General features: G+C 33.0%; 3 protein-coding genes and 1 pseudogene across 3 annotated transcripts; 1 reads left to right on the forward strand and 3 right to left on the reverse strand.

Annotated features, from left to right (window-relative positions):
* Window positions 1-7,264: 7,264 nt before the first annotated feature.
* On the reverse strand, window positions 7,265-9,494 carry LOC114732324 (L-type lectin-domain containing receptor kinase V.9-like; annotated as a pseudogene).
* A 1,269-nt stretch (window positions 9,495-10,763) lies between these two features.
* Window positions 10,764-12,961, reverse strand: LOC114732320 (L-type lectin-domain containing receptor kinase V.9-like). The gene has a single exon (XM_028919614.1). The coding sequence runs from the start codon at window positions 12,959-12,961 to the stop codon at window positions 10,928-10,930; it is 2,034 nt and encodes a 677-aa protein (XP_028775447.1). The 3' UTR covers window positions 10,764-10,927.
* Window positions 12,962-42,955: 29,994 nt separating this feature from the next.
* On the reverse strand, window positions 42,956-46,090 carry LOC114732321 (L-type lectin-domain containing receptor kinase V.9-like). The gene is made up of 2 exons (XM_028919615.1): window positions 43,982-46,090; window positions 42,956-43,237 (listed from the first exon to the last, which is right to left on the reverse strand). The coding sequence occupies exon 1, from the start codon at window positions 46,047-46,049 to the stop codon at window positions 44,016-44,018; it is 2,034 nt and encodes a 677-aa protein (XP_028775448.1). The 5' UTR covers window positions 46,050-46,090; the 3' UTR covers window positions 42,956-43,237; window positions 43,982-44,015.
* Window positions 46,091-57,960: 11,870 nt separating this feature from the next.
* On the forward strand, window positions 57,961-59,476 carry LOC114732319 (S-adenosylmethionine decarboxylase proenzyme-like). Its single transcript, XM_028919612.1, has one exon. It carries the CDS (start codon window positions 58,132-58,134, stop codon window positions 59,299-59,301), a length of 1,170 nt encoding a protein of 389 aa, XP_028775445.1. The 5' UTR covers window positions 57,961-58,131; the 3' UTR covers window positions 59,302-59,476.
* Window positions 59,477-72,089: the final 12,613 nt, after the last annotated feature.

Here is a 72,089-nt window from a genome sequence, read left to right on the forward strand (position 1 = left end):
AATATATATAAGCTTAATTAATTAACTAATTAGCTTATATTAATATGTGGTTATATTAATTGTGTAGATTAATTATTGGTTGAGTAAAGGATTGATCTCGTGGTAATCTTTTTTATTGCTTTGACAAGAGGTAATTACTTTCTACTTGTTATATGTGCTAATATGTTGTTTGTGAGTATTTTGCTATTTTAGAATAATATTTGTTATTTAGAACTCGAGTAGATATGATATATCTTTTGAGCTATGAAAATTATCTTGTGAGATTTTTGAAATTGTGATTGAGAAGTTTGGAAAAGATATATGATTTATATCTTATGAATTATACCGAGAAAAGATTGAGACATTTTTGTTATATCGTGAATGATTGGTTGTTATTTGAATTTTGGATTGAGCCCTATCCTACCACGTGGTAAGGCCGCCATTGTTGCACATTGTTTGCCTTCCTTCGTCCCCTATAGTGAGGGATAGGCTTTTGTAGCTTCTAATTCGTCTCCCAGAGTGAGGGATAGGCCTATATGTTTGATTAATCCCCCATAGTGAGGGATAGACTTATGTAGCTTGTGTGTTAGCCCCCCATAGTGAGGGTTTAGATGATTGAAATTATATTTCTATGGATATATCTGTATTTCTCGAGAATTAATAATTGTCCCGCTTGACACCTTACGAGCATGTGTTAGTATGTATGATGAGTTGAGAAGTTGGTTACCGAGACATTTGTTTCACCCTGTGGTTTTTACTATCTTCAGGTGTTAGCTCAGGTGGTGGCCTGTCAGGGAAGGCTCCAGGCTGCTATAGCTTGTATAGCCTCTCAATTTTTGTTATATGTGCTGATTTGTTATATAATACCACATAGGGCTCATCTATGTTAATGTTGTAATCTAATGTTTTTTTTTAATTACTACTATGTGATATGGGAGGCCATTAGAAGGCCATAGGTCTTTAAGACTTTGCATGTTACGCTCTTTTAAAAGTGTTGACTTTTGACTAATAGGTTCTATAGCTTGCATTAACATGATTTGTTAGTTTGGATGTGTAAAAATATGAGTTTGGTGTGGGTTAATGATTTGACAGTATTCTTGGACTTTAAAAGCCCAAGGCCCAAGTTAACAATCAATGTTGCATATAATATAAGTTATTTCTTTTAACCATGATAGCGATTTTAAAATTTTAAGGTTTCTTCTTTTCTATCATAGTTAATCTTCCGAATAAATTGTTTGATTTAATCTAAAGAGGTTTTGAAAGAACGGTCGTCACAAAGTTTACAAGGAGAAAAAATCTAAGGGGTTAGGTATGAAACATATCAAACAACAGAATAGAGCTTTCATGATGAAGCTAGGTTGGGGCCTAGTAAATGATCGTAGTTCTCTGTGGGCTCATGTGATAAGAAGCAAATATCGCAGCAGGTATGATTTAATGCCCCGATTTAATCCTCTCAAAGCAGGTTCCAATACCTGGAATGGTATTAAGAGTAATTGGCAGAAGGTTAAGGAAAATATCCAGCAAGTAACGGACCATAATGGTGTCAACCGTGCTCAATGGAAGCTTGAAAAAAGCAGGAAGTTTACAGTAAGATCTGCTTATCGCTCTCTGAATGCCACTGAGATGCCTACTCTGGGTCCTTGGACGAACCTTCGGAGGCTAAAAGTGCCCTAACGTTGCAAAACCTTTGCGTGGACACTGCTGCACAACAAATTAATTACAAGGACTGCACAACAGATTAATTACAAATAAGTTAAAATATAAAAGACAGCTTCACAGCACAGGAACATGTGACAGATGCAAATTAACCATGGAAGACAGCCTTCATGCACTGCGGGATTGCGGAGTCATCAGACAATTCTAGAAATTGATTGTGAAGTCGTCCTTTCACAATAAATTTTTCTCTTCTACTATCTCGGAATGTTTCAGCTTAAACATGGGGAGGAATATGAATCACCAGTACTGCTATTGGAAGGGCCTCTTTGTAATCATTTGCTGGCTCATCTAGCGATATCGCAATGAACTTATCCGCTCCAACACTGTGTCTAGTATTGAGAGTATCCACGTTAAAGCTAGTGCCATTCTTAGTAGCCTAACCAGAGAGCAAAGTAAACTGACAGGAAGTAACTTAGTTCCCGATAGGAGCCTTACCGAGACCACCATAACAACGACTGAACACGACGTCTTGGTACAGACTGATGAAGCTTTCTCTTGAGTTAACCACACTACTTCCTGTGCGGGCATTTTGACGAACCAAAATGGTGAAATCTTAGAAGGCTTTCAGCTTCGTCTTCCCTCGGGTGATACGCTTAGTGCTGAATTATGGGGCTGTCTCATGGGACACAAACGGTTCTGGGATGGTGGATTCAGGAACATTCTTCTGCTCTCTGACTCTCAGGAAGCTCTGAAGCTACTACTTGAAGAGGTAACTGATTTGCATGAGGAAAGGTCCTTAATTATGGAACTTAAGAGCTTGCTGCAGCGGAACTGGAAGGTTTCACTTGAATATCTCCCCAGAGACCAGAACCGATGGGCCGATTCCCTTGCTCGTGCAGCATTATCGTCTAACCTTGGTCTGCAAGTCCTGAGCTGTGACACCGTGGAGCGTCTCGTCCAGTGCGACACCGGGGACTAGGCCTCTTTTCCATTCTGTTTTTTCTTTTCCTTAGTATCAAAAAAAAAAGAAAAGAAATATAACGAATTGATCATTGTAGAGAATGCTATGATGTAAAGGGCGAAAGAGAATTAGAAATAAGAAAGGCAAATCCTTGGATTGGACATGAATTGAATCAGGCTGGAAAAAGAAAAAGTATTATTATAATGGAGGAATAGGTTTCAACTCAATTAAAGTGGAGGATAAATTAAATTAAAAATTGAGTAACCACCTTTTTTCCCGCATTAACGGTAGGTAATTGGTAACGAAGCCATAATAAGGTAGAACAATTAATTAATAATTAATGCAAAATAATCCCCATCCCTAGCTCCCATTCATAAGGACCACACATTAAAACATACATTCTTGCCAATCATTTTACCCTTCAATATAATATGGGAAGATGATTCTCTGTCTAAATTTAATTCATATATCACCCCAATAAGCTTTAATATTTCTTTATCATTCGATTCTAAACCTATCAAGTTATTTATCATATCCTCCCCTTGGGGACGCACACATATAAAAAGGACAATAGTTAGATTAAGTTTTTATGTTCATCACGTTAAGTTTTTTAATCGCACATGATCATGATTATATATTATATTTTTGAAATATTATATGCATTCAATGACATTTAATTATAAATTTACACAAAACAAAAAACATATGATCATTCATGATTGGAGAACTTAATATAATACTCCTCCTGTCCTTAATATAAGACCCATTTAATTAATTTGATTACATTAAGGAAGTTAGGTAAGTTAGTTAATTATAAGAAATGTGACACGTTTTTCCTAAAATACCATAATCATCTTTTTTAATACCTCATTTTCCTCTTCTACTTGATTATGGTTGAAGGAGTATCCATAGGGGTAATTTAGAGAAAATTGATAAATATGAGAAATGGATCTTATATTTAGGACCAAAACCAACTCACTAATTGGGTCCTATATTAAGGACCGGAGGAGTATATATATATAAAAGTAACTTGACTTTAGTTTTTTTCATATGAAAAATACTCATATTGTCAAACTCTTCCATCTTCCTATTTTTTTTTATAATCTACCCGCAATTAATCTGCAGCATAATGACTTTACAGGATTTAAGAAATGAAACGAAGATGCTTGGCTTCCCGAGCAAGCATGGAATCTCGGAGGCTCACACATACACGCTTACTCCTGCCTAATGTGGATATGCCTTCCTTATCCCTCTTTTGGTATCAATCACCCTTTGCCACACGCCGCCCCAAAAGTTGCCTCCCCCCCCCCCCCCCCCCAAAAAAAAAATCTCATCTCAGCTCTTGCCCCCCCGTAGCCACATGTCATCTCCCTATATTTGGTGACGTGTCATTCAATCTGCATCTTCTCCTTTGAATTTCCCCCATTCAAGTTCATCATCATTCTCTCATACAAGCCTCATTTCTCACATTTAATTACAACTTTGCATACCCTCTGTTCCTTTTTGTTCCTTAATCAGTTAATACTATTTTATCCCCTAATACTTAATATTATCTTTAATTCTTAATACTCCTTTGGTCCTCAGACCTATTTAACTAATTTGATTAAATTAAAAAGTTAGGTAAGTTAGTTAATTATAAAATTATAACATATTTTTCTTAAAACACCATAATCATCTTCTTTAATATCCTCTCTCCCTCTTCTACTTGATTATGGTTGAAAGAGTATCCATAGGAGTAATTTAGGAAAAATTGATAAATATGAGAAATAGGTCTTATATTTTGGACAAAAATCAACTCAATAATTAGGCTCTATATTAAGGATCGGAAGATTATAACATATAATTTGCAACTTAAATTAAAATACAAACAAATCTTATATTAAAAACGAAAGGTAGTATTATATGTGTATAATATTGATACAAACTTGCTCTTAATGAGTTGAAATATTTGATAAGAGGTTTTATGAACTAAATATAATTTAAATATAAATAATTTAGATATTAGAAATATATGATTTAATTTAAAAATTTTGAATCTAAATCATATTTAAATCAGGATTTAATTAATTATCAGATATTATAAAAATACATAGTTCAATTTATTTTGCTTAAATTCAAATAATTTATTATCTCATTAATTGAGATATTGAGATAATAGATGGTACATCATGATAAATCTATTTATTGGTGAATATCTTAGGACGCTTTGGCTTCACAAAATATTCTCTACCACCTTTTCATACATAGATCTAGAGTCTCTCTACATCAATTATATTAGCAATATTTTTGGTTTTTCAATCATCTCTCCTCCTCTTCCTCTCTTAGCTCTACTAGTCTACCTGGTAAACCCTTTCAAACCCTGTAAGTTGCTCTTTCTTGCTCCTTTATTTTGGAACACAAAATTTCATTTAGTGTGACTCTTTCATTATGTTTTGTGCAATACATAAAACCACACTGTCATTTGTATTTTCATAATACAAATTGTATTACAAACTAAATATGATATTTAAGATCGAATGTAGTATTTAGTTTATATACACTACAAAAAAATATCAAATTAGTGATGGAAATTCCGTCACTAATTAAAAAAACAACTTTATTCATTTACAATAATAAAGCTGTACTTTTTTCATAAATCTTTGTTGTTATTCAATTACAAGAAAGGTTTATGAATTAATACACCATTGCGTTGCTATTCAATTACAAGAAAGGTTCTAACCTTCGACTTCGAGAAAATAGCAGAGGTTGTGAGGTTCTCACCCCGAAATGCCCTCATGATGTTCCTAGTGAGCCATAGTTGATGGCACGACAGAGCAAAACATAATTTTATATTACCTTCGGTGTTTAATATAAGAGCTGGTTTAATTTTTATGTTAATCCTAAATATAAGACTCTAATTAATTTTGTCTCTCATATTTATCTATTTTTTTCAAAGTAGTCTTTGTAATAATTATAGTTGTAGCCAATATATTTAATAAATAAGGATATTTTAGAAAAAAAATAATATCTATTTATTACACATAACTAACATAACTAATTTTCTAAATCTACTTAAATTAGTCAACTAGCTCTTATATTAAGGATCGGACGTAGTATAAAGTTTCATCTTAATCCCTTAATTTTATGTAAAGTATTATTTTAATCATAATATCATTAAAAAAATGTTAACATTAAAATTTATGTGTTGGCAAAATGACATTGAATATTCACATATCAAGTTTAATTTTTAAAATAATAATAATTGTTACCAAAAAAAAAATCATTTGAGGTCAATGATGTTGTAATTAAAGGAATAAAAAGATATTGAGACTTTTTTAAAATTAAGGTTCAAATTGGTATGAGAGGATGACATGTAATCTCTTGCCCTTACTTTAATTCTCGTCCGTTGTCCATCTATATTTTCCAGCTGCAAATTTCTTCCTCCTCACGAAATCCATTTAAGCGGGAAACACCTGAGTTATACTACCAACCAGAGGCTTCGTCAACGTAGAAAAGTCGTCCAAAATAATTACCCTATTAAGATTTTTTTTTTAGCACTACGTTTCGATTTGATTTCATCAGCATGTAATAAAATATCCAACATTCACAATCCCCAAATTAGATTCATGGACCAATTAGAAATTTGTTGAAGTTACCAACTTGATTTGGAATATTCCTCTTTCAGGTGGCTTTATGTGAGATTTTTCCTTATTAATTAATTGGTTAAAGCCACCTCTATCCGCGGTTGCAACTTTAACGACAAAAGGTGGCCATAGCACCGACAACACGTTCATTTCAAAACTTTGTTATAAGTAACTAATGAGGACTTGTGAATTCTTTAATTAAACTTGTCAATCTATATGCGATTGACATACAACAACAAATTAAAACTTCTGTAATAAAATTGTAATTTTTGATAAATGTTCAATGTTAATTCAATCACCAAAAATACTTATATATAAATTAACGAGTTCTATTTAGCAATTCACAATTTTTCATTAACTATTTATAACAAAGCATTCACAATAATAAAGTTGTAGTTTTTAATAAATCTTTGTTGTTATTCAATTATAAGAAAGGTTTATGAATTAATACACCTTTGTGGTTATTCACTCACAATACTATTGCAATAAAGTTACACTTTTCAATAAATTAATATACGTTATTCAATCATAAGATAGGTTTGAAAATTAACGCATTCAATTTAGCAATTCACAATTCCCCATTTACTATTCACAACAAAACATTCACGATAGAATTGCATTATTCAATAAATCTTTGTTAATATTCAGTCACAAAATAATCTTTAAAATATACAAGTCAAATTTAGTGATTCACAAGTACTCATTAACTATTCATTAAAAAAAAATTGATATAAACTTGTCACCAGATTGCTGACCATTGTATGACTATCGCTATCGGATCTCTTCCAGTGCTTGGTAGCAATGGCTTTAAAGAAAACAAAGTGGTGACTTGGAAAAGGGAAAAAATATGACAAAATACCCTGCGCACGCAAATCCTGAATTAGATCTATAAATTAATTAATACTTTGTTGAATTTGCTAACTGGTTTTACTTTTTTTGTATTTTGGGTGCCTTTAAAGGGGATTTTCCCTTTCTTTCCAAATCAAAATATAATTAGAAAACTAGATGCAATAAAGGGGCCCTCAAAGTTGAATAAACTCTAGACTTTTCAACATATAATAGTGGCACGAGCAAAGTAGATACATTAATTTTCTTGATTTACACATATAGTCAATGTATTAGAGTCCAGAGGAGGCAAATGGTTCTGTCAAAGTTAAAAAAGCAATAGAAGTGTGGCCAGTAGGAAAATCAGAGAATGATGAAGAACATACTTGACTGGACTAGCCACTTAAATTTCTAGACTTGATTAAATCCGATAAGTTATCAGGCAACTGAGAATCTCCACCTAAGTATTGCACCACACTAGAAATAGTAGGCCTAGCTGAAGCAATAAAATGTGAACACAAGAAGCCAAGTTTGAGAACCAATTTAGCTTCATCCACTTCATATGCATCCCCCAATCTGCTATCAACCGCTTCACAAATGTCTCCTTTATCCCAACAATCCATAACCCATTCTATCAGCAAATTTTCTCCGGCAACATCTGAGTTTCAACCGGCCTTCTTCCACAACCAATCTCCAGTAATAAAACCCAAATGAATATATATCGGTATATGTGTTTGATTTTCCACTCTACACAATTTCTGGGTCTATATAGCCTGGAGTTCCTACTACAAGAGATGTTTGAGGATCATTTCCATGGTCACATAGCTTGGCGAAACCAAAATCTCCTAGTCTAGCATTCATGTCATTGTCCATTAGTATATTGGCTGGTTTGATAACCCTATGGATAACAACTTGAACCCACCGCTGGTGAAGATATAAGAGTGCAGATGCCACATCTTTGATGATCTTGAATCTTTGTTTCCAACTGAGTTTGTCGTCGTTGTTGGGAAGGCAGTAAAGGAACTTGTCTAGACTTCCATTAGACATATAGTCATAAACTAACAAAAGTTCTTTTTTCCTTTTGCAGTAGCCAAGAAGTCTTACCAAGTTTGGATGCCTGAGACGGCCGATGGTTGTGATTTCTGTGATGAATTCTCTCATCCCTTGTCTTGAATTGTGAGAAATTATTTTCACTGCAATTTGAACACTGGAAAATGGCAGAATCCCTCTGTATACTCCGCCAAAACCACCCTTGCCAAGAAGTTGTGCCTCTCTAAACCCTTTTGTTGCAATGAATAAGTCCTTGTAAGTGAACCTATGAGGCCCATACAAGATTTGCCAATCTTCAAGAACTTGAATGAATCTTCTCCTCCTTACAATCATAATGGTACCACAGATAATCAAGAGTAGAAGGATAACAGCACCCACTGTTGATGATATAGCTATCAACATTTTCTTGTCTACTTTCCCTCTTCCAACCGTTTCATTTGGATCTAGAAGTCCAGGAATGTCCGGAAGGCGAGAAAGACGAATCTCCTGAGCTTGACCGTTCATCCTGAAACTCCAACCCAATATGTAGTGAGATGAATTTGACCCACTGGAGGATGAGAATCCAACATACGTTAACTCAAACAAATAAGAAGAAAGATCTTCTTTCAGCGTGAGGAGAGGCATTATAGGTTTAGGCATGTTTATTGGATGAATTGTGACGCTGAGTTTCTGATCTGTACTATCATATTCAACCCAAACCTGCATCGGTTTGCCACTTGAGAGATCTAGCTTTCTGAAAAGACCACGATCAGTATAGTAACCTGCAGAAAAATGATTGACAGAGTGCAACCCATTGACATTAATGCCAAGATGGTTATCATCAATATCATCAAACTAAAAATCTTGGTCAGTGTCAAGCTCTATTGCCATAATATGATTGGAACTTCCACCATTGGAGTTGGCATTGAAGAGGCCAAGATATTGGTTTGGCTGAGCTCCGGTAATTCCTCTTGTGGGCGAGATAGCGAAGGCGAGTCGATGGCCGTGAAATTTAAGATCGGTGGCTACTACTGCAAAAATGAAATTGGTGGAGAAAAAGAAGACAGAAGGAGTAGTATTGGAATTCTTGAATCGAAGAGGAAGATTGTAAAAGACTTGCCAAGCTTCACTTAGGCCACTGTCAGCATGCATTCCTTGTGCTGACATGTTGGAATTTTTGAGCTGCATATCATTGCCTGCTCCCAACTTGAAGTATTCATCAAACATGAATCCGACAGTGCTCATGTTCTTGTCTGAATAAGCCATGTTCAGAAACAAACACAGCATGAGCATGGTGATAGAATTGGTCAGTTTTCTTAAGATTGGAAGTTTCTGTTTTCTAGGTTGAGGAGAATGGATCCTATGTTGGTTTTCAACTAAAACTTTCATACGTGGGGCTTACGGTCAGTTTCTTTATTTGTTTTCCTTAATGCATAATGTGAGTGTTTTTCCAAATCAACTCGTTTCGTCTGACTAATTCAAATGATTCCTTTGGGAAAGGATCATAGCCACGGGAAGTTTCATGTGTGAATGTCTTTTTAAGGTCAAAAAATTTCCACAAAATAGGAGTGGACTAAACAAACAGCGCCTGGCTTTTCCCCTTTACCATTTCCCTCTGCTGCTTCTCCTTCACCGGCGACACGACACCGTTTTCCGTGTAGATAGGATGAGTTTTCGTTAACAAACAACATCATATATTTTGCTCACTGACCTGTAATGAAATATTTATCATTGGTATTATATCCTACGGTTTTTAATATTTAGTTTTTTTTCAAACAGTTCTGTCCTCTCGTTACCATTCTCATTATTAATATTAATATGCGGCGTATAAGTTATTTGTCCTCTCTCTGTTTTTTTTTTTAAAAATCTTTACAAGTGTTAAGGCAAAATGTCAAAATATGTAAAACTAAATAATTGCTTTATCTTAAATTTGAAAATAATGATGAAACGACAGAATATACTTGTTTGAAAGAGATAATGGGAAAACTGATTCGCAGATCCTAATAATTTACTTCAATTTTAAATCAAATTATTGTGCTCATTTCTTTTGAATCAAGTCCTTGTACTTTGTTCTGTTAAGCCCATCTTTCCCTGAGGGTTAACACCGTTAACTTTTTGATGATGTGGCTAACATTATACTTACATGGCTTATCGACATATTAAAAGTAAAGTATTAAAATTATTTCGCCTTTAAAATTAACAGTGTTAACCTTAGGATTGGATAGGTTTAACATATCAAAATATAAGGACTCAATTGGAAAAAAAAAAACTACAAGGATTTGATTTAAAATTGAAATAAACCACAAGGACTTACAAATTGGTTTTCTCAAAAGATAATTATTAATTAAGACCATAGGGTATAATATTAATAATAAATATTTTATTAAGGTGAGCACAATATGCTATGTTTCTTGGCTAAAAAAATAGCAACCAAGCGGCCCAGATTCTTTTTACGCAGAAAACGTTGTCCTGTGTTGCAGGTAATTAGTGGGTGCGGCTACTAGTGGGTCATGTTTGATTTTTCTAAGTGTTACATGTAATGTTTTTTTATTGGGTAGGAATACACGATTAGATGTGAGTTTCTTTTTTAATTAATGGGTAAAACAGTTTTAAATCATTAATTACTGGGTAGGATTTGTTGGATTTGCCAATCTAATTTGACATTTTTCCTATTTTAGTTGGCTTTATATAGGATACGTTTTTCCAAATCAATCAAATATAATTAGAAAAGAAAACAGCCATGCAATGAATGAACTTTTAGACTTTTCAACAAATAATAGTGGCAGGGTCAAAGTAAATAAAGATAAAAACAGACCTTACCTATAATTTTCTTTATTTACACATATTTAATGTATTAGCGGCCGGAGGAGGCAAATGGTTCTGTAAAAGTCAAAGAAGCAATAGAAGTTTGGGTAGTAGGAAAATTAGAGGATAATGAAGAACTGGCTTGACCAGACCAACCACTAAAATTTCTGGACTTGATTAAATCCAATAAGCTATCAGGCAACTGAGAATCTCCATCTAAGAATTGCACAATACTAGAAATAGTAGGCCTAGCTGAAGCAATAGGATGTGAACAAAGCAAGCCAAGTGTAAGCACCAATTTAGCTTCATCCACCACATATTCACCCCCCAATCTGCTATCCACTACTTCACAAATGTCTCCTTTGTCCCAGCAATCCAAAACCCATTCGATTAACAACACTTTCTCTGGCGAAGTTTGAGTTTCGACCGGCTTTCTTCCACAACCAATCTCTAACAGCAAAACCCCAAATGAATATATGTCAGTACGTGTGTTTGATTTTCCACTATGCACAATTTCTGGGTCTATGTAGCCTGGAGTTCCTGCAACATGAGATGTTTGAGGATCATTTCCATGGTCACATAGCTTGGCGAGGCCAAAATCTCCAAGTCTAGCATTCATGTCATTGTCAATCAGTACATTGGCTGATTTGATGTCTCGGTGGACGACAACTTGAACCCATTGCTGGTGAAGATATAAGAGTGCAGATGCCACATCTTTGATGATCTTGAATCTGTGTTTCCAGTTGAGTATGCTGTTGTTTGGCAATCGGTAAAGGAACTTGTCTAGACTTCCGTTAGGCATATAGTCATAGACTAAGAATAGTTCTTTTCTTTTTCTGCAGTAGCCAAGAAGCCTTACCAAGTTTGGATGCCTGAGACGGCCGATGGTTGAGATTTCTGCCACGAATTCTTTCATCCCTTGTTTTGAATCATGAGAAATTCTTTTCACTGCAATTTGAACATTGGAAAATGGTAGAATTCCTTTGTATACCCTGCCAAAACCACCTCTACCAAGAAGTTGACCCTCTCTAAACCCTTTTGTTGCAATGAATAAGTCCTTGTAAGTGAACCTATGAGGCCCGTACAAGATTTGCCAATCCTCAAGAACTTGAATAAATTTTCTTCTCCTTACAATCATAACCACACCATAGATCAAGATTAGAAAGATAACCGCACCCACTAGTGATAATATAGCTATCAATATTTTCTTGTGGACTCTCCCACCTCCGCCCATGTCATTTGGATCTAAAAGTCCAGGAATGTCAGGAAGGCGAGAAAGATGAATCTCCTGAGCTTGACCGTTCATCCTGAAACTCCAACCCAATATATAATGAGATGAATTTGACCCGCTAGAGGATGTGAATCCAACATACATAAACTCAAAGAAACAAGAAGAAAGATCTCTTTTCAGTGTGACAAGAGGGGTCTCAGGTTTAGGCATGTTTATTCGATGAATTGTAACGCTGAGTTTCTGATTTGTACTATTATATTCAACCCAAATCTGAAACGGTTCTCCACTTGAGAGATCTATCCTTCTGAAAAGACCACGATCAGTATAGTAACCTGCAGAAGATCGATTGGCGGATTTCAAGCTATTGATATCAATACCAAGATGGTTATCATCAATATCACTAATCTCAAAGTCCTGGTCAGTGTCAAGCTCTAATGCCACAATATGATTGGAACTTTGACCATCGGAGGTGGAATTGAAGAGGCCAAGATATTGGTTTGGCTGAGCTCCAGGAATAAATCTAGTAGGCGAGATAGCGAAGGCAAGTCCATGGCCGTGAAATCTAGGATCGGTGGTTAATACTGCGAAGATGAAAGTGGTGGAGAAAGAGAAGGCAGAAGTAGTACTGGAATTCTTGAATTGAAGAGGAAGATTGTAAAAGACTTGCCCAGCTTCACTTAGGCCGCCATCGGCATGTATTTCTTGTGCTGACATGTTGGAAGTTTTGAGCTCCGGATCACTAGCTCCTCCCAACTTGAAGAATCCATCAAACATGAATCCGACATCACTCATGTTCTTGTCGGAATAAGCTATGTTCAGGTACAAACACAGCATGAAGATGGCGATAGACATGGTCGGTTTCCTCAATACTGTGGTTGTTTCTGTTTTCTGGAGAGGGATCCTACGTTTAGTTTCAACAAAAGCTTTCATACATAAGAAATAAATAAAGAAGAAAAATGATTAATTTCCGAGTCTTGGTGGATACGTCATACGTGGGTACTGGATTTAATGGCTGTGACTCGCTGTTGACTTGAATATGGATAGGCTATTTCTTCTTCAATATCAGCGTCTTATAAAAATCAATCCGTTCCGTCTGACTAATTCAATTGATTAATTTAATAAAGGATCATAGCGACATGAAGTTGCGTATTAGAATGTCTTGTTGACGTTTAAAAAAAGAAAAGAACATCTTCTGTTTAAAAAAAAAAAAAGATTAGACTAAACAAGTGGTTACCCGGATGACCACTCAAATCTTATCTGATCGGTCCAAATAAAAATTTTTAATTAATTATTTTTAAGTAAATAAAATTATTTTTTTTGTTAAAGTGATAGTCGAGAAATTATTTTTATTTTAGATTATATGCTTATTAAAATAATTATTTCAAAAAAATTAAAATTAAAAAAATCTAGACGGTCTAGATCATATTACGATGATTTAAATAGAATGAGTTTTGGGTGCTTTTCACGTGTTCTATTGCTAATGAGTCTTGTTTAATAGTTATAACAGTATTAAATGTAATGTCTTTTTTCCTTGATGACGTAATGTCTTTTTTATTGGGTATGTAACATGTATACGGGAACATTTTTTTTCCTCAAAAGACTTGGCCTGGGGAGTCAATTATGATCTTGAACATGTATACATAGAGAATATATAATATATTGTTGAAAGTGGTTTTATTTTTTAAAATTAATTTTACATTTTAATAAAATATTTTAAAAAAATTTTAAACCATCATCAAATGAAATACCTTACTAAAATAATTGTTTTGGATGTGTGTGGTAATATTACAGTAAATAACAAGTAAAAACTTTTAATCACCCCATGAAATGATTTGGATATTAGCTATATCGAATCAAATTTTAATACTTAGATCACTTTTAAAATAAATACATCTAAGTTTTGATTTTATAAAACAAACAAAATATCATTAGAAAATATTTTTAATAACTTAAAGGGCAGGTTAAGATGGAAATTTATCCCATCCAAAAGTCTTTTTAGATGCAAATTTATTCTAAAAATTTAAAATTATAACAATTTTCCCTTACTGTTAAAAATGTTAACGGTTAATGTCACTATTTTAACGGTTAACGTTAATTTTGTTAACAGTAGGGAGAAAAAATTACTATGATTTTAAATTTTTAGGATAAATTTATATCCAAAAAAATTTTCAGACGTCCAAGACTCCTACATGAAAACTTTTAAAAGAAATTTGTACCTTGACTTTAAAAAATCTAAATGTAGATTCATATTTCTTTTACTTCGCTCCAACACATGAAGCCGCCTCTTCCTCTTGGTTTTTATTTCCCTTTTCCTTCATCTACCTCTCACGTCACATTATCCACCATTTTTCTTTTTTGGCTTCTTGCTCTTGCCTTCTGCGTGCTACACTGTCCTTTAACCACCACAGTTTTGGTTTGAATCACTATCGGACCAACAATGGCCACACCTTGAAAGGGATAATCTAGTCTCATGGGTTAGTTTTTGTTAAATCATGTATTAGCTTATAACTTCAGTTAGCAAAATAAGAATGAATAATATATAAGAGAGGTTTTATATTACTTACATTTGTTCACATGTAATGTAGATTGCAAGTGAAGTATGAGGATTTAATATGTTGTTGAATCAAGAATGAAGTTGAGATATACGCAAGGGCCATAGAGTATATTTTATAAATATAATTATAATAGGTTTGACTTTATACGTTTTACATTTATGCTTTCTTTTGAAGTAATAATGATTTAAAGAAGGCTTTGATTGTTTTCCAATTGGTTACTTACAATTCTGTACTATTTGGATTATATTTTTCCGTGAATTTTTTATAAAGTATTTCTGTTTGGATGAATATTTGAAACCAACCCTCCAAATACATGTATTTTAGAGAGGAAAAAAATACCACTTCTTATATATATATATATATATATATATAAGTTCTATTAAAACAATTTTATTCGATACACTCTTTGATACTACATGTGAACAACATTAGTTTGTCATGTGTTGAGAAACTAGTCCCTTCCACTAATTAAAGGTAGAGACTATTTAATACAGTAATGTCAGCTTAACACTACCAGAAAAAAGGCTTTTCACAGCGGTTAATAGTGGTTTTCACGGCGGTTTTGAAGGCGACGTTGAAAGGTAAAGAAAACACGGCAGTTGAAAACTGCTGTGGAAAATTGATTTTCCACGGCGGTTAAATAAACAACCACCGTGGAAAGTTGACTTTCCATGGCGGTTTAAACTAAATTGTCGTTGAAAGTTTACTTTCCACGGCGGTTTTTTTTTTGTAACCGCCATGGAAAAGTGTTTTAACAGCGGTTATCTATATAATCGCCGTTAAAAAGATCTTTTTAAAAAAAAAAAGTTTGCTCGATTTTCATTTTTACCACTCTGCAGTTTATAGTTCCAAATAAATGTAGGTAGTGCAGAATACGCAGAACAAGATCAATTAGTTAGTTAATATATATAGCATTGAAATTTCTTTTACACAAAGCAAAAATAGAGAAACCAATAGAACTAAGGGGTCAAGACCAAAGAACACCTATGGGCTAGGACCAACAATTCTGAAAAAGAAGTAACTACTTCTGTCTGTACAATAGAGATCATGAACATGTATAAGAGGGAACCAAGAGAAAACATCTAATAATGAATTTTTTGAAAAATGACCTAACTATTTGAAAGCTAAGTTTCAATATTTTGTACCAATGTTGTTAACAAAGTGTCCCTCATCAAGTTGATGTCATCCATGAGACATTGCGCAGTATTTTGAAATACCTGTTAATAAAAAATAACATAGTAAACTTAGTCAAAAATGTGAAATGAATTGAAGAATGTCATGCAACGTAACTCATCTTTACCTCATCTAATTTGTCAGTCGCTCTTGTCTCAATGATATCATTCATGTAGCGGATAACATGATATTCACATTCAACATGTCCTTGTTGACAACGGTACTAACAAAATGAAATATAAAATTAAATATTAGACATTATTGATTATAAGCATTAACTTTAATTCATCTAAAAAGGTTTAAAAGTTAGTTCAAAACAACATATACCTTTGGAAGAATCCATGTTGGTAGTTGTCTATTTTGTTTAATCGCCATAACATTCAAACCATGAAAAGCCCTATCAATAGTACAAAAGAAAATAATATTAGAGCATGTTTTTATAAACTTCACAATTAATAACTATATAAACATAAACTAACGTGTCGATGACATCTTTGGTTTCTTCGGATGGACTTCCACAGAGTGAATCGAACTAATAAACTTTGTTATAAAAAGGAGCACAAACAATTAGAGTCTAATGATAACTGCAAAAGACAACCCATGTTAAGTATAATCCGACACATACAACTTGTGTATCTCAAATATAGTAATACACTTACCCTTCCACGTAAGATACAAAATATATTGGCTTTCTGGTCTGAGTCATTGTGGTCATCATGTAGATTGACCTTGCTTCCACAGTATTAAACTCTTTTTGCACCCTTTGAGGACACATAAAACCATATGTTCCCTCAAGTCCTCCGTTTCGACAGATTTGATTAAAGTGCCTATTGTTCAAATAAGAAACATTAGGACATGCATAAAGTACAACATGAAATAAGAAAATGATATTGTAACTTACAAAATAGCGAGCTACATAAAGACTATATCAAGCTGCTCAAAGTTGAGGAACTGAACGAGGTCCCTCTTGTCAATGGTAAAGTCGTATGTTATATCTGAACCCACAATCCCCAGCAGCATCTTGAAAGTAACAGGCTTATCTATGTTTGGCACTATGGAATGAAGAACCTCCAAACTGGCATACATAAGCACAACATCACCAAGAAGATGCAAGAGTACAGGATCTGATGATGCGCTCGTTATGGCCCTCTTCACTACCGCCTTCTTCACCATTGGCTTTGCAATCAGTCTCTTTGGCCACAAAATGAAATGTCCTTTAGCTTGGGCCAAGAGTCAAACCTCATCAGTAGGATTGGGCACTGGTGTACCCCCTGACCACGAACAATTCTCTCCACTGTCACCCTTGCTTGACCACTCAGAATTTTGTTGCCGTGAATCGTTGTGCCCATGAATGCTCAACCACTAGCGACATGAACAGGTGAATTTTCATAATCCACATAGAGAGTACACGGAATCCTATTGTTTTCGACAGGGTCAGGGCTAAGGTCAGGGTCAGACACTGTCAGTTGCTGTGTCTGATTATTATTGCCCTTCCTGCTTTTTATCACAGGTGAACCCTGAAACATAATATGAAATTAGTTAAGGCACATTAAATAAGTTTAAATGGATCAAATGAACCTTTAGAAGATTTGAAAAGATGTGTGATTATTACCTAGGAAGGTTCAGATACTCGGGGCATCTAGAATCCGCTCGTGCCTATCATCATCAAAATCTATTGAAACTTGGTATCGAATTCGTCACGTATCTTTTGCATCTCTGCCATGTGTTGTTGACTGAGTTCAGCTCGAACTCTCTCTGTTTCTTCCTGTAGTCGTTGGTCGAGCTCCTCTTTAGATACCATGTTAGCGGAGGATGATCTAGTGCTTCTTTGTGAAGCAGAGCCAAAAAAATTCTTTAATACCAATCCCTTTAAGGGTCCCTTTGACTCTGCCGGGATGGTCAGCCTTTCTAATAGCAGTGGCCAAGATATCCATCCGTCCTTGAGAGATGAATGTACCTTGGGATAATTGCTCCTCAAGTGTATCCTGTAACATTAAAGCAACAAATTTAATTTAAGATAATTGAAAAAAGCGATTAATGAAGCATAATTCTTAAATATTACTTACAAATCTCTCAGCAACAGTAGCAGACTATAGAGTAATGTATTGACCCTTTTTAATCCTCACCGCCTTTCATTTTTCTTGGCAAGAAGGATGCTCAATGGGTGGAATGTAGCCAGTAGGATCTGAAGCAGCAGCCATCTGTGCATTCTTCATTCGTTCCTCCATCATACTTTTTTCCAACCCACCATACCCTACACGAGACATGGTATGTGAGTACGCATTCTGCTCAGAAATTTGTTTGTTCTTCTGACTCAATGCCTATGACAATGAAACAAATTCGACAAAGTTAGTTTAGTTAAATAAAATATGACCTAATTAAAAATTAAGTTTGAAGAAACCAAACCTGAAATGCAGGGTCTTTACGTTGCTTCACAAAACTCTCCCATGCCTCATCACTAATAAATGAATATTGTTCCTAAGGATGCTCACCCTTTCTTTTTCCATGAATATAATATTTTGTAAGCGTGGCCTTAAAATCCCTCCACCGTTCATCAAGTTGCTTAAACAGACGGTTTCTCTTTTGCTCAGTGACAGGAATATCAAATGTCAGTTGCAATATAATAATAGCATAGAGTTATAAAGTAAATAAGCAATTATAATTGAAACAAGTAGAGAAAACAATTCATAAGATACCAATATATCCTCCCAAATGTTTTGCTTCAAATCTTTGTCTACCTTCTTCCAACTAGGAATGTCAATGCTAATCTTACTGCACGCGACATAACTCACATAACTAGTAAATTGAGCCCCAGCCTTTTCTATAGGCTTCAAATCATCATCAAACTCCACTGTAATCCTCATAGGCTGTGTGGTCTCATCACGTAAAGCTAAATGCCTCATATAGGTTGGCCCTCTACCCTTTCTCCAGCTAGTAAAAGAGTTGTCGTCACCAGAACCCTATTGACTGGATCCGTCCATTTCCTGTTTAAGGAACTACGAATTAATAAATGTATGAATAAGAAATATCAAGTTAATATAAAACATTATTAAGTATATTTAGCAAAAAAAAACATCAAATAATTCATTTAAGCCTTACAAGGATTATCCTCCCAAATTCCTTCACAATGATCATCTCTAACAGCATAGTCATCATCTACCAAATCTAATTCAACTGTTTTAGGTCGAGTAGCTGTGAAAGGTGGGGTTTCATCAAGATTAAGCTCTAAGTCACCATCATATCCACTAACTCCTTGCCTTTTACCTTGAAGCACGATAGACAATTTCTTTTTTGCTAGATCGGGAATAAAGAACACTTGTTTTGCTTGACTTGCCAAAATAAATGGCTCGTCTCCATATCCAAACCTCTCAAGATCGACCGAAACAAATCCCAATTCTTCATCTACTTGCACAGCATTACGATTAACCCACTTACATTTGAAGATGGGAACTTTAAACTTGGTATAACTAACCTCCCATATCTCTTCTATTATTCCATAATAGGACATTGCCGCCAACATTGGGTTTCTGTCTTTAGAACTAGCAAAATGCATAGCTTCCGCTACTACCGTCACCCCAATATTCTGCATGGTACTCTTATCGTATTGGGTTTTTGTGTAAAAAAAAAAACCATTTATATCATATCCACCCCAACACAAAACCTCAAAAGAAGGCCCTGCAGCTAGCCTCCGTATTGTCTTAGAATGATTGCTATCTTTTAACACTTCTCGCTTGAACCACTCTGCAAATGACTTATTATGTTCATTAGCTAGGTGCATATCGTTCTTTTTTGGATTCAAGTTCTTCAGCATATTCTTGTGAGCATTCAAGTAAGGCAAAACTTCATCCGTGTTGTTTAAAATGTATAGATGTGCCTGCATTACAATTTCTCTTGATATAGACCTCACTATGACACCTCGTGTTCCCTTGCTTCTTCTCTCCTGATCATGTCAAGATTGAGGAAGACCAACTTCTTTTACCCTATCAAGATATGCGTTACAAAACTCAACTACCTCCTCAACTACATATCTCTCAACAATTGATGCCTCAGGCCGATAAGGATTCTTAGAGTACCTTTTTAGGATTTTCATGTATCTCTCAAAAGGGTACATCCATCTTAAACACATAGGGCCATAAAGTCTTATCTCTCGCACAAGATGAGCTATCAAGTGGACCATAATATCAAAAAATAATCGAGGAAAATACATTTCCAATTGAGAGAGGATAACATAACCTTCATTTTCTAATTCATCCAACTTAGCAGGATCAATGACTTTGCTGTAAATGGTACTAAAAAACATACAAAGTCTTGTAATAGTATTTTTGACATCGGTTTTCATAATGCCTTGAATAGCAAGTGGAAGTAATTGTTGCATCAACACATAACAATCATGAGACTTCATTCCTGTTATCTTCAAATCTCGCATTGAAACAAGTTTGCTTAAATTAGAAGAATAACCTTGTGGCATCTTAATACTATTGACAAAACTACAGAAACTTCTTTTCTCTTCTTTTGATAATGTGTGCACAGCTGGACATAAATAAGCCCTCTTACCACCTCTTTCTTGTGGATGGAGGACATTTCTTATTCCAATTTCAACTAAGTCTCGTCTTGTATTGATTTCATCCTTAGTCTTTCCACTTATATGCAAAAGTGTACCAACAAGGCTCTTACACACATTCTTCTCCACATACATCACATCTAGACTATGCCTCACATCAAGACTTTGCCAATATGGAAGATAAAAAAAAGATAGATCTTTTTTTTCATATATTCCTCTCTCCGGCAGTCTTCTTCTTCTTCTTACCAAAGACTACATTAATTCCCTCTACCCGCTGATAAACTTCTTCTCCAGTTAATGGTCTTGGAACCATTTCATATTCTTATGAGCCATTAAATGCCTTTTTCAATCTACGGTAAGGGTGATACTGACTAAGAAACCTTCTGTGACCAAGGTATACCATCTTCCTGCCATGTTTAAGTTGCATATAGTGGGTGCCTTCTTCGCATATTGGGCATGCTTTATGCCCCTTAACACTGTATCCTGACAAATTTTCATATGTCGGAAAGTCATTTATCGTAGTAAAAATCATGGCACGTAAATTGAAGGTCTCTTGTTTATATGCATCAAACACATCAACATTCCTCCCATAATTTCTTCAGATCCTCAACCAAAGGTGCCAAATACACATCGATATTATTTCCCGGCTGTTTTGGCCCCGAGATCATCAAAGATAGCATGATATACTTTCTTTTCATACATAACTAAGGAGGCAAGTTGTAAATTACGAGGAGTACTGGCCAAGCACTGTGTGTGCTACTAAGATTACCACATGGGTTAATTCTGTCCATACAAAGCCCTAGCCGAAGGTTTCTTGGCTCGCCACCAAATTGAGAAAATTTTTGATCTATTGTTTTCCATTGAGGAGAATCTGCCGGGTGACGAAGCTTTCCATCACATATTTTCTTATCGAAATGCCATCTCAAGTTCTTTGCATCTGTGGCATTAGCAAATAGACGATTGAATCATAGTATTATTGGAAGATACCACGGAACCTTCAAAGGAAAACCTTTAGTCATCTCATTATAATCACCATCATCTTTCTTCATTTTGTATCTTGAAGTCCCACATTTAGGGTACTTATTCAACCCTTCATAATCATTTCTGAATAATATGCAGTCATTAGGACACGCATGTATCTTCTCATATTCCAAACCCATCAGATACAAAATCTTTTTTGCCTCATACATTCGTTTCGGAAGTGAATTCCCTTTGGGAAGAATATCATTCAGCAATTTAAGCAATTCCGTAAAACTAGCATCGGTCCCACCATTTCTTGCCTTCAAGTTCATCAGTTTCAATATGGTTGTCGACTTTGTGTAATCATTTTTGCACCTTGGGTATAAAGGCGTCCCTGCATCACTACACCAAGTTTCAAATGTGGGAGAGAACTGTGTAGAGGATTCAGACCTTATATCACGAAACATATCTGAAATTCTATCACCAAAGTCTTCATTCACAACCTTCTCATTTGCAGACAGTGTAGTCTTTCTAATTTCTCCATGCCATATCCAATTTGTATACCTCAAATTTATCCCATCACAAATAAGATGCTCTTTTATCTCAGAAATACTCCGTCGACTATTATTTAAACATTTGATACAAAGACAATAGTACAATCTATCTCTTTTACTAGGGGCATTTCTCTAAGCAAACTCAAGAAACCTTTCAACCCCATCCTCATATTCCTTACTAATTCTTTTAGCTTTCATCCAACTACGATACATTATTCTACAGAGTCAATGAATATAGTTGTCAAGCTCAATTCTAATTCCTTAATTCAAATATTGAAATAATAAAATCATTAAATGTTAGTCAATAAATTAAAATTGACTAACACTTAATTACAAATTAAAAGGAATGTCTCTTTTTTAAAAATAAAAAATTTGACAAAATTTCCCCTTAACAACTAGGTACAAATTAAACACCAAACTAGAAAAAAAAACACAAAATTTTTAATCAACATGAATCCAAAAATATAACAAATAAAACAAAAGTAAAAATAACATATTTCAATGTTGAAATAGTTAAACAAAAATTATTTTAATAAACAAAAATAAAATTGTTCATAACATATTTCAACATGATAAATTTGAAAAAATATAACAAGTTTGAAGAAATATAACAAATAAAACCCAAAAAAAATTCAATTTCAAACCAATTTAATTAATAAAAATTCTTAAAGCTAAAACTTCTAAATCCAAAACGGGAACACAAATGATATTCATTTGCAATGAAATTTTAAACAACACTTTACTACAATCAAAGTTCATAACAAAAAAAAAACATAAAATAACAAACAGATTATTTATTATTAAATTCTTATATTTATTACAAAAAAACTACCAAAAATTCGAAATAAATATCAAAAAATTATAAAAAAATAAAAAACTTCACAACTAATCAACTTCAAACATTTAAACATGTTTCTGATACGGTATATAAGAAGAAATTAAGGTTTTCTCACATTAAATGCCCACCAATCAACGGTTCAACCGCATAAAAAATGCAAAATGAACAATACAAGCCAACCACAATGTAAAACTAACAAACCTATTTTAAATACAACAAATTTTCATGGTCAAAATATTCAACAAACCAAGAAAAATTGAAAAGAATGAAAGAAGAGGATACTCACAGAGTAGAGATGATTCAAATGCGAAATGAGGGGCGTTCGAATGGCGGCGGACGGCAGCAAGACACCACAAGCTCAATAGAGGAGTTTAAATGGTAGAGTAGTGGGGGGGAATGACAGGTAATGGAAGTTTTTTGGTGGTGAGACAGAGGGGGACCACGACGCACTACTGATGAAACAAGAAAGAAATGACGGAACACGAAGGCCGTAGGGTTAAGTGAACACTTTCCATGACGGTTTTCTTAAAAACTGCCGTGGAAAATCACCACACATTCAACTTATTTATAAAAATACCATCGCCTTTTTTTCCACGTCGTTTTTCTGCTTAACCACCGTTATTTTGCGATGTTAAAAGTTTTTTTTCTAGTAGTGTAAAGGAGGAATTAATATTTTCATGATTTGCAAAATACATCTTTTTCCAGCGGAAAAAAATATAAAGTGTTACATTTAAAATAAACTAAAAAGCGAATGCAACAAAGTCAAAGTGACAAATGAGACCCACAAAAATTTGAAAACCATTTTGTACGTCATTAGCACCAAAAGCAAGAGTCGCGTGACATGCGTCATCACGAGGACTTTGGATCAAGTGGCTCAATAAAAAAGAAACCTCAGTGTGCTCCCTCCAATTTACAATATGTCACTTTAACTAATTATCAAAAACATAAAATAATAGTTAGCTAATTAAATTTATTCCACAATGATTTTTTTAAAAAAATTTTAATCATTTTAAATGAAACGGTGAAGAAAAGAGAAAAACACAAAAAGTTGTATTTAAACATTAATTACAAAAATAAAACTAAAAAATAAGTATTAATTACCTTTTAGATGAATTATACCTGGAATCAAATTATTCTTCTAAAATTGATTGTGATATCGATTACAGGAGTGTTTGGGTAGAAACAAAATCATGGTTTTAAAAATAATTTTGCGGCATACCAAGTGAATATGTAGAAAAATTTATCTCGATTTATCAAAAAAATATTTTTTTTAAAAGTACTTTTATGATTTTTCAAACACTGCTTGCGGGGTCTTGAATTTAGTTCTGAAAGCTGCACACACCCATAAACACGGGTTCCTTTTGTTTTTTTGGGGCCGTGCTAGCTATCTTTCTTAGGGTTTTGGTCTATGTGTTTGGGCTTGGCCCCTTTGTATATCATCATAATGGAGTGAGTTTAAGCACACAATCACATAGCGCAGGCTTGAACTTTGAAGTCAAAAGAATTCATTTTGTTTTAATGTGCCTTTAAAGTGTGCTTAGTGAGCAACTCTTTTAATCCAAACAACTTCCCAATTGCTTAGGCCTTAGGTTTATTAATTTCTAATGCATTTAAAACATTTGCCTCTAACGTTAGGACTGGACCGGGGAGGCCATTTTATTGGGTGGAAGGTCAAGAATAAACTACAAGGACCCACATCTTAAAAAACACACCCTAGGAACTTTCATGGAGCTTGACTGAAACTACAGGACCCGTGACATAGTTCGCCTAATCAAGAACTGCATAGAACCAGCAATTTTATCTTTGTTCTTTGAGTTAGTGTAACTGTAATCAATTTATATGTGGCTTCAATTGATGTTTGGAGATGCTGTTTCATACTAGCTTTGAGAGGATAATCACTGTATTCAATTTATGTGGTTCTATGCATGATTGTGGGGACAGTCTATATATATGCTGTTTAAATTTCCTTATGTATAGTGAATTATTTAGTTATTTTTTTGGACCCATTAATTTAGTTATTGATCGAATTATTTGTCATTTGATGCAGCAATTGGGTTTAATGTTGAAACAGTTCAAGTCTGGGATTGAAGTAAGGACTTAAACAATTTATTTACTACCACCTCTACTATTTTAGTCCTTAGTATAAGAACTAGATAAATAATTTGTGAATATTAAAGAAATTAGTTAAGTTAGTTATTTGTAATAAATAGATATTGTCCTAAACTATCCTTATTAGTCATGTGTATTACAACATAAATCTTTTAACATATACAATTACCATATGGACTATTTTGGGATAAATGAATAAATATGTGAGATAAAATGAATCAAAGTCTTACGATCAAATTGAATCTCTAATTACCTCTTATATTTATGACTGAAGACAATAATATTAACAGTGATGATGATAATAGAGAGTTGGCAATCATGGAAAGGTGATCCCAATATGAGTAACAATAGTATAAGTAATATTAATATTATAATTTTGAAAATAATTGAAGAATAAATCTTTTGACATATATACATAAATAGCGATATGGGAATCTAACATTTCTACTGCTTAGACTAAATGAGAAAAAATGTGGCCAAAAAATTAAGAATAAATATATAAGAATGCAGTATTACCTACCATGAGAATCTAACAGTTTGAAACGAATATAAAGACAGTCTATCACAATTCCTTGGAGATTCCTTCTGCATTTTGATGAACGAAGTCCAACATAACGTAACTCAAAGAACATATTCTCGTAATGAAGCACATCGATGTTGAAATATCTTATTTATTTATGGTTGAATTAATAATTGCATAATAACACTAGACTATAAAGAATAAGGGAAAAATACCTACAAATATTGTTAAGAATATAAGCTGATTCATCCCCCCTTCCACTCCCGCTTTCACTTCTATTTTTATTATTCTCAGAAATGCTCCAATGCCTTATGCCTCCACTAGGAGTCTGAGAAAGACATTGCATCCTTTAAGCCTTCATTTTCTAGCCAAATATTGGCAAGTACATATCCATGAACATTGATGTTTTATATACAGTTCTTTTTTTTTTTTTGGTTTCTAGAATGTTTGTTACGCAATTTTTATAGTCATGATAATCTGAATAATTATTATATCCTATATTTTTTAATTTTATATTAATTTATATTAATATATTTTAATAATTTATTATTAACAATAATAAACTATGACTTTATATATATTACTTATCCTTTCACAAATTTACTTTAACTTATAAGTGGACGTATACGAACATATTAATATTTGTTTTTATCCATTTGATCAAGATTTGTTTTGTCTGGTAACTTGGACCAACTCTTTGTTCCTAATTTGTTTATAACAAGCATACTCAATTTTCCTGATTGCCTCCAGTGGAGGCCGAGTCTGCTTCAAACAGGAATCTTTAAATTGGATAACAACTTAATTAGAATCTAGCCAGTAATGAGGCATCATGGATCATAAAAAATTTTCTCAACCAATTTTTACTTTTAAGAAAAATTGTGATTGTTTTGTGGATTTCTTGGTGGTGGTGTTCTATACAAAATTCCAAACAATTTATTTATTAACTAAGGTCCCGGTGGATTTTTTTTTGGGCATCATTGTAGGGTAGATCCCATTAGCAAAAACTAAAAATTATTAAATGATATATTAGAAAAGTTAGCTTGCAATCTACGTACTATCTCCAGTCTTTAATATAAAACATCGTTTGACTTTTATTTTGATCCTAAATTTAAGACTCCAATTTATTTTGTCTCTTATATTTATTTATTTTTTTTCAAGATAGTCCTTCTAATAGTGATACTTCTAGCCAATAAATTTGATTAGTAAGGATATTTTAGAAAAGACAACACATATTTATTACAAAAAAATAACTTAACTTATTTTCTTAATCTACTCAAATTAGTCAACTGACTCTTATATTTAGGACTGAAGGTAGTATAATCTAAAACATACCCAAAAAGTCTCGCTGCGCATGAGTATAATGTATTTCATTTCCCGGGGGCAAATTTGTGTGTGGGTGTGTGTCGTTTCCCAGCCTCTTCACAACACACAGACACAATATTAGTTTTCTTTTAATGGCCCATTATCCCATGGATACTTTAGAAATGTTAAATATGTGCCTGTGGGTAAGGATGGACCGCAAAAAGTACTTGGGTGGCAAAGTTTTGAACCTTAGTTATCAACAGATAAAAAATTTATTAAAAACTCGAAACATAATTATAAAAAAATAACATACTGTTTTGAAAGTGATATAATAAATGTTAACTATTAGTATAATAATCTTTCATTTTTTGTGGAATAAAATTTATTTATATCTTTTGTAAAATAGTGAAATTCCTTATCATAAATTTTTCAGTATATCTTTTGAGAAAAAATATGTTATATAAAACTGAAAGTATGACCAAATTCTAGTCAAACAAGAAAATAATTTATTTGGAGAGAAATAAATTTTTAGTTGTGAATATTAAAATTAAATAATCAAATACTGTATTGTTTTGTATTTTTTCTAAAATATAGAGACTAAAAATTTTTTTGAAAGCTTAAAAATGTTTATTAAATTTTTTTATTTGATAACATCTATTTTTACAATGAATATAAGTTAAAAGTAATGTTTTTAAATATAAATGTTTGGCTTCTTCAAAAAATGAACTGGATGCAAATGAAAATTTTCTAGAATGGTGGAGTGGCACGTATTTAATAATTTGACAAAAAACAGATTGGGGGACACAACCAATAGTGGAATATTTACCTAATTTAAAAAAAAAAAAGGTAGTTTTTTTCTGAAGTCAACGATAGATGACTTGTTTCATTTTTGTTTTAAGACGTCAAGTAAGTGTGAAAATGTATAATAAAATATTAAAAATATATAGTTTACTTTTACTTCTGTATCTTTAAGATTCAACTTCCCCGTAAATTTAGCCTTCTAATGATGAATCGATCAATTAGAATGGATTCACTTTAATATTTTACAATTTCATGGAGAATGACATTTGGGTCTTTTGCAAGAGAATTATTAATACTTTTTTGCTTTAATTAAAAAGGCTATTAATACAATATATTATACTTGTCAATTTCAAACAGATCACATGCTTAATGAACCAAAATATTAATAATTTATTTTACATGGAAACCAAATGTCAATCTCCCCCACCTTTTTCCCCAAGTGCCTTATTTGTTTGAAAAAAATAATGTTGTTAAAATTTAAAAAACTAAACTTTAAAATACAATCTAGATCATTTAAGTGAGTGTGTATTTTTTTTTTTAATACACCAGGGCCTCCGTATTTCCATTAATCTTTTTTCATTGACTAATGGCTAGGAAGAATTGAATAATAAGCTACAATAGTAAATAACAATTTTTTGTGTGGAGAATGTGAGTGCCAAATATTTGTTTAATTATAAGAGATTCCCTAATCCACAAACGCGTGGTATTTTATACTGATTCTGACATGGTTCTTTGTTGAGTTTATGATGCATAGGTTGGAGTGGCCATTTTGTATGACCCTTGTACATTCAAATCCTTGGTTTTTCTTTTATTATGCCCTAAATCTGGGCACTGAGTCACGAGAGCCGTTTCGCCTTTGAAAATGCACAAAGTCGGCAGATCAAAATTGTACTCTCTTCCACTTAGGATATTAAAAAGATAATCCTAGTCATGTAATAAAGTAATACAAAGTGCATAAAACACACAGCTTAAATTGTTAGGTTTCTAGTTGTATATGAAACAACGTTCCTTCCGTAACATGAGAGCGAATTCAGATTCATTTGGTAGGAGGAAAATGGAAGGGGAGAAGAGAAAAAAATTTAACGAGTTTGATTTCCAAACTTGAAGAAGTGGGATTAAAAGTTTTTTAATTAATTTTTATTATTTTACATCTTCTCTTTCTTAAAAGAAAAAATTTCAATAAACCCTCTCAGCAGCCAAATTTATATTGCAAATCATTGAATTCTTGTTGCAAACTGTCAAATTCTCATTGTGAATCGTGAAATTTAACTTGTTCATTCATTTACCCATGAAATTTATAGAGATTTACAACTTAAATTTGACTATTTATAACAAGAATTTAGCAATTTACAACTCAAATAAAGTAAGGATATTTTTGTTTTCTCATACAATAAATTTTAGTCAAGGGGATACAATGAAATTTTAAAATTTTTTAGGGTTTGGCTGATATTAATTCTTCATCGATAGACTTTATTGAGACTCGTCATTATTAAAATTTTAAAACTCTAATTCTCTAATTTTTTTAAATCAAGCTTATTAAAATTTTCTTTTTCCTTCATTTTCCTCGTACCAAATATAAGTTAAATATAAAATTTTAATCTATTTTATACCATATATTTGTCCTGTTTTTTTTTCTTTCTAAACTATCCATACCGATTATACATATTAAGAGAGTTTATATAAATGGATGATTTCAATGTAAATAATTTTTTTAAAAAATATTTTATTTCCTTTTAATTCTATTATTGGGTTTTTTTAATGGTAGTCAATTTTCATGGTTTAAAAAAATCTCTCATTATTCAATTTTTTAATTATATACTCCCTCCAGCTTTATTTATAAGTATTAAATTTGGGAAGGGATGTGGTCCAGTTTGTGAGCTTTAATTTGGATTTGTCTTAATATTTAAGATTTTTTAATTTTTTAATTATTTATTCTCTCTCATTTGTCGAATTCTCTCTTATCCCATTTTACGATGCATTCTCTTTCATCATTTTTATTATTTATTATAAAGGCATAATCTAAGAACAAAAATATATTTCTAACTTATTTATTACTTTTAACTAATTTCAACTCATTATTTATTACCAGCAAATTAATTCTTTGAATTTATAATAAACACAGTAGGCAGTATTAGAAATATAACGAATTGATCATTGTAGAGAATGCTATGATTTAAAGGGCGAAAGAGAATTAGAAATAAGAAAGGCAAATCCTTGGATTGGACATGAATTGAATCAAGCTGGAAAAAGAAAAAGCATTATTATAATGGAGGAATAGGTTTCGCTTCAATTAAAAGTGGAGGATAAATTAAATTAAAAATTAAGCAACCACCTTTTTCTCGGCATTAACAGTAGGTAATTGGTAACGAAGCCATAATAAGGTAGAACAATTAATTAATAATTAATGCATAATAATCCCCATCCCTAGCTCCCATTCATAAGGACCACACATTAAAACATACATTCTTGCCAATCATTTTACCCTTCAATATAATATGGGAAGATGATTATTTGTCTAAATTTAATTCATATATTACCCTAATAAGCTTTAATAGTTCTTTATCATCCGATTCTAAACCTATCAAGTTATTTATCATATCCTCCCTCTGGGGACACACACATATAAAAAGGACAATAGTTATATGGTGCTTCTGGGCCCCAAACCAAGGTTTGGGTTTAATGATTGCCAAACACCCTGATTTTTCTAAAAACCATGGTTTCAGCCAAAACCTTGGTTTTGGCCAGCCAAACCATGGTTTTTAGATAAGCTACACTACTTCGCTTCTGAGGTGCAAAATATGATCGTTGGAGTAATAATTACTCCTGTCAGAGGCTCCCAATAGTGAAAAACAAGAACACTCTTCTGCCTCACTCCTTTGCCATCACCCCTTCACTCGACAGATCATATTGCCCATGGTGAGGTCATTAAGCTCGCAAATTTCGACACTGGTGAGGACTTGGCTTGCCAAAACAAGATTGCACCCCAGGTTGATCAACTTCTTCAGTGTTCAGTTCATCCGGTGGTCGTTTACTCAGGTCGCCTTGTTTGGTTCCGTCATTCAAATCCAGCGCTTTAGGTAAGCTGTGTCCTGTTAAATAATCATTTTCTTCACTGATGCATTTTCTTCATTCATGCATTGCATCTATCTCTCCATTTTCCTCCCTTTTGGTTTGGTCCCTCCTCTTCATTCAGCATCTGTTCATTGCAGATTTCAAAATCTATTTTTTGTGTGTTGCTCTTCTTGCTTCATGACTGGTTGTGGCTGGAGATGGAGGATCTGTTGTGTTTTCAAATTCCCTCCTAGCGTCATTTTTTTTTAAATAGAGGTTGGTTTCACCAGTTGGTTATGATGTGTTCACTTCTACTAGCTCCATTTCGTTTTCCTCCTACCTTCATATGTTGCCTGCTTAGTTGACATCGATTGATTTTGTTGGTTGCTTTTGTTTCATGGTAATCTGTTGACCAATATGCGATTATGGGAGAGACAAAGCAGTCTTGTGTGTGTATACGAATATGGGAAAAATCAATGTTGTGGTTGGCTGTGATTGGAGAGTTGTTTCGTTTTTAATTTCTACTTGTGGCTAGATCTTTGTTTCAGTTTCAAATTTCCTTGCAGCTTCATTTCATGGAAATCTATTAATGAAATATGGGTTTTGGAGACAGAGCATTTGTTTTTGGTTGTAGGTGCTTGTGTTGCTCAAATTATTCTTATTATTTTATCTTATTTTCCTTTTGTGGTTGTGCTTTTGGAGACAGAACACTCGAAAACTCTATGCGTGTGTGTGTATATCGTTGGATTATGGGTGCTTGTGCTGCTCAAATTGTTCTTATTTCTCTTATTAAAATCCCATGAATCAGTTAACTGATTTCTCTGTTCCAAATTTTGGTCAGTTAACCAATTCTAATTGAAATCCCATTAGTCAGGGGAATTCTTTTTAGTGTTTGAATGGTTAACCGAAATCTGTTTAGGGTTTTGATTAGTTGTTTGTACTCAAATTTTGGTCAGTTAATTGAAAAGAATTCCCTTGAATGCTGGAAAAAAAAGTCATCATTAATTTTGGGATTTCGTTTATTAATGATACCTTATTTTGCTGGAAAAAAGAAAGTCATTATTTACGGGTTATTGGAGACAGAGGATCTGTTATTTTGACCTAAATGTTGTACTTTTATTAACTCGACACGAATGGCATAGAACATGTGACTATACTTGTTAAATACTATACCTACTATCATATCTCCTCGACTGAATGGCATGCTTTTGGGTTGAACTTGTGATGAATGAAGTGTTGTAATTGGTCTATAGCGTAATGAGTAAACAAAATGTCAAAGCTTCGTGGGATATAAGAAACATAAAGGTCTTTATTGACTTGTGCATTGAAGAAGTTGAAAAAGGGGGAAGAAAAAGAACTAGCTTGACAAAGCCTGCTTGGGCAAGTCTTGGGGATAGCTTCACTGTAAAGACTGGGAGAGTCTATACGAAAATCCAATTTAAGAACAAATTTGATGCCTTGCAAAAGGAGTAGCAGTTATAGGATAGGCTGCTTCGTGAGACAGGTTTGGGGTGGGATGCCGAAAGGAATGCTATTAGTGCTCCCGATGATCAGTGGGAGAAGAAATCAGTGGTAATCATTTATCTTTATCTGAGCTTGCATTTTCTCCTATGTTAACATTTTTTGTATAATGTATAATATTTTTGGTGTTGAATGTGCAGGAAGTTCCAGGCTATGAGAAATTTAGAGAGAAATAGGGCTTTAATTCTGAGCTGAATTGACTCAACTCTTTGGGACTGTAGCTATAACTGGACCACAATCATGGACACCTTCTTCCATGACACTTCCAAGTGAGGAGTACCTAAAGATGATATGGTCTGGAGACAGTGATGAAGTTTTAGGGGCATCAACTGGCATAAGTGGGGAGTTTAATTCGGTCACATTCAATGATAATAGGGGAGCAAGTGGAGGCAATACTGGGATGAGACAGGAAACCATTTGTGGGGGTAGAAGCATAGGTAAGGGTTGACCTAGTAGCTCATTAGGGATTAGAAAAAAAGGTGAATCCATGAAGAAGAAACCAACTTGCACTATGAAAATAGCGGATGCACTAAGCAGGATAGCTCAAGCAGATAAAATTGATTCTCAGAGTGAACATGAAGAAATTTCAGAAGCGGGTGCTAGGAGGCTAGAAGAAGAAGCACGTGCTTATGAGACGTCAATTTCGGGAGTCATGGAGTGCCTTAATGAAGTTGATGATCCTGATCTATTTAGCTGATGCACAACACTCATTATAAAGAGCCAGCTGCAAGGGAAATGTATGTGGCTCTAAAGAATAAAAGGGAGAAACTTCTAATCTTCTTGAAGCACGCAACTAAGGATTAAGACTTCATTTATGTTGCTTATCGTAGTATTTAACTACTATTTGTGTTGCTTAGAAGATGACTTTGATAATTTGCATATATTTTTGGAAATAATGTAACCAGTATTGTTGTATTATGTGACTACTAAATTGCTATAGGAATTAAACAACTTATTTCCTTGTTAAATATTTAGTAATTTCATATCAATGTTTCTAAATTTTATGTCTATGTGCACAGGAAGACAAAAAATGGCTGATGAAATTAAAATTGCGGAAGAGTATCGTAAACAACAGAACAAACGGGTTAATCAAGTTGCAGCAGTAGTTAGTGGATACGCTTCTCTTCATTTTTGTAAAGAGCCCCCACATACAAGTATTTATTCAAGCAAGGCATGGGTAAGGGATGTTTTACAAGGCCATCCCACCCTTTGTTGTAATATGTTTAGGATAGAAAGGGAAGTGTTCTTCAGTCTTTACACTGAATTGCAACAATACAGTCTAAGGGTGATAAAACCCAATTCTTCTATGTCTTTTCATATCATTTTAAGGGTTTTTATTATAGTTTTTGGCTCTTTTAGTGTTTATTGTGCTTAATTTAGATTAAGAGTTCTTACTTTGAGTTAGTGTCTTTTTGAGGGTAAAATTGTTATAATTAGTTATTAATTGTATTCAATTGATTTCTAGGACAATTGATACTTCAAACCATTGTTGTTCATTGCATGATACTTAAAAGCTAGAGCCAAGATTGAAGACCAAGAGATTGAAACACATGAGATTAGTAGAAGCAACACTGGAGGAGTTCGCTGCGGCGCAATATCTCAATCTCAACTAGAACCTCTTGGGAATGTTTCATTTAACCGCGACTAAAACATTACTTCGCCGCAACGAAATGTCTCGTATCAGCAACATCAGATTCAGGTCAAAACGCAAAAATAAAGCATCTACTCAAATGATCTGACCCTAATAGACCCCTTAAACCCTTAGAAACCCTATTTTCGTCCCATCACTCCATTTTCTCATCTCCAACACATCCATTATCTCATCTTCTTGTCTCTCCATCTCCACCCTCTTTCCCATCCATTTCCTTCACCTTTTCTTCATCCATCTTATTTCCTTCATCTCCTAGCTACTATGGCTGAAGATTTCACTCTGGTTGCAGCTGTTTCCAAGGCTATGGTGGGCTAGGGTTTTCCAACTCTTAAAGATGGTGAGTGGCATGAGTTTCCAAACTTTAAAGGAGAGTTTCAGTTTCAATCTATAGTTTTTAGCTATGTTTTTATGGTTTCTTAAGTTTAGGAATTGTAATTCTTAGTTAGACACTTGGATTGCTGCTGTAATCATTGTTTAGTGATTTATATATATAGTTTGGATTCGTTAATGTTGAATTCTATGCTTCAATATATGTGGTTGCATAATAGTCTTATGTAATCCTCTTGATTCTCTCTTATCTTGCATGGTCATGTTTTGATACTAAATTGACTGTGGGTTACATTGAACCAATTGCATTAGTAATTCTCAAATTGCACATTAGGAGGGCTTAACAATGTTTTCATTAATGAAGTTTATTGATTTAAGCATTGGACTCAATGAGTTATTGAGGTTGTTATTAAAAAAAAACTTAATGATTTTATAAAACTCACAATGTCTTAAGTAAACTATGATTGCTATTAAAACCATTTTCAAGAGGTTTCCTATCATCCATTTCCATTCCGTCAACACTTTATCTAAAAATACCAAAAATACAGTAGCTTAGGTTTATTTTCATTGCATATACATTAGTCAATTCAATTTAAATCTTTAAAACCAAAAACCCTCTTTCATAGCATTGCATGGCATTTAGTCTAGCTTAGGTCACCAATAAAGGCTCCCAAAAGTGAACACGACCCGAATTGCACTACTATACTACATCTCTTGGATCCGGTTATAAAATTATTGCATTTGACCCTAAGGCATAGCAACACGTTCAAATCAAAAGGAAACTAGAAATGTAGGAATACATGAAATGGTTGCAATGTTTTTAAATACCGTTGGCCATGCGTTTGATACGTAATAGGATACATCAAGAAAGATTTCAACATTCAGGGGAGACAATTAGTAGACATTTTCATAATGTCTTACTGGCATATTGTAGACTTGCTATGTCTAATATCAAACCAAAAGATCCAACATTCCAGCATTTTCATACAAAAATACAGTCTGGTGGTCGATACTAGCCCTTTTTCAAGCATGCTATTGGAGTAATTGATGAAACACATGTTTCATGCATTGTTAATGCAACAAAGCAAGCAAAATATATTAATTGAAAAGGCATAGTGACTCAAAATGCAATGGCGGTTTGCGATTGGGACATGTGCTTCACTTTTGTATTAGCCGAATGAGAAGGTAGTGCGCATGATGCTCGTATATTTGACCACGCCCTCACAACTCCTTCCATGAACTTTCGTCTTCCGCCTCAAGATATATTTTAAGTTGCTACAATTTATTTATACTTAACTTTTAGAAAATAGAGTTTCTTGACACCAATCATATATTTCATGTTGGTAAATATTATTTGATGAATGCTGGCTATCCGACACCGATGGGATACCTTGGTCCCTATAGACGTGCTCGCTATCATCTTCCCGATTTTCAAAGGTCATCTACACTTGAAAAGGACAATGAGGCGTTCAATTATTTACACTCAAGTCCACGGAGCACTATTGAAAGAACTTTTGGAGTTTGGAAGAGTAAGTTTGCAATTTTAGGAAACATGTCAGAGCTATGACTTTCCAACACAGGTTCAAATTATTTGTGCAACAATAGCCGTACATAACTTCATTAGATCAACATCCATTTCTGATCCTGGTTTCATTCAATTTGAACAAGAAAGTTCTTATGTAGAAGAAAATAATGATGATGATGGAGTTGGATCTTCACATATACCTTCATCAATAGAATCTTCATCTCACATGGCTTGGTTTCGTGACTTCATAAGAGATCAAATTGTTTACTATACACAAGAATATTCATGTCCTTTCTATTTCTGTTTTTTTTCCAGATAATGTAATGTGTTGTTAAAAAAAACTACTTGGACAAATATATTTCATTGCAACCTCTATTATTAAGACAATTAATATGGAATTTTTGTGTGTGGTTATTTAATTTTGTGCAAAAAAATTATGGGATTTCATGTCTAAAATCTTGAAGAAATAATAATTTTTTTTATTGGCAAAATAAATCATTTTCCTAAAAACATATTTAATTATTTTATAAATATATATACACATTAATGATTTATTATTTACATAATTTATGTCTTATTTATTATGTTGGCACAATATATATTATTAACAAATTTATTACTTCAAATAAACATATATTATGAAATATACCTTCTATGTAATTATCATTTAAACTTATGTCCTTTTTAGTAATTTTCATATATAAAAAGCACTTCTGACAACAATTATCCAAACAATATCGCATTATCAGAATCATTTTTTCAGAAAATCTATTCCTTCAAAATCTATTTTCAAAAATTATTTTTCCCCCATAAGCTATTCTCAAAACCACGGTTTTGTTTTATCCAAACACCCCTTAAGTTTTTTTTATTCATCACGTTAAATTTTTTATTCCCACATGATCATGATCATATATTATATTTTTTAAATATTATATGCATTCAATGACATTTAATTGTAAATTTACATGAAACAGAAAGACATATGATCATTCATGATTGGAGAACTTAATATAATAGATATAAGTAACTTAACTTTAGTTTTTTTTCATATGAAAAATACTCACATTGTCAAGCTCTTCAATCTTCCCATTTTTTTATAATCTACCGCAATTAATCTGCAGCATAATGACTTTACAGGATTTAAGAAATGAAACGAAGATGCTTGGCTTGCCGAGCAAGTATGGAATCTCGGAGGCTCACACATACACACTTCTGGCTAATATGGATGCCTTCCTTATCCCTCTTTTCCTATCAATCATCCTTCGCCACATCTCATCTCAGCCCTTTGAAATTTACTGGGCACAGGTCTCCACGTGTCATCTCCCTATTTGGTGATGTGTCATTCAATCCGCATCTTCTCCTTTGAATTTTTACCCCATTCAAGTTCATCATCGTTCTTTCATACAAAGCTCATTCCACACATTCAATTACAACTTTGCATACCCTCTGCTCCTTTTTGTTCCTTAATCAATTAATACTATGTTATCCACTAATACCTAATATTATCTCTAATTCTTCATACTCTTTAATCCTTAATGTAAGACCTATTTAACTAATTTGATTAAATTAAAGAAGTTAGGTAACTTAATTAATTATAAAAATTATGACATGTTTTTTTTAAAACACAATAATCATCTTCTTTAATATCCTCTCTCCCTCTTCTATTTATTATTATGGTTGAAGGAGTATCCATAGGGGTAATTTAGAAAAAATTGATAAATATGAAAAATAAATATTATATTTAGGACTAAAATCAACTCAATAATTAGGTTCTAAGAACCAGAAGAGTATAACATATAATTTGTAACTTAAACTAAAATACAAACAAAACTTATACTAAAAACTAAAGGTAGTATTATATATGTATAATATTGATACAAACTTGCTCTTAATGAGTTGAAATATTTAATAAGAGGTTTTATGAACTAAATATAATTTAAATTTAAACAATCTAGATATTAGAAATATATGATTTAATTTAAAAAGTTTGAATCTAAATCATATTTAAATCAGGATTTAATTAATTATCAGATATTATAGAAATATATAGTTTAATTTATTTTGTTTAAATTCAAATAATTTATTATCTCATTAATTGAGATATTGAGATAATATATGGTACATCATGACAAATCGTGAGTATCTTAGGACGCTTTGGCTTCACAAAATATTCTCTACCACCTTTTCATATATAGACATAGAGTCTCTCTACATCAATTATATTAGCAATATTGTTTCGTTTTTCAATCATCCCTCCTCCGCTTCCTCTCTTAGCTCTAGCAGTCTACCTGGTAAACCCTTTCAAACCCTATATATTGCTCTTTCTTGCTCCTTTAATTCGGAACACAAAATTTCATGTAGTGTGACTCTTTCATTATGTTTTGTGCAATACATAAAACCACACTGTAATTTGTATTTTCGTAATACAAACTGTATTATAAACTAAATATGATATTTAAGATTGAATGCAGTATTTGTTTTGTATACACTACAAAAAAAATCAAATTAGCTACGAAATTTAGTGACGAAATTTTCGTCACTAATCAAAAAACAACTTTATTCATTTACAATAATAAAGTGGTACTTTTTAATAAATCTTTGTTGTTATTCAATTACAAGGTTCTAACCTTCGACATAATAGCAGAGGTTGAGGTTCTCACCCTGAAATGCCCTCTTGATGTTCCTAGCGAGCCCTAGTTGATAGCATGACAGAGCAAACCATAATTTTATATTACTTCCGGTATTTAATATAAGAGCTAGTTTTATTTTTATTTTGGTCCTAAATATAAGATTCTAATCAATTTTGTTTCCCATATTTATCTATTTTTTTAAAGTAGTCTTTGCAATAATTATTTAATATAAGAGCTAGTTTTATTTTTATTTTGATCCTAAATATAAGACTCTAATCAATTTTGTTTCTCATATTTATCTATTTTTTTTAAAGTAGTCTTTGCAATAATTATAGTTATAGCTAATGCACTTGATAAGTAAGAATATTTTAGGAAACAGCATCTATTTAATTACACATAACTAACATAACTAATTTTCTTAATCTACTCAAATTAATCAACTAGCTCTTATATTAAAGATCAGAGGTAGTATAAATTTTCATCTTAATCCCTTAATTTTATATAAAGTATTATTTTAATCCTAATGTCATTAAAAAATGTTAACATTAAAATTTATGTGTTGGCAAAATGACATTGAATGTTCACATATCAAGTTTAATTTTTAAAATAATAATGATTGTCACACAAAAAAATCATTTGAGGTCATTGATGTTGCAATTAAAGGAATAAAAAGATATTGATAATTTTTTAAAGTTAAGGTTCAAATTGGTATGAGAGGATGACATGTAATCTGTTGCCTTTACTTTAATTCTCGTCCGTTGTCCATCTATACTTTCCAGCTGCAAATTTCTTCCTCCTCACAAAGTCCATTTAAGTGGGAAACACTTGACTTATACTAACAACCAGAGGCTTCATCAACGTAGAAAAGACGTCCAAAATAATTACTCTATTTAAGATTTTTTTTAGCACTACGTTTTGATTTGATTTCATCAACATGTAATAAAATATCCAACATTCACAATCCCCAAATTAATTCAGGGACCAATTAGAAATTTGTTGAATTTACCAACTTGATTTGGAATATTCCTATTTCAGGTGGCTTTATATGAGATTTTTCCTTATTAATTGGTTAAAGCCACCTCTATCCGCGGTTACAACTCTGACGACAAAAGATGGCCATAGCACCGACAACACGTTCATTACAAAAATTTTGTCATAAATAACTAATGAGGACTTGTGAATTCTTTAATTAAACTTGTCAATCTATATGTGATTGACGTACAACAACAAAACTTCTGTAGTTTTTTGATAAATGTTCATTGTTAATTCAATCACAAAAAGAACTTAAATATAAATTAACGAGTTCTATTTAGCAATTCACAAGTTTTCATTAACTATTTATAACAAGCATTTACAATAATAAAGTTGTACTTTTTTATAAATCTTTGTTGTTATTCAATTATAAGAAAGGTTTATGAATTAATACACCTTTGTTGTTATTCACTCACAAAACTATTGCAATAAAGTCCACTTTTCAATAAATTAATATACGTTATTCAATCATAAGATAGGTTTGCAAATTAACGCTTTCAATGTAGCAATTCGTAAGTCCCCATTTACTATTCACAACAAAACATTCACGATAGAATTGCATTATTCAATAAATCTTTGTTAATATTCAGTCACAAAATAATCTTAAGAATATACAAGTCAAATTTAGTGATTCACAAGTTCTTATTAACTATTCAAAAAAAAAAAATTGATATGAACTTGTCACCAGATTACTGACCATTGTATGACTATCGCTATCGGATCTCTTCCAGTGCTTGGTAGAAATGGCTTTAAAGAAAACCAAGTGGTGACTTGGAAAAGGGTAACAATATGACAAAATACCCTGCGTACGCAAATCCTGAATTAGATCTATAAATTAATTAATAGTTTGTTGAATTTTCTAACCAATTCAATTTTTTTTCTATTTTGGGTGCCTTTAAAGGGGATTTTCCCTTTCTTTCCAAATCAAAATATAATTAGAAAACTGGATGCAATAAAGGGGCCCTCAAAGTTGAATAAACTCTAGACTTTTCAACATATAATAGTGGCACGAGCAAAGTAGACACATTAATTTTCTTGATTTACACATATAGTCAATGTATTAATGTCCAGAGGAGGTATATGGTTCTATTAAAGTTAAAGAGGCAATAGAAGTTTGGCCAGTAGGAAAATCAAAGAATGATGAAGAACATACTTGACTGGACCAGCCACTTAAATTTCTTGACTTGATTAAATCTGATAAGTTATCTGGCAACTGAGAATCTCCACCTAAGTATTGCACCATGCACACTAGAAATAGTAGGCCTAGCTGAAGCAATAAAATGTGAACACAGCAAGCCAAGTTTGAGAACCAATTCAGCTTCATCCACTTCATATGCATCCCCCAATCTGCCATCAACTGCTTCACAAATGTCTCCTTTATCCCAACAATCCATAACCCATTCTATCAGCAAAACTTTCTCCGACGACGTCTAAGTTTCAACCGGCCTTCTTCCACAAGCAATCTCCAGTAATAACACCCCAAATGAATATATATATATATATATATATCGGTATATGTGTTTGATTTTCCACTCTGTACAATTTCTGGGTCTATATAGCCGGGAGTTCCTGCTACAAGAGATGTTTGAGGATCATTTCGATGGTCACATAGCTTGGTGAGACCAAAATCTCAAAGTCTAGCATTCATGTCATTGTCCATCAGTATATTGGCTAGTTTGGTGTCCCTGTGGATAAGAACTTGAACCCACTGCAGGCGAAGATATAAGAGTGCAAACGCCACATCTTCGACGATCTTGAATCTTTATTTCCAACTGAGTGTGTTGTCGTTGTTGGGAAGGCGGTAAAGAAACTTGTCTAGACTTTCATTAGACATATAGTCATAAACTAACAAAAGTTCTTTTTTCCTTTTGCAGTAGCCAAAAAGTCTTACCAAGTTTGGATGCCTAAGACGGCCGATGGTTGTGATTTCTGCGATGAATTCTTTCATCCCTTGTCTTGAATCATGAGAAATTATTTTTACTGCAATTTGAACATTGGAAAATGGCAGAATCCCTTTGTATACTCTGCCAAAACCACCCTTGTCAAGAAGTTGTGCCTCTCTAAATCCTTTTGTTGCAATGAACAAGTCCTTGTAAGTGAACCTATGAGGCCCATACAAGATTTGCCAACCTTCAAGAACTTGAATGAATCTTCTCCTCCTTACAATCATAATGGTACCACAAATAATCAAGAGTAGAAGGATAACAGCACCCACTACTGATGGTATAGCTATCAACATTTTCTTGTGTACTTTCCCTCTTCCCTCTTGTGTACTCATGTTCTTGTCTGAATAAGCCATGTTCAGGAACAAACACAGCTTGAACATGGTGATAGACATGGTCGGTTTCCTAAAGACTGGAAGTTTCTGTTTTCTGGGTTGAGGAGAATGGATCCCACGTTGGTTTTCAACTAAAACTTTCCTACGTGGGGTTTACGGTCGGTTTCTTTATTTGTTTTTCTTAATGCACAATGTAAGTGTTTTTCTAAATCAACTCATTTCGTCTGACTAATTCAAATGATTAGTTTGGGAAAGGATCATAGCCACGGGAAGTTTCATGTGTGAATGTCTTTTTAAGGTCAAAAAATTTGCACAAAATAAGAGCAGACTAAACAAACAGCGCCTGGTTTTTCCCCTCTACCATTTCCCTCTGCTACCTCTGCTTCACCGGCAACACGACACCGTTTTCTGTGTAAATAGACTGAGTTTTCGTCAACAAACAACATCATATATATATTTTGCTCACCGACCTGTAATAAAATATTTATTATTGATATTATATCCTGCGGTTTTTGTTAATATTTAGTTTTTTTTTAACAGTTCTGTCCTCTCATTACCATTCTCATTAATATTAACATGCGGGGTCTAAGTTATTTCTCCTCTCTCTCTTTTTTTTTTTTTAATCTTTACAAGTGTTAAGGCAAAATGTCAAAATATGTAAAACTAAATAATTGCTTTATCTTAAATTTGAAAATAATGATGAAACGACAGAATATAATTGTTTGAAAGAGATAAATGGGAAAACTGATTCGCAGATCCTAATAATTTACTTGAATTTTAAATCAAATTATTGTGCTCATTCTTTTGAATCAACTCCTTGTACTTTGTTCTGTTAAGCCGACCTTTCCCTGAGGGTTAACACCGTTAACTTTTTGATGATGTGCCTAACATTATACTTACATGGCTTTTTGACATATTAAAAATGAAATATTAAAATTATTTCGCCTTTAAAATTAACAGTGTTAACTTGGGAATAGATAGTTTTAGCATATCAAAATATAAGGACTCAATTGAAAAAAAAAAAATATAAGGATTTGATTTAAAATTGAAATAAACCACAAGGACTTGCAAATTACTTTTCTCAAAAGGTAATTATTAACCAAGACCATAGGATATAATATTAATAATAAATATTTTATTAAGGTGAGCACAATATGCTATGTTTCTTGGCTAAAAAAATAGCAACCAAGCGGCCCAGATTCTTTTTACACAGAAAATGTTGTCATGTGTTGCCGGTAATTAGTGGGTGCGGCTACTACTGGGTCATGTTTGATTTTTCTAAGCTTTAAATGTAATGTTTTTTTATTGGGTAGGTATACACGATTAGATGTGAGTTTCACTTTTAATTAATGGGTAAAACAGTTTTAAATCACTAATTATTGGGTAGGATTTGTTGGATTTGCCAATCTAATTTGAGATTTTCCTATTTTAGGTGGCTTTATAGAGGGAGAAATTCTTATATGAACCTGGAATGCCACCTCATTTGTGGACTGGCCAATCACAACTCAACAGCGCAAGAGCATTTTAATCTGACGTGGCAAATTTTTGTGTAAGGCAAAAATAGAAAAATAAATAAATAAAACAATTCACTAAAAAAAATCACGCAGACCCTGTTAACTTTGTCCTTTCCCGTGCTGTGATGTCTCCATCTCCCCCAAACCCCATTTTGCCGCCACATCATTGAGAGTGAACGATTGCTTGTGGTGGGCACCAACGCTGCTGCTACCGGAATCGACGTTCCTAAAAGCATCGGAATTCCATTTCAATTTGTGTTTGAGTTTTTAAAACTATGAATTTTAAATGGCAGGAAGAACCCAGATCTGTTTGATGAACTTGCTAAAGGCCAAAGCCCCACTGAACTACAAAAAATAAATGCAATTAAGAATGTGAGATATTGATTTGACAGGTACTAGAGATTTTGGTGATTCGCACAAGAAGTGGGTGGAATCAAAAGGCTTATGAAATATCTAGAGGATGGTTCTCGTCCCTTGTAAGTCCAAAGCCTTGAACTATACTTAGATAAGTATTGATGAGGAACCAAGCAAAACCAAGGTGAGGAGAGAATATGAATATGATCCCAAGAAGAGGAATAGATGACTTCGACACCATGGATTTTTCGCTGCCGATGATGATGCGGCGAAGTTGGGCTGGGGCAGGTTCAACGGGTTTCGAAAACAATTCTTGAGAAGTTTTTCTTTTCAATTAAGAGCTTTATTTTGGAAAAAAAAAATTCGAATTGCTTGAGATGAGTTAGGCTGCCAGCTAAGATAATAATGAATTGAGTTGTTGAGTTGTGACTGCCCAGACCACAGATGAGGCGGCACTCCAGGTTCATTCGAGAATTTCTCTTATAGAGGATACTTTTTTCCAAATCAATCAAATATAATTAGAAAAGAAAACAGCCATGCAATGAATGAACTTTTAGACTTTTCAACAAATAATAGCGGCAGGGTCAAAGTAAATGAAGATAAAAACAGACCTTACCTATAATTTTCTTTATTTACACATACTTAATGTATTAGCGGCCGGAGGAGGCAAATGGTTCTGTAAAAGTCAAAGAAGCAATAGAAGTTTGGGCAGTAGGAAAATTAGAGGATAATGAAGAATTGGCTTGACCAGACCAACCACCGAAATTTCTAGACTTGATTAAATCCAATAAGTAATCAGGCAACTGAGAATCTCCATCTAAGAATTGCACAATACTAGAAATAGTAGGCCTAGCTGAAGCAATAGGATGTGAACAAAGCAAGCCAAGTGTAAGCACCAATTTAGCTTCATCCACCACATATTCACCTCCTAATCTGCTATCCACTACTTCACAAATGTCTCCTTTATCCCAGCAATCCAAAACCCATTCGATCAACAACACTTTCTCCGGTGAAGTCTGAGTTTCGACTGGCCTTCTTCCACAAGCAATCTCTAACAGCAAAACCCCAAATGAATAGATATCAGTACCTGTGCTTGATTTTCCACTATGCACAATTTCTGGGTCTATGTAGCCTGGAGTTCCTGCAACATGAGATGTTTGAGGATCATTTCCATGGTCACATAGCTTGGCCAGGCCAAAATCTCCAAGTCTAGCATTCATGTCATTGTCAATCAGTACATTGGCTGATTTGATGTCTCGGTGGACGACAACCTGAACCCATTGCTGGTGAAGATATAAGAGTGCAGAAGCCACATCTTTGATGATCTTGAATCTATGTTTCCAGTTGAGTATGTTGTTGTTGGGCAATCGGTAAAGGAACTTGTCCAAACTTCCGTTAGGCATATAGTCATAGACTAAGAATAGTTCTTTTCTTCTTCTGCAGTAACCAAGAAGTCTTACCAAGTTTGGATGCCTGAGACGGCCGATGGTTGAGATTTCTGCCACGAATTCTTTCATCCCTTGTTTTGAATCATGAGAAATTCTTTTCACTGCAATTTGAACATTGGAAAATGGTAGAATTCCTTTGTATACCCTACCAAAACCACCTCTGCCAAGAAGTTGACCCTCTCTAAAACCTTTTGTTGCAATGAATAAGTCCTTGTAAGTGAACCTATGAGGCCCATACAAGATTTGCCAATCTTCCAGAACTTGAATGAATTTTCTTCTCCTTATAATCATAACCACACCATAGATCAAGATTAGAAAGATAACAGCACCCACTAGTGATAATATAGTTATCAACATTTTCTTGTGGACTCTCCCACCTCCACCCATGTCATTTGGATCTAAAAGTCCAGGAATGTCAGGAAGGCGAGAAAGATGAATCTCCTGAGCTTGACCGTTCATCCTGAAACTCCAACCCAATATATAATGAGATGAATTTGACCCGCTAGAGGATGTGAATCCAACATACATAACCTCAAAGAAATAAGAAGAAAGATCTCTTTTCAGTGTGACAAGAGGGGTCTCAGGTTTAGGCATGTTTATTCGATGAATTGTAACACTGAGTTTCTGATCTGTACTATTATATTCAACCCAAACCTGAAACGGTTCTCCACTTGAGAGATCTATCTTTCTGAAGAGACCACGATCAGTATAATAACCTGCAGAAGATTGATTGGCAGATTCCAAACTATTGATATCAATACCAAGATGGTTATCATCAATATCACCAAACTGAAAGTCCTGGTCAGTGTCGAGCTCTACTGCTACAATATGATTGGAACTTTGACCATCGGAGGTGCCGTTGAAGAGGCCAAGATATTGGTTTGGCTGAGCTTGAGGTATAAATCTAGTAGGCGAGATAGCGAAGGCGAGTCCATGGCCATGAAATTTAGGATCGGTGGCTACTATTGCAAAGATGAAAGTGGTGGAGAAAGAGAAGACAGAAGTAGTATTGGAATTCTTGAATTGAAGAGGAAGATTGTAAAAGACTTGCGCAGCTTCACTTCGGCCACCATCGGCATGTATTTCGTGTGTTGACATGTTGGAATTTTTGAGCTCCTGATCACTGGCCGCTCCCAACTTGAAGAATCCATCAAACATGAATCCGACATCACTCATGTTCTTGTCGGAATAAGCTATGTTCAGGTACAAACACAGCATGAAGATGGTGATAGACATGGTCGGTTTCCTCAATAATGTGGAATTTTCTGTTTTCTGGTTTGAAGAGAAGGATCCTATGTTTATTTTCAACAAAAGCTTTCATATATAAGAAACAAATAAAGAAGAAAATGATTAGTTTCCGGTTCTTGGTGGATACGTGGGTACCGGGTTTAATGGCTGTGACTCATTGTTGACTTGAACACATATGGATAGGCTCTTTCTTCTTTAATAATCAATATCAGTGTCTTATAAAAATCAACCCGTTTCGTCTGACTAATTCAATTGATTAACTTAATAAAGGATCATAGCCATATTTTTAATAACTTCAAAAGAGTGGGTTAAGATGCAAATTTGCCTCACCCACAAGTCTTTTTAGATGCAAATTTATCCCAAATATTTTAAAATTATAACAATTTTGTCCCCTACTATTAAAAATATTAACGCTTAACGGCACTATTAACAGTTAACGTTATGGAAAGGGGACAAAATTGCTATGATTATAAATTTTTAGAACAAATTTGTACCCAAAAAAAATTTCAGGCGTCCAATGCTCTTACATGAAAACTTTTGAAATAAATTTATGCACCTTAACCTTAAAAAAATCTAAATCTAGATTTATATTTCTTTTACTCCTCTCACACATGAAGCCGCCTCTTCCTCTTGGTTTTTATTTCCCTTTTCCTTCATCTACCTCTCACATCACATTATCCACCATTTTTCTGTTTTGGCTTCTTGCTCTTGCCTTCTGCGTGCTCCACTGTCCTTTACCAACCACAATTTTTGTTTCAAGCACTATGGGACCAACAATGGCCGCACAAGGGATAATCTAGTCTCAATGGTTAGTTTTTGTTAAATTATATGTTAGCCTATAACTTCAGTTAGCAAAATAAGAATGAATAGTAATATGGGAGAGGTTTTATATTACTTACATTTGTTCATATGTAATTTAGATTGCAAATGATGTATGAGGATGTGATATTTTGTTGAATTAAGAATGAAGTTGAGATATATGCAAGGGCCATAGAATATACTTTATTAATATAATTATAATTGGTTTGACTTTATACACTTTGTGGTTTTACATTTATGCTTTCTTTTAAAGTAATAATGATTTAAAGAAGACTTTGATTGTTTTCCAATTGGTTACTTACAATTCTGTACTATATGGATTATATTTTTCCGTGAATTTTTTTATAAAGTATTTCTGTTTGGATGAATATTAATTTAAAACCAAGCCCTCTAAATACATGTATTTTAGAGAGGAAAAAAATACCACTTCTTTTATCCATATATAAGTTTATTAAAAACAATTTTGTTTGATACACTTTTTAGTACTAAATGTGGACAACTTTAGTTCATCACGTGTTGAGGAACTAATCCCTTCCACTAATTAAAAGTAGAGATTGTTTAATGTAATAATGTCCGCTTAAAGGAGGAATTAACATTTTCATGATTTTCAAAATACATCTTTTTCCAACCAAAAAAATTAGAGTATTACATTAAAAATAAACTAAAAAGTGAATGCAACAAAGTCAAAGTCACAAATAGATGTGTTGTTCTTAATGAGACCCGCAAAAATTTGAAATCATTTTGTGTCGTTAGCACCAAAGGCAAGAGTCGCGTGACGTGCATCATCACGAAGACTTTGGATCAAGTGGATCAATGGAAAAGAAACAAAACAAACTCCAATTCTGCTGCGTTAATATTACTTATTTTGACTATTTGATACAAACATATATATATATATATATATATATATATATGTACTCCCTCCCATTTACAATATGTCACTTTAACTAATTATAAAAACAAAAAATAATAGTTAGCTCATTAAATTTATTTCACAATGATTTTTTTAAAATTTTAATCATTTTAAATGAAATTGTGAAGAAAAGGGAAAAGCACAAAAAATTGTATTTGAACATTAATTACAAAAATAAAATTAAAAAATAAGTATTAATTACCTTTTAGATGAATTATACCTAGAATCAAATTATTCTTCTAAAATCGGTTGTGATATCGACAATAAGGGTGTTTGGGTGGAAACGAATTTATAATTTTAAAAATAATTTTACAGTATACGAAATAAATATGTATAAGAGTTTGTTTGAATTTACAGAAAAGTACTTTTAAAAGTATTTTTATGATTTTCCAAATACTTCGGTGGTGTTGAATTTAATTCTGAAAGGTGCACGCAACCATAAACACGTGTTCCCATTTTTTTGGGGGCTGGGGTCGCTATCTTTGTTAGGGTTTTGCTCCAATGTGTTTGGGCTTGGCCCTTCTGTATTTCATCATGATGGACTGAGTTTAAGCACACGATCACGCAGCACAGGCTTGAACTTTGAACCCAAAAGAATTCATTTTGTTTTAATATGCCTTTAAAGTGTGCTCAGTGAGCAACTTCTTTTCATCCAAACAACTTCCCAATTGCTTAGGCCGTAGGGTTATTAATTTCTAATGCATTTAAAACATTTGCCTCTAATGTTAGGACTGGATCGGGGAGGCCATTTTATTGGGTGGAAGGTCAAGAATAAACTACAAGGACCCATATCTTGAAAAACAAATCCTAGGAACCTTCACGGAGCTTGACTGAAACTATAGGACCCATGACATAGTTTGCCCGATCAAGAACTGCATAGAACCAGCAATTTTATCTTTGTTCTTTAAGTTAGAACTGCTGTGTGCATAATTTGACTGTATTCAATTTATGTGGTTCTATGCATGATTGTGGGGACAGTCTGTATATATGCTGTTTAAATTTCCTTATGTATAGCTAATTATTTAGTTATTTTTGTTAGACCAATTATTTAGTTATTGACAGATTTATTTTGTCATTTGATGCGGCAATTGGATTTTGTGTTGAAATTAACAGCTCACGTCTGCGATTGAGGTAAGGTCTCAAACAACTTATTTACTAGTACCTCTCCTCATCTAGTTTTTAATATAAAAACTAGATAAATAATTTACGAATATTAAAAAAATTAATTAAATTAATTATTTGTAATAAATGAGTATTATCTTAAAATATTCTTGTTAGTCATGTGCATTAGAACAGAAATCCTTCAACATATACAATTACCATGTGGACTATTTTGAGATAAATGAATAAATATGTGAGATAAAGTGAATTAAAGTCTTAGGATCAAATTAAATCTCTAATTAGCTCTTATTTATGACTGAAGGCAATAATATTAATGGTGATGACGATAATATAAAGTTGGCAATCATGGAAAGGTGATCCCAATAATGAGTAACAATAGGATAAGTAATTTTAATATTATAATTTTTGAAAATAATTGAAGAATAAATCTCTTGACACACACACATATATATAGCGATGTGGGAATCTTACATTTCTGCTGCTTAGACTAAATAAGAATAAATGTGGCCAAAAAAATAAGAATAAATATATAAGAATGCAGTATTACCTACCATGAGAATCTAACAGTTTGAAACGAATATAAAGAAAGTCTATCACAATTTCTTGGAGATTCCTTCTGTATTTTGATGAAGGAAATTCAACATAACGTAACTCAGAGAACATATTCTCGTCATGAAGCGCATCGATGGTGAAATATTTTATTTATTCATGGTTGAATTAATAATTGCATAATAACGCTAGACTATAAAGAATAAAGGAAAAATACCTACAAATATTCTTAAGAATAATATAAGCTGATTCATCCCCCCTTCCACTCCCCCTTTTACTTCTATTTTTATTATTCTCAGAAATGCTCTAATGCCTTATGCCCCCACTAGGAGTCAAATTTCTCAGAAAGACATAGCATCATTAGGCTTCATTTTCGAGCCAGATGGCAAGTGCATATACATGAACTTGATGTTCTATATACAATTCTTTTTTTGTTTGTTTCTAGAATGTTTGTTGCACAATTTTTATAGTCATGATAATCGGAATAATTATTATATTCTATATTTTTTAATTTTATATTAACTTCTCAATATATTTTAGTAATTTATTATTAACAATATTAAACTGTGACTTTATATATATTACTTATTTCTCCGCTAATTTACTTTAACTTATAAGTGGACATATACGAACATATTAATATTTGTTTTTATCCATTTGATCAAGATTTGTTTTGTCTAGTAACTTGGACCAACTCTTTGTTCCTAATTTGTTTATAACAAGCATGCTCAATTTGCCTGATTGCCTCCAGTGGAGGCTGAGTCTGCTTCGGACAGGAATCTTTAAATTGGATACCAACTTAAAATCTAGCCAGTAATGAGGCATCATGGATGATAAAAAAATTTCTGAATCAATTTTCACTTTTTTAAGAAAAATTGTGATTGTTTTGTGGATTTCTTGGTGATGGTGTTCTATACAAAATCCCAAACAATTTATTCATTAACTAAGGTCCTGGTGGATTTTTTTTTTTTTTGGCATCATTGTAGGGTGATCCTATTAGCAAAAACTAAAAATTATTAAATGATATATTAGAAAATTTAGCTTGTAATCTATGTATTACCTCCAACCCTTAATATAAGACCTTGTTTGACTTTTATTTTGATCTTAAATATAGGACCCCAATCCACTTTGTCTCTCATATTTATTTTTTTTCAAGATAGTCCTTCTAATAATGATAGTTTTAGCTAATAAACTTGATTAACAAGGATATTTTAGGAAAAACAACACATATTTATTATAAATAACTAACTTAATTTATTTTTTTAATGTACTCAAATTAGTCAACTGGCTTTTATATTTAGGATCGAAGGTAGTATAATATAAAACATACCCAAAAAGTCTCGCTGTGCACGAGTATAATATATCTCATTTCCTGGGGGCAAATGTGTGTGTGTGTTATTTCCCAGCCTCTTCACAACATACAGACATAATATTAGTGTTCTTTTAATGGCCCATCACCCCATGGATGCTTTAGAAATGTTTAATATGTGCTTGAGGGTAAGGATGGACCGCAAAAAGTACGCATCCGCATTCAATGCTCACCAGGTGATAAGCACCCATCGCCTGCTGAACAATCTGAGTCTTCCAGATCTAATATAGATGGTTCAGATTTAATATTTTTAAATAATTATTTAAAAAATAATAGTTAAGAGATTATTTTATTTTTATCTTATACCTATTAAAATAATTATTTTAAAAAAATAAAATAAAATTAAAATTAAATCTGAACCGTCCAAATCTCTGATGAGCACCCAATACAAATCTCAAAAAGTACTTTGGTGACAAAGTTTTGAACCTACTTAGTCATCAACAGATAATTTATTAAAAACTCGAAAATATAATTACAAAAAAATAACATACTGTTTTGAAAGTGATATAATAAATGTTAACTATTAGTATAATAATCTTTCATTTTTTTGTGGAATAAAATTTATTTATGTCTTTTGTAAAATAGTGAAATTCCTTATAATAAATTTTTTGGTATATCTTTTGAGAAAAAATATGTTATATAAAACTCAAAATATGACCAAATTCAAGTCAAACAAGAAAATAATTTTTTTGGGCAAAAATAAATTTTTATTTGTGAATATTAAACGTAAATAATCAAATAGTGTATTATTTTATATTGTTTTAAAAATATAAAGACTACAATTTTATTTGACAACCTTAAAAATATTTATTAAAATTTTTTATTTGATAACATCTATTTTTATAATGAATATAATTTAAAAGTCATGTTTTTAAATATAAATGTTTGGATTTTTCAAAAAATTAAGTGGATGCAAATGAAAATTTTCTAGAATGTTGGAGTGAAACATATTTAATAATTTGACAAAAACAGATTGAGGGACGCAGCCAAAAGTGGGATATTTACCTAATTTAAAAAAAAAAGTAGTTTGAAAATGTATAATAAAATATTAAAAATATGTAGTTTACTTTTACTTCTGTATCTTTATTCTTTAAGACTCAACTTCTCCGTAAATTTAGCCTTCTAATGATGAATCGATCAATTAGAATGGATTCACTTTAATATTTTACAATTTCATGGAGAATGACATTTGGGCCTTTTGCAAGAGAATTATTAATACTTTTTTTTCTTTAATTAAAAAGGCTATTAATACAATATATTATACTTGTCAATTTCAAGCAGATCATATGCTTAATGAACCAAAATATTAATAATTTATTTTACATGGAAACCAAATGTCATTCTCCCCCAGCTATTTCCCCTAAGTGCCTTATTTTTGTTAAAAAAAAATAGTATTTTTAAAATTTTAAAAATTAAACTTTAAAACACAATCTAGATCATTTAAGTGAGTGTGTACTTTTTAATACACCAGGTTAATTTGTTTTCATTGACTAATGACTAGGAAGAATTGAATAATAAACTACAATAGTAAATAACAATTATTTCTGTGGAGAATGCGAATGCAAGATACTTGTTTAATTAGAAGAGATTCCCCAATCCACAAACGCGTGACCCTTATACATACAAATCCCTGGTTTTTCTTTTATTATGCCCTAAATCTGGACAGAGAGTCATGAGAGCCGTTTAGGCTTTGAAAATGCACAAAGTCGGCAGATCAAAATTGTATTCTCTTCCACTTAGGCAATTAAAAAGATAATCCTAATCTTGTAATAAATTATTACCTCCAGTTTTTAATATAAGAGCTTATTTGATTTTTATTTTGGTTATAAATATAAGACCACAATCCACTTTGTCTTTCATATGTATCCATTTTTTTTAAAAAATAATCATTGTAGTGATGGTAGTCCTAGCTAATACACTTAATTAGTAAAGGTATTCTAAGAAAAAAATATTTATTTATTATAAATAACTAACTTAACAAACTTTCTTAATCTACTCAAATAAGTTAATTAACTCTTATATTGAGAACAGAAAGTAGTAATACAAGTGCATAGGACACCCAACTTAAATTGTCAGGTTTCCAGTTATATATGAAACAACCTGCCATCCCTAACATGAGAGCAAATTTAGGATTCATTTGATGAGAGAAAAATGAAAGGGATGAGAGAAAAATGAAAAGGATGAGAGAAAATTTTTTAATGAGTTTGATTTACAAAATTGAAGAAGTGGAATTAAAAGCTTTTTAATTAATTTTTATTATGCTTTTATTTTACATCTTTTTATTAAAAGGAAAATTTTCAATAAACCCCCGGTAGCCAAATTTATATTACAAATGGGTTACAAATTGTCGAATTCTTGTTGTAAATCGCAAAATTTAGGTTGTTCATTCATTCACCCATAAAATTTACGAGGATTTACAATTCAAATTTTCTTATTTATAACAAAAATTTAGCGATTTGTAACTCAAATAAAGTAAAGATATTTTTATTTTCTCATACAAAAAATTTTGGTGAGGGTGTAGTGAAACTTCAAAATTTTCTGAGGGTTGACTGATATTAATTCTTTATCAAGAGAGGGCATTGAAATTTTCTTTTATTAAAATCTTAAAACCTCACTTCTTTAATTTTTTAAATTAAACTTATTAAAATTTTCTCTCCTCTCCATTTTCCTCATACTAGACATAAGTTAAAAGGTTAAGGTGTAATTTTATTGACAACATTTATCCCAAAGAGCACTATGCACTATAAAGTTTACTTATGTGTAAAAATATACATGAAATTATCAAAAGGTTGCATCTGGCACCATACCGTTAAAATCTGTTAGTTTATTATTAGTGAGGGACACGAAGTCAATTTTAAGATACATTTATAACAACAAAGTTTACATTAAGGGATACTAGCCACATAAAGTTTATTTAGGTGCAAAAATATACTTGAACTTTCTAAAAGGAAAAAAAACAACAAAATTCATTAACACCCATATATATTGGTTAACTTTATTTTTTTAGGTCCCACCAAATATCACATTTTCTCTCTATTCATTTCTACTTCCTCCTCTCCTTAATATAATGGATTAATTTGAAAATATTAAAAAGGTAAAATTACTTAATTATAACATATATTATATGATCTCTTTAAAATATTTATATATTATTAGATTACATATTAGTTTATGAGCGAAACAAATTAATTTGGAGAAAAACAATAAATATAATATTTTAAAATAATTTATTTAATTCATTAATCTCTTAAAATAGAGTGGATGAATTTTGTCATTTTTTCCCCTCTTTTTAGAAAGTTCATGTATATTTTTGTATCTAAGTAAACTCTATTATCCCTTTTGCCACTTGATGTAAACTTCATTATTAAAATTCACCTTAAAACTGATTTTATGAACCCCATTGACGATAAACTAACAAACATTAACGGTATGGTGCAAGATATCCTTTTTGATAACTTAATGTATATTTTTACATCTAAATAAACTTTATGGTGCCTAATGTCCCTTAGAAAAAACTTTGTTGTTAAAGTTACATCTGAGCCCTAAGTTAAATATAAGACTTCAATCTATTTTATATCACATACTTGTCTTTTTTTCTCCCCAAACTATCCATACTGATTATACATATTAAGAGAGTTTATATGAAATGGTAATTTCAATGTAAATGATTTAAGAGAATATTTTATTTCCTTTTAATTCTATTATTGGGTTTTTTTTAATGGTAGTCAATTTTCATGGTTTAAAAAAAATCTATCATTTTTCAATTTTTTAATTATATACTCCTTCCAGTCTTTTTAATAAGTTTGAAATTTGGGGAGTAGTGTAGTTCATTTTATGAGTTTTAATTTGAGTTTATCTTATTTGGACAAAAAAATTTGAATTTATCTTAACATTTAATATATTTTTCAATTTTTTAATTATTTATTCTTTTTTATTTGTCATACTCTCTTTTATCACATCTCATTATACATTTTCTTTCATCCTTTTTGTTATTTATTATAAAGGTATATTTAAGTACAAAAATATTATATTTCTAACCGATTTATTATTTTTAGCTAATTTTAATTCATTGTTTATTATCGGCAAATTAATTTTTTGAAATTTATAATAAACACAGGAGGGAGTATTAGAAATATAATGAATTGCTCATTGTAGAGAATACTATGATTTAAAGGGGGAAGGAGAATTCGAAACAAGAAAAGCAAATTATTGCATTGGGACATGAAGGAGTGGTTTAGATGAAAATAAAATCATAATTTTAAAAGTAATTTTATGACATACGAAATAACTATATGAAAGAGTTTATTTCAATTTATGAAAAAATATTTTTTTACTTTTGATAATATCCAAACACCTTCAAAATCGAGCTGGAAAAAGAAAAAGTAATATTATAATGGAGGAATAGGTTTCAATTCAATTAAAAGTGGAGGATAACTTAAAATTGAAAATTGAGTAACCACTAACCACCATTTTCTCCGCATCAACGGTAGGTAATCGGCAACGAAGCCATAATAATGTAGAAACAATAATTAATAATTAATGCATACGAAGCCCCATCTCTAGCTTCCATTCATAAAGACCACACATTAAAACTTAAATTCTTGCCAATCATTTTACCCTTCCTTATGATATGGGAAGATTCTCTGTCTAAATTTAATTCATATACTACCCCAGTAAGCTTTAATTTTCTTTATCCTCTGATCCTAAACCCATCAAATTGTTCATCATATGCTCTCTCCAGAGACACACAGATATGAAAAAGAAGTAACTTACTTAAACTTTTTATATCCATCACGTCAAGTTTTTTAATCCCATACAACTGTGTATTCTATTTTTAAAATATTAATAACATTTAATAGTATTTAATTATAAATTTATATGGAACAAAAAAAACACATAATCATGTGTGATTAGAGAATTTAACGTAATAGATATGAGTAACTTGATATAAGTTTTTTTTATATGAAAAAAATACTCACATTAAATATTTTATCTATTATGTCAACTTTTTCATCTAATGCAATTAATCTGCAGCACAATCACTTTATAGGATTTAAGAGATGAAACGAAGATGCTTGGCTTGCCGAGCAAGTATGGAATCTCGGAGGCTCACACATGCACACTTACTTCTAACTAATCTGGATGCCTTCCTTATCCCTCTTTTGGCAGCAATCGTCCCTTGCCACACGCCGCCGCAAAAGTTGCCTCCCCGCCTCCCCGCCTCCCCGCCTGGTCTCATCTCAACCCTTTGGAATTTACCGTCCCCTTGTCGCCACGTGCATCTCCCCATTTGGTGACGTGTCATTCAACCCGCATCTTCTCCTTTGAATTTTTACCCCATTCACGTCCATCATCATTTTGACCCCAAAAAAAAATTAAAAAAAAAAGTTCATCATCATTCTCTCATACAAACCTCATTCCTCACATTCACCTCCACCTTCGCATGCCCTCTGCCCCTTTTTGTTCCTTAATTAATTAATACTATTTTATCCCTTAATACATATTATATTATCTCTAGTTTTTAATATAAGTACAAGACAAATAAATCTTATATTAAAATTAAACACTAAAGATGGTATTATATATATGTATAATATTTTATGAACTTGCTCTTCATGAGTTGAGATATTTAATAAGAGGATTTTTGAACTAAATATAATTTAAATTTAAATAATCTAGATATTAGAAATATATGATTTTAATCTAATAAGTTTGAATCTAAATCATATTTAAAACAGGATTTAATTAATTATCAGATATTATAAAAACATATGGTTTAATTTAATTTGTTTAAATTCAAATAATCTATCATCTCATTAATTGAGACATTGAGATAACAGATAGTACATCATGATAAATCTATTTATTGGTGAAGATCTTAGTATGCTTTGGCTTCACAAAATATTCTCTACTACCTCTTCATATATAGAGTCTCTCTAGATCAATTATATTACTAATATTGTTTGGTTTTTCAATCATCTTTCCTCCTCTTCCTTTCTTAGCTCTAGTAGTCTGCCTGGTAAACCCTTTCAAACCCTGTAAGTTCCTCTTTCTTGCTCCTTTATTTTGGAACACAAAATTTCATGTAGTGTGACTCTTTCATTATGATTTGCGCAATACATAAAACCACACTATAATTTGTACTTTCGTAACACAAATTGTATTACAAACTAAATATGATATTTAGGATCGAATGAAGTATTTGTTTTATATATATGGCTTTAAAATCAAACCTTTGAGCACTTAGCTTGGAAGATAAAGAAAAACCCACCAAACAATCCGCACTGAATTGATACTCACAACCTATTTTGATTTTAATTTTAATTTTACAGTATATAATGGTGATATAAATATCATGTGCGGTATAAAACAAAACAAAAATCCTGCCCTACCATTTAATTTATAGTTCTTGAATGGTCCGATCCCTTCTTAATTTTAAATGATTATTTAATTTTCCTACAATCATGCCGATGCAATACAATTTCCATGTTTTAACAAACGAGAGTTCAGTGGCCCCTGCCCCCCGGCCTTCAATTGCTCCTGCTATAAATAGGCCCTTTCCACCTTCTTCCCTGTCCACAAAAGCAATCGCTCCGTTCCTGTGTCTTCTCAGAATCTCAGTCTATCACTTTCACTTTGTTTCTCTCCAGGTGTTTCTTCTTCTTCTTCTTCCACCGCCGCCGGAGATAGATTATTCGAGGTGAAGTATGTCTTATATTTGTAGTGCTTCCTTGTTTTCCTGTTCTCTCTTTTGATTCATGGCCATAATCCCGGCACGTCCGTTTTAACATTTCTACAGAGTAAAATACAATTCTGGTGGACCTTCAGAGTTCCCATAGAAAGCCTTTCGTGTTTTGCAGAAGCGTGAATGTTGTAATGGAGATTAAAGGTGGGAAGAAGAAGTCCCGCATTAGTAGTTCTTTACTCTACGAGGTCCCCCTTGGCTACATCATTGAAGACGTTCGACCCAACGGTGGCATTGAGAAGTTCCGATCTGCTGCTTACTCCAACGTAAGTTCTCTTCGCCGAGACCTGAGATGGTGTTCTTTGTCCCTGCTTTTGAATTCTCGTTTGATTTTTCTTTTCAATACTTGCAGTGCCTGAGGAAACCATCCTGATATGATGCGATTTCAGAGTGCCGCCGTAGACTAGAACTTCAGATTTCCGTTTTCTATTTTATTTTTCATGTTCGTTCCTTCAAGCAATTCAGAGGACGCCGCTCTTTGATTCTTCCTGACTAAACCGTTTACAGAGCAATCAGAACAAGCTAATACAATCCAGGTCCAGAGCCTCTCGCAATGGCTGTTTTGCCTGAGATTTCCAGTGACGCAAATCCATCTCCGATCGGATTTGAGGGTTTCGAGAAACGTCTCGAGATTACATTCTGCGAGCAGCCGATGTTCAAGGACCCTCAGGGAAAAGGCCTTCGAGCCCTGAATCGCTCTCAGCTGGAATCCATCCTCGAGCCAGCCTGCTGCACCATTGTGTCACAGCTTTCCAACGACGAACTCGACTCTTACGTGCTCTCTGAATCGAGCCTCTTCGTATATCCCCTGAAGATTATACTCAAAACTTGTGGCACCACGAAGCTTCTCTTGTCCATCGAGCCTATCCTGAAGCTCGCAGAATCACTCTCACTATCTGTTTCCAATGTCAGGTACTCCCGCGGGAGCTTCATCTTTCCAAACTGCCAGCCTTCCCCTCACCGCAGCTTCTGTGAGGAAATCGCCGTTATGAATGAACACTTCGGCGATCTTAACTCCAAGGCCTACGTCATGGGCCATCCTAATGTTCCGAATCGTAATTGGCACATTTACTGGGCTTGCAAAGATACAGCCAATAGCACACCGCTGATCGGAAATCAGACGACGACGACGACGACGACGGAGATTACATTAGAGATGTGCATGACCGGTTTGAACCGCGAAAAGGCGTCCGTTTTCTTCAAGAAACAAGGAGATGGTTCCGTCGGCGAAATGACCAAAAAGTCCGGAATTTCGGGCATTATTCCAGGTCACGTGATCTGCGACCACGAGTTTGATCCGTGCGGGTACTCAATGAATGGAATCGAGGGCGCAGCGTACTCAACGGTGCACGTGACCCCAGAGGATGGATACAGTTACGCCAGCTACGAAGCCATGGGGCTGAACGCCGAGTCAACAGGTTTGGGTTCGCTGGTGAACAAGGTTGTGAAATGCTTCGAACCAAAGGAGGTGAGCGTGGCGGTCACGTGCAAGGCAGGCGAGGAGGGGTTTGCCACGTGGGATGCTGACGTGGAGGGATACTTGTGCGGGAGCGTCGTGAAGCAGGAGGTGCCAGGTGGAGGGTGCGCATTTTATCGGGTCTTCACATCGAAGAGGGTGGGATGCGCAGTGCGCACCCAGAAGAAAGCAAGAAAGAAGAAGCGGCGCAGGATAGCTTTATCGGAGGAGGTGGTGGTGGTGCCTGCTTGTATCCCTTCTGCTTAGTGGTGAATGAATCTCTCGTTTTTCGTTTCAAGTGGGGGTTGTGTCGTTTTCGGTTTCGTGATTAAGTGAAATCGTTGTCTTCTGGTGTTCCTAAATAATGTATTTAATGTCGTCTTGGATCAAGAGTCTTTCCCTGCTTACATTTCAAAACATGGAATAAAATAAGGCTTAATCATGATTTGATTCTATGATCTTTATTTTTCCGAAATGGATCCGTCTAAAGTTGTATGCAACAGATAGTGCATTTCAGTGTTGACCAACAATTTTCTATAGCACTCGCATGATTAGAAATGGGGGGTTGTGGTTGGTGCAAAAGCAGTACATGACAAAAATGAATCGTCCCACTAACACAATGAGGTGAGGATATAGCAGAAATGTACGTATCTACTATATATTACCTGCACCGCAGAACAACGACAGCGCCACTTCTAGCTCAGCAGTAAATTAATGTTAAATAATTAGACACGATGAGAAACGGGATGGAACACGACAAGGGGTTGTTTTGGACCTGACCATTTTACTTAGTTTTTCGTTTTTGTTTATCAATCTTGTCGTCCATCTTTTAGATTTGTGTAATCAATGAAATACTCCTCCAATCCTTAATATAGGATCTAATTATTAAGTTGGTTTTGGTTCTAAATATAAGAATCATTTCTTATATTTATCAATTTTCTCTAAATTACCCCTATAGATACTCCCTCAACCATAATCAAGTAGAAGAAGGAGATGGGATATTAAGAAAGATGATTATAGTTTTTTAAGAAAAATGTGTCACTTTTCTTATAATTAATTAACTTACCTAACTTCCTTGATCTAATCAAATTAGTTAAATGGGTCTTATATTAAGGATCGGACGAGTAGTTTATATAGTGCTAGCCAGTCAGCTAATCAGCTAGCTTCTTTCCCTTTTTTGGGGTTCCGGGAAAGCTGCCTGGTTCCCGGCCTCATTTTCGTCCCCATTAAAATTCCAGCTCAATCATTGACTTCACCTGCTTATTGGAGGAAGAATCACATGTTCCAATCCAAGCTTTGTGAAGCTGAGGGCATTGTGCTATCAGGGGATGGATATAACATATATAGCAGGATGTGGAGGTGTTTTTGGGAATCCTGAAGGAGCTTGCATCTAAAAAGTTGCTATTGGGATATGGGAATTCGCTCTATTATTGAAGAATCAGATGCTCACCAGGTGCTGATTCATAGGTTGTGTCATTCATCAATTCAGCAGCTTAATGTCTAGAGCGAGACTGGACTATTGTTTTGAGATATGGGCCAACAAGTGTGAACTCTGTTGCAAACAAAAGCCTTGCTCATCAAGGTGGGTTTTTTTTATTTTTCATTTTCTAAATACAAGTATGCTCTTATCACAATTTTAATCGAGACATTGTTAAATACTAAATGTGTATGTTTTTTCTAACAGAAATTTAAATATTGATTCATTACATCGTAAAGAACTTAGTCCTTTTTATTAAACTCAAGCCATCTAAGTCGGGTTTGCTTGCTCAAGTCTACGGACTTGGCTTGTTGATACCTACAAATGCTACTTGCATAACTTCAAGCTCCTCATGCATATAGAAATTCAGAGGAAGTTTGACGTTAGTATAAACATTTGTCTTTATAATTTTTCATCGAAAAGTGTGACCATCAGTGAAATCCTGTATCCATTATGTGGAATGATAATCCTAATGCGGCAACACCGTCTTGTGTTTATCTGTTGAGCTATGGACGGAAACCTGTGATTTTGTTCGAGACATTTTCTGCCGCCATTGCATATATACGCTTCATTAGTCCATTGTTTCAGTTTTTGTATCTCTATCAGCAGTTTTCTGCATCCCGATCTTCTTGAGATTCTAATGACATTATGCTAACGCTTACGAACCTTTTGAAATTTAAAATTTCCATGTAGAAAGTCTCTCACTGAAAATGGGTCATAATTAAAGTTATAATCAATGCATAACACTAAAATGGCACAATTGGCCGGCACTGTCCAATCTCCACTGCGGCTGACCCTTCTGTTGATTGATCAGTTGGATGCCTTGTGGATGAGAGTATGCAGCCACGTGACATAATTCTACCCGCAGTTATGCTTATCAAGTTTGAAACTTCTTAAAAAATTGGAGAATCATTTTGCTCATGAGAAGAGTAATCTAAGTATCCTAAAAGCAAATAAAGGAGGGAGAATCTCTTTCTTCTTCAATATTTTTGTTTTCCCCCATAACCAGTATATTGTAGGAAAATTACAACAAAATCTCAAGAAGAAAATATAATTACTAAAAAATCCTAATAACAATTGAGCAACTTGTAATGACAAATTATAGAATAAGAAATGATAACTTCTAACTTGTCGTTACGACTTTTTGATAGTTATGTTTCTTTCTTAGGATTTCATTCAACATTTGGCTTTGTCATTTTTCTGGTCAATAATGAAGTGGACCATTAATGCTTTTAGGTCTTGTTGCTATTAACTATTCAGATCGGTGCTCATGGACCCGCTCCAGCTCCTGTCTAGTTCCATTTTTGTTCAGTTCACTTGTTTATTAGCTGCTTTGAGATTTGAACAGTATGCTTGTCTGAAACATAAATATTAGTTTTCTACTCGTCTTTTTTTTAAATTACGTTGGATTTCCTCCTCGTGCTCTTATCCACTTGGCATGCTTAAAACTTTGTGGGAAACGAAAAGCAATTCTTGAAATGCTTGCCAGTAAGCGGTGTACAGCCCAACCAACCAGATCAGAATTTCTTGAGGAAGCAGTGCCTACTATAACTAAAGAGGTAGATACTAACTGCTTGAAATTATAATTAAGATCAAGCTCGTGACTTCCCACTTATAAAGAAGTATTCATGCTACTAGATTGTAAGGCCACTGACTCACTTCTCACTTATCTATTGCTGCATTCTAAGAGTAGTGTCTATTTAAGAAATCCCACACAACTTGGTGAAAAGCATCCCTTGCAGAATATGTTCTGTGATTCCCTAGCAAATTGTAAAAGTGACAAATACTAATGGCCCGAGGTTACAAATAAGATCAAACTCGCAATCTCCCACTCATAGAAAAGTCTTCATGCCACTATATGTATTTGCTGTTTAAGGTACTCAACTTGTTTTGCTGATGTACGTTCTGATTTCTAATGCGGCTTCCAGGTATCAGGTGACTTGATTTGATAAAAACATAAGCATGTGCTGAAGATTTTAATATGGTCATTGAAACTTTACAGTTTACACTGGCTTTATGGTTTATCACATGATTCTCTCTTTATCTTTTGTTGGCTATATAACTTTGGAAAATCATTTGTTGTTTACTCAAAGATGGGGGGGATGTGGATGTGGGCATGTATTCTCGTTCCACTTGGGACAAAAAGATAAAGAGAAGCAGGAAGTGAACTAAATATGGCGACAGGGTATGCCTATAATCTTTTGCATTTATAATAATTGATGTGACCCTACCCACTTGTTTCGTATGACAAATAAAAAAAAGCTCTTATTGCTATTCTTATATTCTCAAATAGGCTAAGAGTCATATATGATATCCCTAGTATCTGTCGCTATTGGACAACATTGGTGAATAGAAAATACAACGTTAATAACACAAGAGACACGACGATATGAAATATTGACTCTTAAAAAACTTCAAAAGATTCCTCGATTTTATGTTACTTCAAAGTAAGTAGTCGAAGGATGAACAAGTAATATAGATATAACGTACAGTCAGAGTTCCAATTCTGTGAAGCTGCAGTCACGGGGATGGTTGAGGAAAACAAGTTTAACAAAATGAACAGGACATTATGATGTCTAAACAAGGCTCTAATAAAGCCAATCCTAAGAAAAGATCATATCCTTCTGCTTTATTTTCCTTTTTTCTTTATTCTTTTAGGATGGGGCTCTGCACTCCCATGCTTTCACGTGCATACTAAAAGTGGAAGAAAGAAAAAAAGTTGCAAAGCATAATTGGTAGGACGCTTCCATGTTCTTAGAGATCATTCGTCACTTACACCTCAACTTTCCTTGTCTTTCTTCCTGTTTTTCTAGCTCATGCTTTTTACACGAGAGAAACGAAAGAAAGGAAGGAAGAAACAAAAGGAAAATTCTCTAATGATCGTGCTCTGCACAAGGACGTATGGACAGCATGATGATTGGTGAATAATCTCTTAAACCCCACAATTTTAGAGCAGGAAAAACTGTAACTTTGAACAATGAAAAGATGCACTGCAACACTATATTCTGATTATATAATAATAGTTGTTCAAAATACCTTGCTGCTACATGTAGAAGATGATGGGCCCTTTTGTGGATTTTTAAGTTCTGAGACATTTTTGTTAATATAATGCAGCTCCACGTTTCCCAAGGAGGAGGAAAAGAAGAGAGAAAAAACCAATAAAGTTTTGGTTGTAAAAGAGACAGAAGCAGAGGACTGACATGAAATTTGAAACGGTAATAAAACAGTGTTTGGATGTTGAAGGCTCTGTAACTTTAGGGACCCCCAAAAAAATTTAAAGCGCCACTGACCAAATTCCCTACAGGATTAGTTGCATCCCATTTACTGCAAAATGTAGAAACCCAAGGGATCAATTCAAGAAACGTCTCTTTTCTGGAGTTTCTCCCCTCATGCTTTTTCCCAGAAAAAAAATGGCCTTCGTTTCAAGGATATTGTCAAGATCAGAGAGGAAATCAAACCTGTGGTAGAGCAACATTTGATTTGAATATCCACCAAATAGGGAAAAAAAGAGAGAAAGAAATATAAATACAGATTTTATAGAAATAAAATAATATCACTAAGCTAGTAGATTGAGCCTTCTAGCCAATATCACCAGAATCAGCACCATATTCAACAGGCGAAGCAGAAGAAGAACAGAGGCGCTAGCAAGCACTGAACTTGATAAACAGGGTAGTTCCTACTGCAAATAGCCCACTCTGTTCTTGAGCTGAGCAAACCCTTTTGGTTCATTTCAAGCACTTTGAGGAGAAAGAAGACGATAAGTACTCCGGCCCCAGAAGTTGCAGCAGCCATGGCCCTCACCATATTCGACTTTCTCTGTTGCCTCTGCTTCAGCTGCAACCACCACAAGAAAGAAAAAAGAAAAGAAAAGATGGGATTCTTAGAAGATTTCAGAAGGGGAAAAAACAACTGGGGAAAACCAGATATGTAGTGGCAGTGGGAGCAAAGGTGGGGTGGGTGTACATTGGTCAACATGAACATGAATAATACTAAAAAATCAAAAGCAAAGAGGAGGAAGAAAAGAAGGCGTACAGTTTTCTCTCTCTACTTTTCGGAACAGCCCTGCGATGATGGGGCTGATCTTGTCCTATCATGAGAAAACAAGAAATGTGAAGGGTTTTTCCTTTTTGGGGGGAGAGGGAAAAGGGTTATGTAACTTAGAAGACGTCAAGCTTTGGGTTGGGTGTGTTGCAGTGAGATTTGAGTGTAATGTGGAAGAGTAAGTATTAATGAGGGGAAGGGAAAAAGAGGGAATGAATGGTTGGTGTTGGTGTGGGCTGTGGGGTGAGGAAGATGGGTGGGTGGGACTGTGTCTGTGGCTGTGTGTGTACGGCAGCGGCATGGGGCAAAGGGTTTCTGATGTTTCTCACTCACTGGCTTTGGCCTGCCCCTCTCTCTCTCTCTCTCTCTCTCTCTCTAAACTCTCAAATCTATGTTCCTCCTTGTTGCTCCCTCCTGGATGCCCATGTTAGCTAGATTTGCGCAGCCAGGCTCCCCTCTCTCTCCCCTTCCTAACCTTCATCTGTGACTATAATTCCAACACTACCCCCTGCAGCTATTTCAACCAAGGTCGTTCAATGCAGGGAATAACCCTTGCTCTCTGCTCATGCCTAACCCAAAAGATGAATGCACATTAGAAGCCCTTCCCATTTAAAGCCTCATACCTGTGCAAAGAACGAGTCATTTTGAGTTGGGCAAGGCGAAGTTAAATGCTCTGCTCATAATATCATACTCCTCTTGTTCTTTGTATTTAATATAAGACTTAATTATTGAGTTGATTTTGATCTTACATATAAGACCTATTTTTTATATTTATCAGTTTTTTCTAAATTATCTATATGGATACTTCCTCAACTATAATCAAATAAAAGAGAGAAGGAAAATATTAAAGAAGATGATTATAGTGTTTTAGAAAAGACATGTCATATTTCTTATAATTAACTAACTTATCTGATTTTCTTAATATAATCAAATTAGTTAAATAGGTCTTATATTAAGAATCAGAAGAGTATATGCAAAAAAACTTTAATTAAGACATAATAAATAGTATTTTAAACGTCAAATATATTTCATAATTTCATAACTTGTAATATTCTAAAACGAATAGATATAAATACTAGTAGCATACATAATTCCACAATAATTCCATAATTAAACACAACAAAATAAGCCTTAACACAATTTCCTTACGTAAGCAATAAATAAACAACATCTAGCCATCCATAACCCATTTCGATAAATGTTTTAATGGAGGACTTTTCCTCAATTTTGCTCCTTTCTACTGCATATTTAATATAATCTTCAATTGTTTGGATCAAATTTCAATAAAAATAATTAAGCTTGTGCATGCCACCTGATTAGCCTGATCCTATCGCCAGCCATTTGAGCTGGTTGGGGCAGGCTTAAGATTAATAAATTAGATAAAAAGGAGGATTGACAGTTTGAGACCGTTAAAGCAGTTTAATTTCGTTTTAAGATTAACAAATTGCTAAATTTCAATTAAGGAACTTGGGTGCTTCTAAGATGACCACAAGAATATAGGGGGAAAAAAATTAAATACAGGAATATGAGTTGTAAACTCTTCTGTACCTGAGTGTTAAACTTTGAAAGATGACTCTTAAATCCAACACACACATATATTTGAGGAAGATAATGTTTTTAATGCTTCGGGGTTGAGTGTGAGAGAACTTTAGCTGTAAATTCTTTAAACTCAAATGCTAAATTGTGGATAATTAATATTAAATCCTTACACATACAGACCAAATTTAAGGTCCTATAATTAAATTGAAATTTGACAATTTATTGTTCTTACAATAAAATTAAATTATTTTAGTGGTCTCGAGTAGTCATCCCACCAAAACATAAACAATGATATTGCAAGTAAATTAACTTAAAATATTACATATTAATGTCAATACAAATAATGAAAAAAATAAAATATAAACATTAATGAGCTAAGACAGCAATGGTTAAAAGATTAATAACACAAAACTATATTATTTTGTGTTTTTATTCGTCTTTTGGTTGTTTCTTTTAGTGTTATATATATTTTTTGATTTAGTGGTAGTTTTGATTAATCATAAAAGCTTATACTAGTTTAGTTGGACAATTAACCTGGCATATTTGATCATTTTAGTAATTTGTAATAGATAAGATGTTATATTTAATTGAGTTGGGCATATAGTGCATTCAGCACACCCTATCTTTTTTTTTTTTAATATGCATCCAGCGTCTTATTATCTTTTTTTTTCATGCAGCACTCGGATGTTTTTAATTATATCCAACATTCTAATCTTTATGGTGTTAGATGCGCTAAGAATAAGATGAGGGTGCTGAATGCATCAAAAAATAAGATAATGATACTGGATGTACAAAAAAAGAATAAAACCAGGATGCTGATGCACCATAAAAAAGATTAGAGTGCTGTATACATCTTTATGTTTTGATACTCAAATATAATATCTTGTATATTACAAATTACTAAAATCATCAAATATGAACAAACATTAAAGGACACATTTGGGTACAGTTCAGTAAATCAAGGCTCCGACCAATTCAATATATGATCCTATTCTAACAACATCGCTCATAATCATGCCATGAAAACTCAATGGTCAGGCCAATGAACTAGTTTCCTGATCAATTCGGTATTCCGGTTAACAGTTTAGACTTGCTAACTAGGTTGAATTTTTATATTCTTTTCTTTTACTATTGAGTTTAAAATTAAACGATATATATTTTAAGTGTTAACTCTTTTTTTATTTATATAACAATATTCTATTTACTTGTAGATTAATTTTTTTATTTTAATATTATTTTTTTTGAAGTTATATATGAGTACTTCATATATTTTAATTAAATTATACTATCCTAAATAATCAGTTGATCTAGTTGAACTACTATTAATGCTTTAACTCATGTTCAACCTATCTTATTCTCACAAACCTGATCATACTAATTGGAATTTTAACAATCCAACCAAATTAATGTGGAGCCGACTTACTAAAAAATCTTAGCTAGCAAAAAGAAAGATGGACAATACTGAGGGGAAATGGCTTAATATCCATTAAGTAAGATTAAGTATTTAAATTTTGTATAATAAAAAGGTTTCGTTTAGTTAATTCTTTGATGAAGTTCAACGATACTTAGATATGGAATTCATAATAATACTAAATATTCACCGTACACTCCCCTATGTTGCTGAATATAGGAGTTAAATAATTATTTATAAAAATTAAAATGTTGTTTTAATTATTTATTTGTTAAAAAATATGTACTAGTTTTCTTAAAATGTTCCATTGAATCATTTGTACGGAAAACTATCACATTCATGTCAACCTCTTTAATATGTATGTGATTAATATGGATAATTTAGACAAGTTATAAATTTACCAAATAAAGTGAATTAAGATACTCCCTTTGGTCCTTACTATAAAGAGTTATCTAGAAGAAAATTTTGGTCCTTATTAGAAGGGGTCAATAGGGTCATTAATGACTTTTTTCCTAGTTTACCCCTACTAGATACAAATTATTATTGTTTATGTAAATAACTTTTCACTAGCTCTTCAAAATTTGTTATAAGGATAGGTTTGAAAAATTTTATACTTTTAGAATATATTTAATGATATAACTATATTTTTTTATTTGTGTGAATTAACTTGTTGATCCTTATGATAAGAACAAGGGGAGTAATATCTTACCCAGTCACCCACACTATTCAAACCTTTTTTTTGCTTTCTAATTCCTTTGAGATACCTAATTAAGTGGGCTTTCCAATCCTAGATGTAGCTTGTACTCTCCTTCTTAAGTTCTAGTACAAAGGCATCCAGAGCTTTGCCTTGCCAGCCGCATAATCTGAAAAAGTGTTGTTTGTTCCTAAGTATGTGTTTTCTGGTCACCAATAAAGCTGGGACATATAATCAATCAAAACCCTTTTCATCTTTCTTAAAGTTGTGACATCTCCGGATCACAAGAAAACCATATCCCAAACATGGCCATCAGAAGAAATAGCTACATTATAGTCACTACATTATTCCCATCCTACGCATCTAATAGTATAGCATATCTACACAATCATTTTATATTGATTGATAGTAATTTGTACACAATTTTTAATTATTACTGGTAATTATCAATATTTATAATAATATAATATAGAGTATCATGTAATCATTTTATATGATTTAGTATTTTTTTTTTCAAACTTCAATTTGTTTTATGCTATAAAAAGTTTCAAATCACCATTTTAATATAAATTCATCAAAGGATATAAACTTTTAAGAGGAGTGTGCACCCGCCAAACATTCAAACCTGAAAATGCCCTGTTTGGATCTTAGAGTTTTTACTGTTTAAATGGCAATTGCATTCATTAATTCATGCATTATGTTTGATACATTCCTCTTCTTTACCTACATGGTTTGGTATTACTACATCTAGACTTTAATTTGAGAGTTAGATAACTAATTTGAAAAGATTAACAAAATTAGTTAATTGTAATAAATGTGTTTGGATTTCTTATTTGTCCTTTTTAATCATATGTATTAGAATTATTTGTGGTGATTTAAATTTAAAAGACAAAATAGGTTGATTTCTTATATTTATGATTCAATAAAATCTCTAACTAACTCTTATATTAGGGACAGGAAACAGTATAATGTTTTAATAATACAAAATAATTTTTTAATTATCAAAACATTCGTGACAAATATTTTAATATATCTAGCCCAGATATAGATGTTAGTCAAATGAATCCATCTCATCTTTTCAAACTATTTTTTCGTATACTATCATTTTATCAAACTTCATTCCTACTATTCTCATTCCTACAAACATATTCTACAAACCAAATGTGTTTTAACTGTGTCACTATTTTCAAAGGAGGAGGAAAAAGAATTGCCAGCTAATCATCATCATCATAGAAACCGAACAGTCTTTGTTTTAATCCCCTAAATGTCATATATTACACGACATTTGAAAAAAATAATCGCGTATTCATTCATTATTTTCTCAGTTTTTTAAAAAGAAAATTCTCTTCATCGAAAGAATTTCTCTTAATGTTTTTGAGAGAATTATTTTCTTTCAAAATATTCTGAAAGATTTTTTCTCAAAATTTTTCGTGAAAAAAATATTTTCTTGCAATTTTTCTCTCCCCCATTTTACTCAGTGAAAAAAAAAAAAGAGGAGTATTTTCTATTAGATTTTGCATTTTTATCGAATTTTTTCTGAGAGAAAACTGCGTTTTTGTCATAGCAATAAAAAATTATACTACCTTTGGTTGTTAATATAAAAGCTAGATAATTAAATTACAAATATTAATAAAAAAATTAGTTAAATTAATTATTTATAATAAATAAGTATTAATTTTTCTAAATTACACTATTTAATTATATATTAGAATTACCTCTTAATATGTACAATCAATTGATTAAGATATTTTAAGAAAAAAATATAAATGTGAGAATCAAATTAGATTGAAATGTTATATTTAGAACTAAATTCAATTCCTAGATAGTTTCTATGTTAAGAAGAGGAACTAGTACTATATGAAAATAGTTGGACGTGGACAGATAGTCAAGAGAAAAAACACTTGGCAGTTTTCATAAACTATATTTTTGCACGTGATGCAAATAATATTCCTTAATAATTAATAATTAGTAATCAATATATTTTAGTACTTAGAAATTGAGATTGGTTTACTAAACTGACATGCAATACTAATAGTACGAATACACACATATAGGAGATATAATGATATATGTAATGTATGGAGATGTTCCTGGACATATTTTACGATGTGGTAAAATATGTTATCTATAATAACAATATGAATTCATAATAATATTATCTGTCATTAAATAATAACTACATATTCGTATGGTTTATTAAATATAAAATATGCAGGATAAAGTGAAAGCGTGATTTTATAATTCATGATTCGCTTATCAAACCAAAACTCGTTACTTTTATGTATGCTCACTAGAGTTGGGTTTTGATAACTAGCTAGAATCAGGATATATTTTTATACTTAGAAAGCACTAATAGAAGTACTTATATAATATATAATGCCCACCAACAAAGCCTTTTACAACCGTAATGAGATTTAGATTCACATGTGAGTTATGAGTCAAACTTATTACTAATTAACCTATCCTTGTTGACTAAAACAAATTAATCTAAACACCCCAGGAAAATAATTTATAAACCCCTTTGTCACGTTGGGGGACCAAAAAAAGGTGTGGGGGAAGGATGCAGCTATAGAGAGAGGGGGGGGGGGGGGACAGAAGGACTGGGGTTGTGAGAGAGTGCGTATGTATGTAATGTGTATGCTAATAAGTTGGGATAAAATAGAGAGAACAGCAAAGAGACAGAATGTCTGGGAAAAAGTCCAGACAGTCAGAGAAAGATGATGCCATGTTTTCTGAGGGAGAAAGGTACCTGAGGAGAAAGTAGGCCACCTCTATCTGCACCAATCTCTCCCACGCTTCTCTTTGATTCAAAAACTCTTTTCATTTTTAAAAATTTTTATCTGCAAAACAAAACAGCCCCCCATCAAGAAGTTGGAAAATAGCAAGTAGTAACCAAACTTGGCACTGCCTTATTTTTAATTAAAAACCAAGAAGGCTTTATCAAAGAGGTCAAAAAGGAAAGCGTATGGGAGTCACTCAGATCTTTCACCCAAAACTCACTGATGATGATGATGTGTGCCAATCTTTCCCAAAACAAAACTCTCAAACAGTGAAACACCAAAAGCTACTTGGCTGGCTACGGCTGAAAATATTGCAGCTTTTGTTCAAATGAAGAAAAAGCTCTCTTCTTTCTTGTTCTCTCAGTTGATTACCCTCTACCCTCTCATCATCTTCAAGCTAGCTCCTCTCTTTTTCTGTGTGTGTGAACTGAAACAAGTCTTAGGGTTCTGCAAATTATTATTTACAGAGAACGAGAGAGAGAGAGAGAGAGAGAGAGATGGGCATAGCTTTCTTTCTTGCTTTCTTTGAAACACACAGAAGACTGAGGCAGAAAGAAAGCTAAGAAGGAATTGAAAACCAGTTCAGGCAAAAATCATAATGATAATACAATAAACACACACTACCTTGTTGCTTCAATTCAGAATCAGAAGGATTCCAGCATTAAGAATGATCTCAGGATCGATCCATCGGTAGCATTTCTTTCAATGGTGAGAACTGAGAACAGGCAAGTGTCTTCTGGATAATTCAAAGCTTTAAAATGAAGCGCAATCCATGGTTTTTTTTATATATAAAGTGCGAGCCAGGAGTCAAGGAGCTTGTTTGGGGCATTACTATTATCTTTGTTTCTTTCCTCAATTAAGATGTTATAATTATGACAGACCAGTTGGTTTTCTTTTTTGTGCATGATAATAAAATATGAAGGAATTAAAGCAAAAGTAGAAGATGTCTTTCCTAGCAGCAGTCGCGTTCTAATCTTCCACTTTCTGGAAGTGTATGTCATGTGAAAGGTTATCTCTCATTTTCTTACTTAATACAGAAATGACCTGGCAACCTTTTTCTTTTGGGCACAAAGTCCTGTAAACAAATCTTAATTAAAGCTCACTTTTAAGCGA

Source organism: Neltuma alba, unplaced genomic scaffold (genome assembly GCF_004799145.2).
Source record: "Neltuma alba isolate B1F8T4 unplaced genomic scaffold, ASM479914v2 tig00012902_pilon, whole genome shotgun sequence".
Taxonomy (NCBI): Eukaryota; Viridiplantae; Streptophyta; class Magnoliopsida; order Fabales; family Fabaceae; genus Neltuma; species Neltuma alba.

Excerpts from the sequence above, each read along its gene's own strand:
- LOC114732320 (XM_028919614.1), bottom strand. The coding sequence starts at position 12,961 with ATGTCTATCGCCATCTTCATGCTGTGTTTGTACCTGAACATAGCTTAT.
- LOC114732321 (XM_028919615.1), bottom strand. The coding sequence starts at position 46,049 with ATGTCTATCACCATCTTCATGCTGTGTTTGTACCTGAACATAGCTTAT.
- LOC114732319 (XM_028919612.1), top strand. The coding sequence starts at position 58,132 with ATGGCTGTTTTGCCTGAGATTTCCAGTGACGCAAATCCATCTCCGATC.